Below are 72,089 nucleotides of genomic sequence, written 5' to 3'. Positions count from 1 at the left end.
CGTATATTAGGTTAAGTGTGTAATGAACTGAGGCATTAATGGGTCTGAAAATTATGTACCTCGTTTTTGACAAGTTTAAACTGAACTTATTCGCCTGCATCCAAGCGTATAATTTTACCAAATAAGCGTTCACGATAGTTTCTAATTCCGGCAGAGTGCGTGATGTGAAAAAAATATTTGTATCGTCAGCGTACATAACCAAATCTGGGGAATCAGGTATGTTACAGATGTCATTTATATACAATAAGAACAAAAGTGGACCTAATATAGACCCCTGCGGAACCCCTTGGGTAATGCGCAAACGGTCCGAAACAAAATTATTCCATTTAACGTATTGTATTCTGTTATTTAAGTAACTTTTCAGCAAGTTTAGAGCTATTCCGCGTATACCGTAACTGTTCAGCTTACTCAAAAGAATTTCATGCTGTACGCAGTCAAAAGCTTTCCGGAGGTCTAAGAACAGACCGAGAGTGTATGCTCTGGATTCAATGTTGTCAATGATTTTTTCTTTAACGGCGAGTAGTGCTTGCTCAGAAGATTTATTTTTCAAAAAACCATACTGAGAAGGGTTAATAATGTTATGTAGGCTAAAGAACTTTTCTAATCTACTATTAATAGCTCCTTCAAATACCTTCGATAACACTGATAACACGGAGATGGGACGATAGTTTGTGATTTCATTTCTATTTCCTCCTTTATATATAGGACAAACACGAGCAATCTTCAATTCATCTGGGAACGTACCACTTGTAAACATCAAATTTATAATATACGCTAGAACCTCGCATATTAATGCAGACACATACTTCAACGGTATCTTTGATGTCGTCATGGCCTGCTGAGACATTGTTTTTTATTTTCCCAATGTAGGTAGCTACTTCTTGTGGGATCACAGGCAGCAACGAAATAGAGTTAGGTAAAGTGATAATGAGGTTGCATACGGGAGCATTAGACAGAGCTTGATCTAATGCAGGCTTGCCAGCTTCAATGAAGAAATGGTTTATTGTGTTAGCTAATTGAGTTCCGTGAGCTTGGGAATTAGATGCAGCGATTTCCGAGTGGTCCCTGCACTTGTGTTTGTTTATTAGTTCGTTTATCTCACTCCAAACTTTCTTGCGATCATTATAAATTCTGGAGAACCGTTTTGTATAGTAAGCTGTTTTTGCAAACTTGAGGTCTTTATTTAGTTTATTCCTGAATTTTTTGAATTCTCTAAAAAGGACAGCATCGCGAGTATGTACAAAGTCATGATACATTTTATTTTTAATACGTATCCTGTTATACAACATCTTATCAACCCATGGCTTTCTAGATTTTCTGAAATTGTGTTTCACCTCAATTGCAGGAAATGCAGCATTATAACATTCCATGAACTTGGCAAGAAAAGCAGTATACGCCGCGTTAACGTCAGATATGCTGTATACGTTCTCCCAACATACATTCTGAATAAGAGTCATAAATTTGATGAGATTTTCATCGGAAATTACCCTAGTTACCCTCGTGGCATTTTTCGATACTGTCTTAATGCGTTTCACAGGAAGAAAACAAAAAATCGGGATGTGGTCACTGATTTCACAAGATAACAGGCCAGACTCCGTTTCTGGAGACACCATATTTGTGACGCAAACATCCAGCAGGGAAGCTGTAGCAACGCTAATTCTGGTAGGCTTGTTTATAGTATTTAAACAACCATAAGATGCAATAAGGCTATTAAATTCTCGCGTACTGCGATCATCGTGCATGAGGTTAATATTAATATCACCCATTATTACAAAAGGCAACCGGGAATTGGCGAGGTTCAGGAGTAAGTTTTCGAAAAATTTGAAAAAAGGTAGTTTGTTCCCTGCGGGAGGTCTGTATACAACAGCTACAATGACACTGGACAGTGATACGGCTAAACACTCAACATTGGAATTTGTTACAGAAATTTCGTCTAACACACACTGTGGATAACAACTTTTTACATACACGGCAAGACCACCACCCCTCATATTCGAACGAAGGAGGCCATGATACTGGTAATGTTTGAATGGAAGATGATCATCGTGCGTTGTAAGCCATGTTTCGGTAAACAAAAGCACATCAAACGGTCGGTTTATTGATCCAAGAAACATATCTAGACCGTCGCGTTTGTTCTTCATACTGCGGACATTAATATGCATAGCAGAGAACATTTCTGTGCGAGGAGTAAACTTACTGTTAAAGTAAGAAGCATCACAATGAATACAGTGGGGCGGGCAATCCATGATATCGACTGGCTAGTCACCAGCTGACAAAGATGTGGACGCCTAATGGGTCATTTTACTGAGGTCAGATCGCGCACAAATTTTTATTGTGTCAGAAGTTTCATCCCTGCGTGCAAAGATTTTGCCTCCGTTCGTCCAAACAAATTTCCAACCAACTTCTTTCTTACGGGCAATGGTTGCTCCCAGCAGTTGTTTGTTGCCGTAAGTCAAGTGTTCATTGACATAGATGCGCCCGCTATCATTGAGACCAAGGTCCCTGTTAGATAGCGTGTGCTTTCTAGCCTTAGAAAGAAATGCATGGCGCTTATCTCGGCGGACAAAGCGGACCAAAATGTTGGTTTCGCCTTTACTACTGATGGGAAGTTTGTGACACGTGTCTAAGTCGGCGATAGAAACTTCTTCATTGATGGCCTCGCCAAGTTTCTCAATTACTTCTCTGGGTTCAATATCTGACTTCACACCTTTGATTTCTAGGTTGTTTAGGCGGCTGTATTGTTCAAGTTCTTCCACTTTTTGGGCCAAGCGTTTGTTTTCAGATCGAAGATTTTCATTACAGCTTACAAGATCGCTAATCTCCTTTCTTAGCGCCTTGATCTCAGAGCTGATAACTTTCGTCTCGTCACAAGTGTCGCTACAGAACTTCAAGCTATCCTTGACGGAACGCAACTCGGCCCTCATCTCACGTTTGAAATCTTCTAAAGCCTTCATGATTTCTTTTTCTTTCGACATGGCAAAGGAACGGCAGAAAAGCAAATACGCAAATGATTCAAGTTTTCAAGTTTGGCAGCAGTGCGCTACAGTGCAACAAACTATGCACTAATAAAAATCTGTTCAAGTCGCTCACCTGCAAAGAGCAGAGGGAATTAGCGACGTGCTTTCCGTTTGCGCACCGCTGCCAAACTGTTGCAGATCCAGAAGTGTCGCAGTTTATATGCTCGTGGAAAACAGCTGTCGGGCGCCGATTGGACGCCGATTGCGGCCCAGGTACTGCAGGAAATCCGCTGTGTCCAGGCAGGAGTGGTTGCGCAGTGTAGTCCGACGGAGCTCAGGCACGTGATACTCATCACCGTGTTAGGTTTCTTGTATGTGGAAGCCTGGTCAGTTGCATTGGGAAACAGTCTCTCGAGGCAAGCACCTGCTCCTGCAGTCAGCGCAGCGACATTGACTCCGAATTTACATACACTGTGATTGGTGCTCCCAATTCTGTCCTTTCGTGCTGCTGCCATGTGAAAATTTTGCTTGTGGCATTCCTCGGCCATGATTTGGAGTCAACGGAGACTATCATACGTGATTACATGGTCCGAAGTGTATGAAGTTGATATCCACATGGGTGGAAAGGCCTGAAAAAGTGGCTGCAAAATGGTGATGCCCACAAAACCGACCATGCCCATATTTAGAGAATGTGGGGCACCAAGTGTGAGTTACACATTAGCGGCACGCGAAAGAACAAAAAGAAATGTGCAGGTTAGAAAGGAGGCAACGCTGAAATGCCCGGTACTGCGGCAGCAGATGCTTGCGTCTCCCGATTGCTTTGCAATGCAAATTGCTCATCTTCTGTGGCAAGTGTCAGTGCAAACAGGTAGGACACACTGTTCAATCTGCTTGCGCTGCTGGTTGTTGCTTGTTACCAGACCACTATGTGCGACCAAGGCAAGAACTATGCCTGCAGTCAGACGGTTGAATGTGCCCTAAGCGACCCGTGTGTGTGTATGCTCATTGTTGTCATGTGGATAATAGCCAATGTATAGTGTATAGTGCCAATGAGTTATTTTAGAGGTATGCTGAAGTTATTTTATTGCATAGCATTATTTTAGTACTGGACCACTTGATCATGGTTGCCGTGTTACATTTCTCGCATTGGGCAACAACCTCTCAGGGTAAGCATCTGCTCCTGCAGTCCGCACAGCGACATAGGCTCCCTGTTTACACGCACCATGATTGATGCTCCCCGTTCCGTCCTTTGCTGCTGCAGTCGTGTGCAAATTTTGCTTGTGGCCTTCCTCGGCCATGATTTGGCGTCGACGGGGGCTATCATACGTGATTACATGGTCCGAAGTGTATGAGTTTGATATCCACATGGGTGGATAAGGCCTGTAAAATGGCGATTCCCACAAAACAGACGATGTTCATATTGAGAGCAGGTGGTGCACCAAGTGTGGGCAAGCCATTAAAGGCCCCCGAAAGAACAAAAAGAAACGTGCAGGTTGGAAAGGAGGTGCTAAAATGCCAGGTAGCTCATGTCGCTGTGTTGGCTATGGTAGCAGATGCGTGCATCACCCAATTGATTTGCAATGCAACTTACAGCGACTGGCGATGCAAACAGGTGAGAGACTGTCCAATCTGCTTGCGCCGCTGGTTGTCATTCGTTCGCTGGATCAAATCCCGGCCACGGCGGTCGCATTTCGATGGGACGAAATGCGAAAAACACTCGTGTACTTAGATTTAGGTGCACGTTAAAGAACCCCAGGTGGTCGAAATTTCCGGAGTGCCCCACTACGGCGAGCCTCATAATCAGAAAGTGGTTCTGGCACGTAAAACCCCATAATTATTTATTATTGGTTGGCATTCGTTACTAGACTGCCATGTGCGACGAAGGCAAGCACTGTGCCTGAAGTCGGATAGCTGAGTGTTCTGTAAGCAACCTATAGTGCGTGAATGCTCATTGTTGTCATGTGGATCTTAGCCAATGTACGGTGTATTGTCTGAACCTTATGCGGTGATTGAATGCAGAGTCTCATTTGATCATGGTTGTCATGTTATGTTTCTTGGATGTGGCGACCTGGTCAGCTGCACTGGGCAACAGTCTCGCGAGGTAACCATCTTCTCCTGCAGTCTACACAGAGACAATCCAATTTACACACACCTTAATTGGTGCTCCCCGTTCGACATTTCATGCTGCAGCAGTGGGCAAATTATGCTTGTGGGCCTTCATCAGACGTGATGTGGCGTGAACGGAAACCAGCATACGTGATTACATGATCGGAAGTGTATGAAGTTGATAGCCACATGAGTGGAAAAGCCTCTGCAAAAGTGCACTCTAAAAATTTTAACACCATTAAGGGTGTAAATGACTTGTCCCATGGGTGACACCCTCTATGGGTGTATTGCTACACCCCAAGCAAAGGGGTGCAAATTAACACACCACAAAAGAAGGGGTGTTGATATGACGTCACCTTGCCTATGGGTGTAAAACAAACAACACCCTTTCTATATGGGGTGTAACACAGACACCACCCTTTCAATATGGGTGTAGCATGGACAACACCCTTCCAAAAGGGTGTTATCCCTGCAAGTATTTTAGCGTTCACTACAGCCATGTAGTTAATGGGCAGACTAGCTGTTGTGAATGCTGCCTAGCCTTAGCTATGGTACTACCTTGTTCAGTACGAGCCAGAATCTGTAAGGCGTCGTCATATTGCGCTTCTGGTCCGTCATGTGGTAGCATAACGTGCGACCCTTTCAGGCAAAAAATTTGTTTCATGATCGCAGAAATGCACACATCCTATGCTTTTCGTAAGCTTTCTCTGCAGTGATAGTACACTGCCGGCAGGATGCAGAGCGCAATAACGCGCGCTGCACTAAGGACACAGGATCTCCCGCACCTTGGTGCACCAGTACTTATCACTCCGTGGAAACAGCACACAGCCAAAAGCATGGTTGCATGCATTTCAGAAATAATTAAAAACCTCCACTTTTCTTGGTCAAAAATTTTCGCAACACCAGCTCGACCAGGAGGGAGAGACACCACAGCTCGTTGTCGTAGCTCATATTGAACGCAATAGAGCGCAAGCAATGCATGGATTGGCGACGGCAACAAGTGCAGTACAGAAGCATACGTTTGCCGGTGAAGCAGTCTTTTGCCGTTTTAAGCACACATTTTATACCTCTATTCATCAAAGTTGTCATTTATCTCCACGGGATGCTTCTACTAGTACTTTCACATATATGACTTAAAGGTAGCACTGAAAGCCAAAGAACAAAGTGCAACAAAGCGCTTCCACTTCGAATATTGTTTCAGCATTTACGAACAAAACAGCATGTGTAGCTGTGCATGCTGTTCAATATATAAGCATGCACTATTTCCTGAAATATATGTATGCTCCATTTACTGCCAGTGACCTGCTTATACCCAATAATTTAGTTTATTTTTCACCATGTGCTTGCATTGAATATCCCACAGGCATTGTAAGTTAAGCTACCAGAATAACAATCAGCTAGTCTAAGGTTACCTAATTGAACAAAATTATTGTAAAACTTGTGACGAAATGTCAGAAGTACTTATTATTTCATTAAAGAGAAATGGTTACATATTAATGTTTGCACATTTTAATAGTAAAAAGGAAGATAAGGAGTAAAACCATACCAATACAAAGACATAAGCACCGAATAATGGCACAGGCTTGCTCAGTTAAATTTTAAGCAGAACAGTTTTTTTAAATAACCTCACTACGAACTATCACATGTTTTCATTCGAAAAGCACTGCATCTTATTATAAAGTACAAAAATAACCGGTCACATAAGTAAGAACAAGTCTGAGTGTGTCTATGTTAACACAAGGATAGAAAGTTGGGCGAGTTGGTACAGTAACATGATCTTGGATTGTAGCGCGAAGTGACACGTACACAGACTAGAAGCAGACCAGGATGAGCGCTAACTCTCAACTAAATTTTTAGTGAAACGAAGAACATATATATATAGGTGACTGCAAAAAACCGCAGCGTAAGAACATGACAACGTATGAAGACATCAGTTAAACATATCAGGAAGTAAGGAAGTAAAAAAAGGAAACAACAAAAAGACTACTTCAGATTAACATACGTGTTCTGAAGATACTGAAATTCGCATCCTAACAGAGACAAAGATGCATGGCTAACGCAAGTCTCTCCCAATCCTTTAATGTCGAATGCCTCTCTATCTATTTGTTGTGAAAAACTTTTTTTCATATTGTGTGGACATGATTAGTAATGGCAAACTTAAGAGCTGAGTAAACTAGTCATGTCCACACAATATGAAACAGTTTTTCACAACAAATAGGCTCGAGAAGGCTAGTTATCCTGTGCATTTATTATCACTAACCTACGAAAAGCTTTTAAAATGGGTAAAAGGCCAGGCTAAGAAACAAGCAAAACAGAAAAAGAAGGTTTGCTGTGGTGCCCTATGTACATAGATTATCCCATGGTTTATGGAACGTGGCCAATACATATGATGTGGATAAAGTTTTCTCGGCCCCGCAAGCTGTCTATCATGTGCCTATGATAAATAGGAAACTTGAACAGGGTGGCAAAACAGAAAAGATAATTGCGGCGTTAGACATGTCCCTTTCTGTGCCTTGTAACACTGGTATAGTTTATCAGATTCCTCTCAAGTGCGGGAAGACTTACATTGTACAGAGCGGCAGGTGCATTAATATTAGACTAAAGGAACACATTCACTTTACAACCCTAATGCTTCACATCTATGTCACATTGTTTCAATTGCGGTTGTAAACCTTTGTTTGAAGACACAAAAATTCTTTCGAGACACAAATGTCAAACCACACGGGAAATAATCAAGGCATTCCACATTAAAAGATTAGGAGAGACTTGCGTTAGCCATGCATCTTTGTCTGTTAGAATGCGAATTTCAGCATCTTCACAACACGTGTGTTAATCTGAAGCAGTCTCTTTTTGTTGTTTCCTTTTTTGACTTCCCTACTTCCTGATATGTTTAACTGATGTCTTCATACCTTGTCATGTTCTTATGCTGCGGTTTTCTGCAATCACTTTATATATATATATATATATATATATATATATATATATATATATGTTCTTCGTTTCAAGAAATATTTAGCAGCTGAGAGTTAGCGCTCGTCCTGTCTGCTTGTAGTCTGTGTCCGTGTCACTTCGCGCAACAATCCAAGAGCATGTGTGAACAAAACATGGCTAGTAATAACTAGTGAGCACTGCACAAAAGTTGAACATGAGAACTAGTAATAGTAAAGACATATACTCGCATAGACAATATATAATAGTATAGACAATATTTTGCAGCTGAACTGCAAAATATTGCAAATATCACAAAGGCAGCATAAGAAATGGGCAGGACAGAGCGCTGACTGTTAGTTATAGTTGCAATATGCACACCAAATCTAGACATAAGAAGTCAAAACTAAACTGCCGGAAATGGTCATCTCTCCAAGAGACCACTGAGGAACAAAAGGTATACTTTTTATAATTCCATCTCATAAATTACTGATCTAATTAAACTTGACACATGACCCCTTGTGTGTAACAAATATCCCCTGTTTCATTACATATGCATGATTACCAGCCTTGGTGAAAGAATGACTTGCACTAATGTTTTGAACCCCAGTAAAAATGCTGCTTGTTCTCATTTTTCTGTTCCGACAGCACACTTGTGGGCAGTTGTGAACGTAGTTGCCTATAGGGCTCAAACACCATGTTTTGCCTACACAGCTACTGTCTACCGAACACCTGGTTCAAGATAGCTTGCATCTCGGAATGTGCAGCCACACTGGTGGCACAGCATTATTTTTTCAACTTGCAAGTTGATAAAGCCTCAGCGGCTGCAATCACCTGCGATTTCTCGTAAAGGTGCCATAAGGTCAGGTAGCAAACACAGATACCACGTAGCAAAACTTTCAGAGTGCATTGTGTGAGTCGAGGTGTGTAAGTTGTGCTTTAGTTTGGCAGCACTACCACATTCACAACTATTCATTGCAGCTCCTAAATTTCAACATCAACAAAATTAGAACAGTTCCTTCAGTATGGTGGCAGATGCTCAGCTGCAGGCTTTCTAGAACCATGCATTATCTTCAGACAGTGCCAATCCTGTAGGACATCTTTCAAGCACTCCAGACAAGTACACCGATTACGCTGTACACAGAGCATCTGGTGTCCATTTACCTATAGAGGCAAGGTAGCCCCTAGAACACGTTTTGTGACAGGCATGCTGGGCACTTTGTCCCCTGAAATGCAAGTGCCATTTGGTACTTCAGTGCCTGTAGTGTCCTTTACATCTAAATGAATATTGAATACATAGTAGTAACATGAAGACGACAAACAAAAGCCATCAGCCATCAACTGTGTGGCAAATCTGGGTGCAAGCTATTCTCTTATCAAGTATACCTGTAGGCATTGTGACCAATGTGCTCCCAAGATGTATGAGGCATTATCATTGCAGAGTTGTAAGGACATGACAATCCTAGGATGATTATGTTCTTGAGGCTTTTTTCCCCACTTTCCATCTTTTGAAACGTGTATACTGTAGTCATGAAAACAAAAATGCTACAACTGGCGTGTGATAAGTTTTGCGTCTTATTTCCTAGCAGCTCATTGAAACGAGCCACGACGACAAATTCAAATGCTGTTACCTCATCAGACGTACAAATTTCTTAAACACTAACAAAACCAGATAGGCATTAGAGTGAGCATCACTTAAATACATTACACTGGTTTAAAGTTATTGCACCACTTTATGACAGGTAAAAATGTTAGAAACATCAAAAATGTTAAGATTCTACGGCCAACTGTGAAAACTAAATAAAAAAATCATTTAGCTTTCTTAAACAGGTACAGGAGCTTTACAACTGGCCGTCTTGGTGATGGACACGCAGATAGATGAGCAGCCATTCCACTGAGACGAGAATGTTGAGGACTTCGCATGGAAGTCTGCGAGACACTGCAGAGTAGTTCTTGGTCCACATGAAGGAGGTTGTTTGCATACACGTCTGGGCCACCATACTGAATGCATGGTGTTACCGGAACCTTTTCCCCCTGCATTGTGGTAGAAAAGAGGTGAGGCATGCAGACAGGACACGAGAGTAGAGAAGTGAACACGAACGTGAAAAACATGAAAAATTTCATTAAATTGTTTTAATAGATAAAATTTTTATACTATGTGTCATTCATTATGAGGGTTCATAACCGCAACATACTTCATATATAAGCAGGTAGAATTATCAGCTTGGTCAGTTTGTACAAGCTCGTTTGAGGCAAGAAATCGAGTTTCACAAACACAACCTCAACATTCTTGATTGAAAAAGGAACACCTCAGATGACATGCAGTCCTCTGAGTGGGAATTGCACAGTTCAAGAAAAACAAATGAAAACTCACACACCAATCCCGAAAAAGGAATAAGCACCTGCTACTGCAAAAAGCTAATTAATTGATAGGTTTTAGTAGCACAAGGTCATCTTTGGCCAAAGAGCCCCAAGTCTATATTGCAAAAGATAAACTTAGCGCATCTTTACAAAGCAAATATATAAAGATGACTAATGCCTCTCTGCGCTACAGTTGCTTTGCTCTAGCGTGAAGTCATTTTAATGCATGCACACGTACATACACACGCTACACCCAAGTGTAACAGCTGTAGAATTAAAATTGGGCAGCAACGAAGTCGCAAGCTTTAACCCTTGATCCCAAGCTGTACTAGTGACTGCAGGTAGTACCAATATCGCCAATAACGAGTTGCACTCTTTCTGCCCGATGTTATGCTGCTCTTATTGTCAAAGATGAGTTACAGTCGGCATTGAGGGAAAGCTGCCCTCAAGAGCAGCTCTTATTTTTGTGTTATTTCTAACCAGAGACCAATAAAGTAATATATTTTTAGAATGAGAATGAGACCGACAAATTGAATACGTAACAAATTTGAAAAATTTGGTACATTTTTCCGGAATTAACTTGGGGGTTAACGGTTAAAGCGGCAATCCAGAAACTAGAACAAGTTTTGACATGTTTGCTACCAGTGAATGCTAGAAATATGTTGGCACTCTGTAGTTTTGTCCAACAATGCAAAATGGATTCTTAATAACTGAGGAAATAAATGGAAAAGTATCATGAAGTATATTTCGTGAATGTAATGCAGAATCACTCAACTTCTGTAACTATATAATCTCCACTTGATTAACCTGCACTTCCTGAACTAGTTCAGGAGGCGCTGCATTTGAATACTCATTCCACCAGTTCAATGTGGCAGCAACTGCACATTGTGATTTGTTTTACTTAGTGCAGGCTTTGTACAGGGCGAGTTCACAGCATTCCCTGCACTTGGACGAAAGGTAGTGCATGTTTAGGCAGCAGGTGTGGTGCCGCTTCTGCAAGAATGAGGTGCAGAAATCAGTTTCATACAATAATTAATAGAGGGAACTCTGACATTAGTGTCTACAGGATATCAAACAAGAACGGCTGTACCAGCATGGAAATTATTGGAAGTACATGGATTTGCCTAAACTTCGTCTGTTTGGCTTCAAACGGCTTTGTGACTTTGTAAACTAGTCATTTTCAACAATATACTGTGTAATAAATAAATAAACATTAAAATCGTCCGACGACAGGATTCAAACACAGGAACTCCAGAACAGAAGTCTGATATTGAAACCATTAAGCCACGGAGGCATGTAACGACAAGCGAGTGCAACGCCGTGATGAATTTATCGCGGGCATACCAGTGCGTTGAGACGCTTGGCGCCTATCGATTTGGCCACCTGGACAAGCTCAATCGTTGCAATTAATAGCAGTTGTGCGTGTTGGCGCCGTCTTCTGCACTTCGAAGAGTATAGACTGCGCTGAAATTTACGACAATAAGATTTATATAGCGTATAATATACGAAGCCACAAGAACGTCTGAATTCACAAGCACGAATATCAGACAAATCCATGTGCTTCCCATCATTCCCATGGTGGTACGACTGGAGCGCCAGAGTTCCCTCTAGTAATTACTGTAAGAAACTCTATGGCAGAAATAACCGAAGTGCCTGGCATTTTGTTCTGGAGTAATAAACAAAGTTTTGCTGTCCCATAATTCTTACTGGTCATTAATTCCAAGTTTTAGTGCAGTCACATGTCTAGTAGGCAATTGTGGTATTTTGCATAAACATTGCAAAGCCAACTGTGATGAATGTTCACTCTGGTAAATTGTTTATGATCGAGTAGCATAGACTACTGAAGCAATCTCTGGAAGGCAAGTGAAGTAATTTTCTTATTAGCAGCCTTTAAGCAGCATTCGAGCATATGACACATGCACCTCAGATATGCAGATATTCCCTTGACTCAGCAAGAAGCGATGCTTCATGTTCCACGAGGCTACTTCAATCAAAGCAGTATTGGTGCTCTCTAAAAACAATACCAATGCAGATGATCCAAATATTTTTCAGGGGCAGCAGTTATACCTGAAATCATGCTAGATTAGTTTTTTTTAAACACATGATCAGACCATGTTAGAAGTGCTTCTTAAAATCCTCCTATTTATTAGACTAGTCATATATCTGTACACAACGGCTACTACTAATTAGGTCCCATGCTATATCATCATCTTAACAAAAACTTCACTTAGTAATACACATGCTGTGATAAGATTTGAGACCACATTGAGATGCTGAACAAAGTGAACTCATTATATTTAAAATGAACCTCCTGTTCTTCCAAATGAGAAGAAAGGATACTGAGGGTCAAAATTTTTCTGAATCACAGCTGGAAGATGCCAGGGAAGGCACGTGGAAACTTACTTGTAATTTTCTGTTGAAATGTAGAATTGATAAAGGGAATTGAAAATGGTCAAAAAGTAACAACCAGCCATTTGTGGAGAACGAACCTACAACCTTTGCATTAGGCATGCGATGCACTAACCACTGTGCTACTAAGGCAGCATTCAACCGTCCACAATGGCCCCTCAGATTGTCGACGCTCGAACACGGCCGTAGTACCACAGTGGTTAGTATATCACATGCGTAATGTGAAGGTTATGGGTCCGTTCCTCACCCACAGGTGGATATCTTTTAATCCACTTTCATTTACCTAGAATTTATCACTTCTATACTTCATATAAAAAACTTAAAACATGTTCCTGTATGCTTTTCTTGGCCTCATTATCTGCTGGCTTCTTCCAGTTCTGTTACTTCCAACACTTATACATATTCTAATCTGGTAAGTAAACAGCTTTTGCATGATGCTGGAATGCAATATAAAACATTATTGCAGGGCCGTGTTATGTAGAATGCCTTACATTGCCCAGGCAAGGTGTATTAATGTCAATCTGAAAAAAAAAATTCCCACTCTAGGCAGAAATGCTGTGTACTGCTGTGTGCAACAGGGTTTAACGAAAACAACTTGTTCAGAAATAAAGCCACCAAACAACGAGGAAATATGAAAACTAGATGAAAATTTGTGCAGTTGCATGTTAAAAATTTAGCACAGCAACAGATGAAGACATAATGAAGGAAGCGCGAGAATGGTTTACTTTGGATACACGAGGCAATATACTTGAAAGATGCTTATGAGCTTACACGTGGAGAAATATTGTTTATGTAGCAGCTAAACTACGAACAGGCCTAGAACACACTGATACAAGGTGTCGAGCATGTAAATCTTATCATGCCCTTAAGTCAAAGAAACATAGCCGTTTCGCATGATTCGCTACACATGGCTGGCTCACACAACTTAGCCACTGCTATATATGCCTTGTAATTACCAGGTGGTCTGTCTGACATGTGCAAGCTTTAAATATGTACAAGTGCCACGTAGCTGGACAGCACCAAGGTAATGTCGTTTGCCATTGTTTTGAGGAAATGAAACCAATTCTTGCATTTTTCCTAATTAGGTAATTAGTTATTAACGATTATTTAACTGCTCAAATATTCAAAGCAAAAGTGTCAGTGCGAAAATTGTAGAGCATCCTGAAAAATTCCCAATCCAGCTTTCTACTGCTCAATAGGTGCGACAACTTTTTTTTTGCAAGCTTGAAAGAAGCCAGTGAATACATGCAAAGAGTGCTGTGCAACTAACCACTTGTGCACCTGAACACCATTTGGCTCCTCCTTTCATGCTTGAAAAAAATTTTGAAAAGAATATTTTAGAAATTGATTAATTATTATTGACTATGTTTTAGGCAAAATGCATGAAATAGTGTGACTGCCACCTCCATTTTCGGCGACATGAATTGACTCCGTTTTCATGTCCAAATCCAGCTATACATGGTGCGTGTTTTGAGCTGGTTCTGTAATTTAGGCTGGTTTTGACTAATTGAAGCTTCGCACCCTAATAACGGAGTCAGCCTAAAAAGAAATTGGTACATATATGGTCGCTGTCAGTACTCCATACTCCTTTAACTTAGTGCAAAGTGCTTGTGAGCCAAGAAGTTGGTAGTTCTAAGCAGTATTTCTCACTCTGACCTGGTGTTATAGCCCACTTACTATGATGCCATGCTGCTCAGTCATGCTGGTCCTAGCTTCAATGTAGGCCATGGCAGCTGCCCTCCAATGGGGGTGAAATGCAATAACGCTTATGCACTTAGATTCGGGTGTACATTAAAGAAGGCCAGGTTCCCAAAACTTCAGATTGTGACTTTGGAATGTAAGTTCCCATAATTTAATCTTAATGTAAATTCCCATAATTTAATCTTAAAATCTAAAGGTGCTTTATTAGGAGCAGGGGCATCATTTTGAGCTTTTACTGCACTGCCATGGCACCAAGAAGCTCCGAGTAAGTAAAAACAATTTCTTAGACAATGTACATATCTTGCGAACATTTACAAACACTTCTCTGCATGCACTTCTGTTGCTGTTATATTTAGATCCGTATGCCAAGGCGGGTTATGATGTTAGAACATGTTTCAAACTTGTTTTTTTTTACCGCTTCAAAGTTATTGGTTATTTTGCATCTCATTGTGTGTCGAACGCACATTTCAGTGCATCAATTACTTCAGAAAGTGCACTCCTCTTTATTTATTTGTGCATGCAAAAAGGGTTCAGAAGAACTGCTTTCTGAAGATCTGTATAACAAGCAAAAAACAATTCTATGAAGGCTGCACAAAGAGAAAGGATGGGTTTGTAAATATGTTATTTAGTTCTTAAAAAAAAGAGGCAGCTGTCAGTATTCTGTTCCAAAGTAAAAATTGCCCCTACCTGGCTCTGTTTCATTTTCCGATGTTGATGGTCCATTCGGGGGCACTCAGCTGATAAGCTGCACTTTGGCCATGTCGGGTGTGCTGTCACCAGGCCCAAGGTTGATCGACATCCTCACCAAAAGTCGAGTCCAAACACTATAAAAGAAACACCTCATCATTTTGCTATCAGTTTTGTCATCTTGCGTGTTTCACACACGGCCGTAAGTGAAATATTTCGTCACTTGGATACTGAAAAAAATTCAAGCATTTTCTGGCAGCCAAGCTGAATACACATAAATAGAGAACATTAAAGAGCAAATGCAGTTGTCACATTAGATTGATCAAGTACAGCAGAAATGGAAATAAATCAGTGATACTGTATCTGTTGGCTTTGAATGCAAGAAACGTAAAAACAGGAACTTGCAGCCACGCCACTTTGAATTTCCCGCGTTTGCTACACCTCACAACAAGTTTGGCATCGTCCGGTACTCGGGGATAGTAATCGCTTAAAATCAAGATGAACGAGCGTCGGCATAAATTAACAGGATACTTAACCGGGCAATATTGGCGCATAAAACAACTCACGTAGCGAAGATACTGTCAATTACCCGATGACGCATCTGCGGGCGGTGCGGTTAGGGCGGACAATTCAAAAAGGAATGAGAGTTTCACTTGTTTCACGCCTACTAAGCTAAGACAGAATTTTAGTTTCTTACTAAAATATACTGGATATTTGCGCTCCGAATAAAACGCTGGAAATTTTGTTACGTCACATTGCATACGTATGAAAGTGAGGAAATTGTTTTTATTGTATTCTGCCCAGACGGCATGCAGCAGCTACCACTCTCATGCAACAAAAGCATGAAAGTGGTACTCGCGGCACGGAAAACAAACATATACAGCGCCAACGTTACGCCCCTTAGAGTTGGAACTAAGCACGATCAAGGCAGTTAGTTTTCTAGCTTTCATAACGCCATGAACACGACCAAACCGCGCGAAACAACTGTCTGCTCTCGAAAATTATTACCGTTTCCATTAATATACCTATCGCTGCCACAAGCAAAAGTCAATGGGCTAGCTGTCCACAAGCCGCAGATTAGACTGACAGCAACATATTACGGTAACGTAAAACAATTTCCACGCTGACTTAGCAGCCGCGGCATGCTCTAAGTGCCACAGTTCTCGTTTGCCGCTCGATATTCACACCATGATGACGGGCACTGCATCTTTCACATGAAATATTGCACGCTTTGCTCCGGAGCTCAATAGGAGGGCGAAACGCATTTGCACGTACCTGAAATCCGCATGCCGGACACCCGTCGACGCTTCCGAGAACGGGGCACACAGCCATACACCCGTACGGCGGCTTGACTTGGACGTGAGGCACTTCTATGAAATATTTCACATGCGACATGTTTCACACCGATTGCGCGAACACGAGAAAATGCCGCAGGTCTCAATGCGACGCCGTGCACCCGTGCATCTACCGATGAGCTGCGTGCGCGGACTTGCAGAAAAACAAAACTACGACAAAACGGCCGGCGCGAAAGGATGGCGGCTCTCGTTGCGGAGACGAAGGGGACAATGAAGCGCGAATGAATGTTGCCAACTGTTGGTTCCGCGTTATGCCGGCGGTGGTGGCTTTAGTGGCGTGTGTTGCGGCTGTCTAATTTTTTATTTCTTTTCCCCAAACAGTATAGCTAAGATCAGTTCTTTGTGTGAATTTTTAACTGTGTCGTTTCGCATTATCTTTTTGTCTTTTTATGCTATTAAGCGGCCAATTGTGGTCTCCCAGGTTCTGCGCGCCAGCTTCGCGCGCAAATCTCGGAGGACATAAGACTACGCGTGAGGAAATGCTGTTCTCGTCGTTGTTAACGTTTCATCATCGTTTCTTCAACTGAGATAGAAGGGTAGTGTCCCTTCTCCCGGGTTTGGGAGGGGGCGATCAAGACGGCATCGCTCAGCGGGGGGCGGGGGAGTAGGTGGGTGTTGGTTGTTACCGCGAAATTTGCGAACCCTGCGATTTTTTTATAACGCAAGCATTTCTATACTTACCCAACAAGAAAAACCATCTGTCCGTCAGTCCGTACCGCACGATATCTTTCAAAATAGAACCCGCAGCAGCGAGTCAATTCACCTTCGTGCTAGCTCTCTCTTTAACGCGACCGAAGCGGCGAGAACACTGCGCTCACGAAACTTTCAGCTCATGCCGCACTATGCGCTTTCCGCAGATCACTTTCAAGATAGGTGTACGCGCGTCTGTTTTCAAAGCGAAGTAAACGGTGAGAACACAGCGCGTGAAGTTTTCAGCAGTGGGCACACTCTGTCCGCAATGCAGTTCGCTTTCAAGATACGGTTCGCGCGGCCGTGCCACAAGCAGCCGCCGCCGGAGAACGGTTGATAATGGTTCGACGCGGATGAGAAGTGCTAAAGAGCGATAACGGCTCAAAACGAACGTAACGTCACCAGCGCACCTGGCCCCGCCACCTGCAGTACTTTGCTTGCGCCATTCACTTGGCGCTGCCGACCACAGCAGCTCGTGTCGCCGCAGCGCTGTCGCTTATACTCGTCGGATCAAGTCTCATAACAATGATAACGACAGGGACTGCGTGTAGATGAGGAAGAGTCACAATACTTACGCTTACTCAGACAAATCCCAGAGGAGTTCCTGTGTGATTTTTTTTACCGAAAATGTACAGTCGGCGGTGACCCAGAGTTGACAATGCATGTAAGAGGGGTGCGAAGCTTTTCTTTTTATGAGTCTTGCCCAGCTCCCAAAGATCTGCTCAAGTTAAGACTTGCTGATTGCTGTATGTGTTTTTTTTATTGTCGCGTGGCCTCGAACCGCCATTAACCCTACTGTGTAATGACATTAAAGCAGTATTCACGTCCAAAAGGAAATGCAGCCGGTAATTGGGCTGCCTAAGTTTTGCGGCCTGGCGGCAGCTCCCCTCCCGTCCGCCGTTTCCGTTGACAAGTTAGGGGGAAGGGTCTAGAGCAATCTTACACCCCCCTCCCCACAGTGGCGTAGCCAGAAAATTTTTTCGTGTGAGGGGGGGTGGGGTCCCAATTGACCGTGGAGGGGGAAGGAGCGGGGCCATTGCCATAGTAGCAAAAAATTTACTGTTAGTGAGCGTTACAAGTGCCCGGCGTGCCCCGCTTGGCTACGCCGCTACTAGCCCCCCGCCCCCCCCCCCCCGCAATCGACGCAAATCGAGCTATCAGAACGTGCATGACACGCATACATGTCATAACATGAATGACATGCCGCGAAGCTGGCATGGATGTCGTCACATCGTCATCATCAGCTTATTTTGACGTCCATCGCAGGACAAAAGCTTCTCCAGCGATCTCCAATACCCCTGTCTTGTGCTAACTGGTTCCATGTGTCTTCAAGTTTCCCAATTCCATCACGTCCACATTATTCTCTGCCGTCCTCGACTATGCTTCCCTTCCCTTAGCACCCATTCTGTAACTCAAATAGACCAGCAGTTCTCTCCCTTACGCATTGCAATGTCTGCCCAGCACGACTTCTTCCTCTCAATGTCAACCAGAATATCAGCTATCCCCGTTCGCTCTCTAATCCACATCGCTGTCCTCCAGTCTATTATCGTCATGCCTAATAATTTTCATTCCATCGCTCGTTGCGCGGTCCTCAACGTCTTCCCAAGCTTCTTTGGTAACTTCCAAGTTTCGGCCCCATACGTTAGTCAAGGTAGAAAGCAATGATTAGCACTAAGCTCCCTGGTCATGATTTAGTAATGCCAGCCGTAAGCTCTCCAGCTAATTTTTTATTTTTGTTAATTTCTTGATCAGAGGCCCCTGCGAGTAATTAACCTCAATAAACGTATTTCTGCGCAGGTTCTAGAGGCTGACTGCCGACCATGACATTCGTTCTCTCGCCAGGCTGCGGAACATAACTTTTCTCTTCTGCATACTAACTCTCAATCAGACTCTTACACTTTCTTCGCCAAGGTCCTCACACGTTTGTTGCAAATAGTCTGCAGCTTTGCTAAGTATGCCAATGTCATCTACAAACAGTAAGTTGGTGAGCTATTTACCGTTAGCCCTCACTCCTAACAATTCCCAGTCTGACTGGTTGCACACCTTTAAGTATTCAGTGATAGCATTGTAAATATTTTGCCATTGATCATATGAAGCCTTTTGCAGACATCTGGCTATGCAAAGTCTGCGTGTTAGTGGCATCCGTTCGATATCAACATTCGTGCGAAACTTCATTTTTGACCGCTGTTCGGAGCCAGTGCGCTGCTGCCTAGATGCCCCGATCTAATCATTCCAGCTACCTGATTCAAGCGCAGGTAGCGCGCGTTTCATGTAAAGCCAATATGAACGCCTTAACTGGCAATGTTCATTTATCATATACTGTAAGCTTGTTCACTTACTCCCTTATAATTAGGGTGTAAATTAGAAAGACTGGGGTGTTCCAAGGGTGTTTTCTTGTTGAACACCGTTTCCCATTAAAAAAGGTGTTTCAAGGGTGTTTACAAGGGTGAAAAGATGAATACACCCGCATTACACCCATAAGGGTGTGAAAATTTTTAGAGTGTGGCTGCAAAATGGTGATGCCCATATTGAGAATGTGAGGCACCAAGTGCGAGTTACACATTAGCGGCACGCGAAAGAACAAAAAGAAACATGCAGGTCGGAAAGGAGATAGCGCTAAAATGCCGGGCAGTCCATGTCGCTTTGCTGGCTGCGGCAGCACATTCCTGCGTCACCTGGTTGCTTCGCAATGCAAGTTAGGGCGACTGTCGATGCACACAGGTGGGGCACTGTCCAATTTGCTTGCGCTGCTGATTGTCGCTCGTTACCAGACCGCAATGTGCGACGACTTAAGTGAGCTTCTCGGCGTATCTGGAGATGCAAATTTTATTTCTGCTCTTGTACGAGAAGGTGGACTGCTTTTCTTCTGCCAATAAAGTCGCACGTCCTGTTCACTCACTTGTGGGTTGTTTTTATGGGCGTCAGTAGAGGCTCTTTGGTCTCCTGGCAGTTAGAATGCACCAGCTAAGCGGCAGCCTAGGCAATGAGGCATGCCGCATAGGCAGCAGGGTGAGCACGGCGCGTACTAGCTCACGAGACCGGCAAAAGCGGTCATATTGGATTTTGCCCTAAAAAAAAATAAACAACTTGCGCTTCCTGGTTGAGCATCGCCATCTGGCGTCCGCCCCACTAAGTTCCATGCGCTGCCGCTGCTTATTTTCGTACCATTGCCGAAGGTACAGTTTCCCTTCTCTAAGTTGGTTCTTTATCCTATGGGGATGTCTCACGGCGGAAAACAGACGCGGGCCGCCGGATTTTCTGCGATTTTTTCTAAACACACGGGGCCCTTAACGCTTATCGCGTTAAAAGTACTTAATCTTTTCACTTCCCGTCTACACAGGACAGTTGCGCAGAACTACCGCTGCATGTGGCCTCCACGATGTGACCGTCGTGCTGCGTAGGGTATAGATGCCGTGGCCGTTACTGCGTGACGCGGCGAGCCCTATGGCCGGCGAGACGCTCTGAAAGAGGCGCGCTCTGATCGGTCCTTGTTAGGGACGTAGCACGAGCGCCCATCTCTCACCGAGTGAACGCGGCGCACGCCTGAACCGGAAGTAGCATCGTACAAAAAGAAAGAAAAAAGAAAGCAAACGAAAATGCCCAACTTTTGTGCGGAGTCTCTCCCCCTTGAAATGCCTCCTGCGTAGCCTCGCGTGCTCTACTAGAGACAAAAGGAGAGCGAAAGCCGCGCATCGGCGCGATAACTGCTTCTAAAATATGCACTTATACTTGAAGGATTCAAAAATTTTGCGGCAGAAGATTGACTAGGCGACGTTCGTTATTAGTGCGGCCATTCTATGATTAGACAAAGAAAGTATTTCAGGGCCCCTTTAATGATTCGATTAGAGTTGAACGCCCGACTCTGCAATCCCTGTGATACGTGCATAATATGAGAAGCACGGCGCCAGAATAAACATCTGTTGACGATAGAGCCTCGTGCGTTTGTCTTTCTCTGTGTCATGTTTCTATTTGTGGGCTCCACGAAACTGCGACGTTAACGTAGGTTCAAGTACATGGACAATAATTACCAACGTTAAAGCACCTTTTCAAATAATTGTAATGTAGGCACTGCAAAATCTTAATCCCAGCCGGACCTGCCCTCACCATCTTGCTATCAGGAAAAGAAAGCGTGCACTGTAAACACCAAGGAGAAAGGGAAATATAGCGACGAATAAAAAAAGCAGCGAGACATGATGAAACAGCTGTGCTTACTTCTGAAAAGCAACGAATTCATACTAAACAAAAACACCTCTTACTACCCCGCACTGGGGAGCGGCGAATTTGAAAGAAAGGGAGTATAAGAAGAGGCAAGAAGAGCACAAGTTCCCTGCCCACAATCACAGCACATGATAACAGTCAGCAATAGTCAGTACTATAGTACTGTATGTCGCTTGTGCAGCTTTGTGCTTTCGTAGCCCTTTGCTGCATTGCCTTATGACATCGGCATTCTAAAATTTTATTTAGTCTTCAACGAGAGAGAGCGCAGTCGCGAGAGACCGTCACTGCACAATGTATCGAGGAAACTCACGCAAAGCGTGTTTAAAGGCCTACTCGCGACCACACTCATCACAATTAGATGTAAGAGATATCGGGTATTAGAGTGTCAGATATTCCAGTACGGAAGGCCGAATATATTGTAGAGGCTGCTTGATGTCATAGCCGACAAAGCAAGGAAATGAAAATGGCAGATACAGAACAGCACTGGCTGCGACAAACGGGCGTGCCGTGCCGCGAAGCACAGTCGCACGGCAGTACGCAACAAGCAGCGACGGGGCAAGAGCACGCAGCGAAGAAGCGAGTGCTTACGCACCTCTCCCAGTACGGCATTGCCGGAGGCGTTTACTACTGGGGGCCTATCGTTAAGTTATTTTACCACCTTCCGGGTTGTAAAAGGCGAAGCGTGGCCGAGGCTAACCGATCACCGTGCCTAATAAAAACTGAAACCGAGCGCTACTCCACTGTCAAGGCGGGACTCAACCCGTGGGGCGTCGTCCCGGCCTCCTACGACCCCATAGCTCGTAGCTGGCCTGGATGCAGAACACTTTCAATGCCGAGCGCGTTTCTTGTGGACTAGAAGATACATAAAGCAACAGATATAATATAAAGATTAGACGTCTGGAAAAAAAAAACAGAACAAATACTGAAATACGGTTCAAATTGATGGCGCACTCGCAATCTTTTCCTTTCCTCTACTTCGCGCCACTAGTTCTTTTACATCACGTTCGTTACACTTTCATCCTGTAAACTTTGAGGCATTTCGTTTGCGCTGTGAACCCTCACCTGCCGAACCAAGCGGCGTCCATTGTCGTTTGACACTCGAAAGCTCAGGCTCGGTCCCATAGCCACGTTTTTGTTTTCTCTCATCTGTGTGTTCTTGCTTGCTCATACTTTGTCCAACCGTAAATGTCCAACTCTCGTGCCATGTGCCGTCTACACTGATTACAGTGCTTGCATTGCCTGTCATAACTTAAAGTACATCATACAGTACGATGAGCAAAACGAGAACGAGGTGAAAGCAAGAGCCGTCGTTTCGACAAGTGGACTTGTCTTCTTCAAAGCTGATACAATACTGAAAAAAAAACAAAAAAAACAGAAATTTCGGAGAAAAAATTCACAGGGTCTCCCATGTTATCCCCTAAGACGACGTGAAGGCGAAAACCCAAGTACCGATGCACTAAACACGCACACATGAAGAACACATCCCCCTTAATTCGATTAGTCGCTTAGTCATTCCTCCTAATTCACTTGCTCATTCTTTTAATTCCCTTACTCACACTCTTAATTTGCTTAGTCATCTCGCTTAATTCGATTAGTCTCCTTCGCTTAGTGATACCTCTGAGTTCGCTTACTTATGCTCTTAATTCCCTTATTCACACTCCTATTTAGTCATCCTTAGTCTTAGGCTTAGTCATCCCGCTTAATTCGATTAGTCTACGTCACTTAGTGATCCCTCTTAATTCACTTACTCACCCTCTTAACTGGCTTAGTCATCCCGCTTAAGTCGCTTAGTATACTTCGCTTAGTCATTCCTCTTAATACGAAAGGTCAAAGGTTCGACTCCCACCCAAGGTCATGGGTTCGAGTGCCTTAGGTAACTCTATCTTAATTAAATGTGCCTTAATTTACTTCGTTCTCATTAACACCAAAGGTCGTGGCTTAGACTCCCACCGAAGGTCGTGGGTTCGACTGCATGAATTAAGTCTATAATAATAATATGTCCCTTAATTAATTACGCCTTAGATTAACACCGAAGATGGTGGGTTTGACTCCCACCAAAGACCCAAGTGTTCGACTCCCACCAAAGATCGTGGGTTCGAGTGCCTTAACTCTATCTTATTTGTGTCTGAATTACCATCGCCTTCACTAACATCAAAGGTCGTGAGTTTGACGAACACCGAAAGTCTTCGGTACGAGTCCCTAATCAACACTGTGTTAGTTAACTTCACCTTCATTAACACCAAAGGTGATGGGTTGGACTCCCAGAAATGGTCGTGGTTCGATTTCCGCCGTAGGTCGAGGGCTCGTAGTCTTTTCGTGCCTTTCGTGTCGTCGACGCATTTTCCCTCAAGCTCGACTGACTGAGAAGACATATAGGGCCTTCTATTTAATATTAATGTTTTGCATCCATCCATCCATTCTATTTAATACTACCAATTAAACATTTTGTCGCCTTGCATATATCCTCCTGAGAGTCCTTGTACCTTATATAATACACCGCCTTCTATCTCTCTCAAAATCGCGAAATGCGAAAACTGACATTGCATGCACCACTAACATGAAACCCCGAAGCTTCCAGTTTCGTAACGAGGCTTGGCTATTCCTTCTTTTCAAACCATTCCATACTCAGTGGAGGCGCGAACAGTGGGCGCAGCTCAATGAGGAAAATGTGAAGCGCAGCCTCAAAAACAGGGGATAGAATGTGTCGCGGCGTAGTGCCGTGAAGTCACAGCTGAACGGCGGCCGCATGTGTTGACAGCTGTTGCGTACTACAGGATAGCGAACTGCACCGTTGCCGAGTTGTTGCGGCGCCTGTTTATCGGAGCTCGACCGACGTTACTATTTGGTAGCGTGGCGTTGTCGGCGGGCTGCAGGCATCCGGTAGACGATGGCGACCAGGCAAGGACGAGACGATTCCTAGTGCGAAACTTGCACGGTTTGTTCAAAGGTTGGTGAAAGATGATAAGAAGAGAGTGAAGTGATCAAAATTACATTTCGGAGCCCCTTAAATAGGCTCTCTACAATCGTGGGAGGGATCTTGCTCCCGTCGACGTCATGTGACCGGCACAGAGTCTGATTTGTGGATGAGCGTCCCGCCTCCGTATTTACTAAGCCGCAGGTCCATAGATGTTTTTCCTTTCTTGTAGGCGACGTTGGTTCGCGGAAAGGGCGTTCCGCCACCGTAGATACCAAGCCTGCAGCAAGGAATGAGCGTCCCGCCTCCGGATATACCAAGCCGCAGGTTTGGGAATGTAGACGGTTTTTCCTTTGCAACAGAACTAACTGCTTGTTGGCCTTGTTGGTGCTTGCTAAAAGACATGTTTTTTTGCCGCAATTGAACACACACAAAAGGAAGACACAAAGTCAACACGGGCGGCACTTCCAACTGATTTAATTTGGGCTGTGACCCATGAGTATATATATACAGATACACGCATTCACGTGGCTTTTCACAGATCTACGTTACCCATCGGTCAAACAATCTAGTTTCCGATTTATAGAGCACGATAGATGTATCGCTAATGCAATTTCTACCTTTGTTTTTATATATTTATAGCAAGCTTCCATTAGCTCACGTACTGTTTGAAATCTACTTCTGCCATGAATCCTAATCTCAGAAAAATGTGGTTTGCACGTCCAGGCCTTGCAGTGCGCAGGCAAATGTGCCACGCCATCTTTCATTAGATTTAGTTCGTGTTCCCTGGCTTCTTCATTTATGCACCGTCCAGTCTCTCCTATATAGGACTTGCCGCACTCAAGGGGAATTTCATACACCACGCCCGTAGCGCGTCTCCCGTAGGACGGGCTGTTTCTTGCCACAGCCTTGCGAACCGGTCTCCTCGCGTGTGCTTCTCGAACAGAGTCGACCCAGTTTGACGGGGGCAGAAAAGACAATGGGTACACCATACCGGCCTGCCACCTTCTTGAGGTTATGGGAGACTTTATGAACATGAGGCATCACAGCAGGTCTTGCGGTTCTAGCTCTTTATTCCTCCCGAGGCCTGAATCGTGTGTCAATTGTCAAGCGTGGAATTGCGATGCTCTGCCTGGAGTTTGCCCTCGGAAAATCGTGTACACACACGATGCAGGCTTCGTTCAATAATCAGAGTAAGTGACTTAAAGTAGCATGGTTCCCTGACTCGTTGGTGACCTCAGTCACCGAAAGCCTTTTACGGAAGGTTAAAGGTACCAGCGCCACAAGGGAGGAAGATAGAGCCAGAACCGTAAGACCTACAGTGATTCCTTATGTTCATAAGGTCTCCCATAACCTGAAGAAGGTGGCAGGCCGATATGGTCTACCCATTGCCTTTTCTGCCTCCGTCAAACTGGGTCGACTCTGTTCGAGAACCACACGCGAGGAGACCTGTTCACAAGGCTGTGGCAAGAAACATAGCACGTCAACGGGAGATGCGCTACGGGCGTGGTGTATGAAATTCCCCTTGAGTGCGGCAAGTCCAATATAGGACAGACTGGACGCTGCATGAATGAACGAGCCAGGGAACACGAACTAAATCTAATGAAAGATGGCGTGGCACATTTGCCTGGTGCACTGCAAGGCCTGCATGTGCAAACCACGTTTTTCTAAGATTCGGATTCTTGGCAGAAGTAGATTTCAAACAGCACGTGAGCTAATGACAGCTTACTATATATAAAGAAAGGCAGAAATTGCATTAGCGATACATCTATCGAGCTCTATAAATCGGAAACTAGATTGTTTGAGCACTGGGTAACGTAGATCCGTGAACAGCCAGCGCATGCGTGTATGTGTATATATATTCATGGGTCACAGCCCAAATTAAATCAGTTGGATGTGCCGCCCGTGTTGTCGTTATGTGTCTTCCTTTTGTGTGTGCTCAATTGCGGCAAAAAACATGTCTTTTAGCTTTTTCCTTTCTTATAGGCGACGTTGGTTCGCGGAAAGGGCGTCTAGTTGCGGAAGGGCGACTGATCCATTCTCCCAGTTGACGTATTCGCGAGCGTGCCTCTGCAGGTGGCAGTCCGCGGTCCTGGGAATAGTAGACAGCTGAACCCTTCTCTTCTGCGCGTTGCTGGTTCGCGGAAGTTCTCCTGCAGAGCCCGACAGTTCGAGGAAAGGGACCCTCTAAAGTCGTGCACACACAGAAGGGGCCTGTAAACACTTCGGGGCTTTCGCCAGACCGGCATACACTCGAGACAACCATGGCGAATTAGGAAGTCGCACTTCGTTTCGATGAGGCTTGGTGGGCGAGAGTCCTTTTTCTGCGGGGTTCTAGACTCCAACCGTAATACGGCGCGATGATCGCTTTGAACGAACGCTACTGGGTCGTACGTAAAGCTGGAATGTGCGTTATGTGTCTTTGGGGGGAGGGGCTTGCATATGACCTCGAGGATGCAGTACAGGCATGTACACCCGTGAGCAAAATTACATGGACCAGACAGTTGCCGAAAAAACAGGATTTCTTCATAATTAACACGCATAAACGGAAACGGACAAGTGCACTAGAAAATTCGTAATGCCAAGTTTGGACTGCAACCTTTACTTTCAAGTTGCATTCACAGACACAGGGAAAAATTAGTTTTATCACGCAATCCCTGGTCCGTATACTTATACTCACGGGTGTACATCCGGCATTGTGATGCAAACAATGCGAAAAGCGGCCATTCGGTTCTGTAGTGTTCCCCTTCCCCCCTCCCACCCTACCCCCTTTGCTTTTGCTTTTCTTTTTGTACACTTGTGCGGAACATAGTTGGCAGCTTGGATAAACTTTCCTCGTGACCGCCATCGCCGCAATTTTAGCAATGGCTTTTTTCCAACCAAGCTGTATACCACTACCGCCCAAGAATATTTTCTTGTCATTGTGGTAACAAAAACTTCCCCATACGTGGGCCGATCCCGGAGATAGTACAATGCTGGGCCGACTCGCGCCGGAGGTGAAGCAGGCGTTAAACACACCCCATACGTGGACCGATCCCGAAGACAGTGCAATGCTGGGCCGACTCGCACCGGAGGTGAAGCAGGCGTTAAACATACCCCATACGTGGCCCGATCGCGAAGACAGTGCAATGGCGGGCCGACCCACGGCGGAGGTGCAGTTCGCCATTAAGGGGCCCACATTACACAGCTTCGCTGGTCATCTTTCTTTACAGAGTGTAAGGGCACTGAGCCAAGGCACCCTTACACGAATGAGCGAAGTCGTTTTTATCTATAATCTGCAAATTAACGAATGAATTGGGTAGACAAGGCGAAATCTTTATGTGCCTATTAAATACATAATTAAGCAGTGAGAAGCCATGTCTCTGCGTGGCAAGTGCGTAGTTTCCGCGCCTCATTATTTTTCAGAAGCACACAGTTTCAGTTCAGCGAGTTTCGGTTTCGCCTCCGGCGTCTGGCAACCACGAGCGGCCCCGGTATACCGCCGGAGGGCACGGGTAAACATTGGATACATTGGATCGTGTTAGGCGGAGACCCCGAGAGAAGACAAGATGCCGAAGGCGAAACCGAAATTCGCTGAACAGTAACTATGTGCTCTGGAAGGATTGGGGGCTCAATCCCATCAATCGTAATCAGTTGTCAAGATTGGAGTCGGGCATGAATTAGATGGTAGCTGGCCCATGCCGTCGTCCCACTTACCCACGCTGAGGACGTTGATGAAGGGAAGGACTGCTTCTCATCCAGAGCGAGGAATATGGGTTTATTTACTGTATCTACATAAGGACGCTGCAGTTCATCAGTCTAGCATGACTGCGAGAGAAAGTCCACTCGAGCAGCCGCACAACAGCGGTTTATAAACACTCAGTCCTCCCTCGATCCCAAGGTGAGGGAAACATTCGACCAGTCATCTTAAATGAGTCGCCTCTCTGCACGAGGGATTACACACACACACTTCCGCACAGGTTCACGGTCCCCAACCGAGGTCAGGCGGTCTTCGCCGAACTCGGGGCTTACGTCAGGAAAGGTGCCTTTTATTCCCCGAGCTGACCCCCGCAGCGCAGCCGGTTGCCCATTGGCTTGCGTCTCGAACGGCGCGTGGGAAGGGGCCTTGAACTACGTTCCCTCGGGGACTCCCTCGTTCACAGCAGACCAGGTTGGCGGTGGCGCGTTCAGGCACAAAGCCTGCTTCGTCGCACTCATCTTGGCTCCAGCGACGGAGAGTCGAGGACGCGCGTATTGTTCTCCACACGCAGTCGACTTATTTACGCCGTGGCTAGAGGTTTGCGGTGGCGTTCCAGGAAAAGTTTACGCCCGCTGTCGCAACTGGCCGGCAAAACTTGTACGTCAGCGCGCCGTTCTTAACAGCGCCTCAATGGCCCGGGAAATCTCGACTGTCCAGAGCTGAACACCGCTGGGCAGGAAGAGAACGGCTGGATGTCAGGGGGTGATCCCTTGGCTCGCAGCGACCACTTGTGTACTGATGTCACTGCCCCAAAACATTCAACAAGGACAGGCAACTGCAAAATGAACCCCACAACACGGCTCTGCGCCGAGATGACGTACCTTGGATCTCACTTTAGACCCGCTAGGCTTCAAAGAAAACATAAGTGCAGAAACAAAAAATGCATTTCGCTATGCGATTTTTTGAAGCAATTTCGTGCTGACAAATTCAGCAATCATGGAGAGGAACCTGTTAAATGAGAGGGGACCTTCTTGGCTTAACAAAATTAACAATATTAACCCTAAAATTTAGGCGGTACGCTTAAACGCAGAATTAGACTGCTCAAACCATCCGCCTTGCTATACAAATTTCCCTTTATCTAACGGAAATGTTGTACTCTTGGAGAGTGAGACTCCATCGGAGCAAGCGGCCCTTTTTGTGTGACACTTGATTGAACCACGTCAGAGGACAGTGGTCGGTCTCGAAGATGAACTTCGCTCCGTACAAGTAACACGACAACTTCTGGGCGGCCCAAACAAAACAAGCGCTTTCCTTCTCTGAAGCGCTGTAGGCTTCCTGTCTTACATTTAGTTTACGGCTGGCATAGAGGATAGGTTGCTCCTGGTTATCGTCGCCGAGCTGACTAAGTAGAGTGCCCATACCTATGTCGCTTGCGTCGCATTGAACTATGAATTTCTTTGTGTAGTCTGGCGCGCGAAGCACAGGACGAGAAACCAATAGCGTTTTCAAATTTTGGAAAGCGTCCTCTTTGTCCTTATCCCAGTGTACGCTACTCGGTGCTCCCTTTCGGAGAGCGTCTGTTAATGGGCTTGCCATTGGCGAGTAATTCGGAATGTACTATTGATAGTACCCCACAAGTCCCAAAAATGAACGAAGGTCTGTTTTCGTGCGCGGCTGAGAAAATTCTCCAATCGTAGCTATTTTAAGCTCGGCCGGCCGTCTCGTGCCCTGGCCGACAACATAGCCCAGATAAGTAACCTGTGAACAACCATATCTACACTTTTCCGCTTTCATTGTTAAGCCTGCTTCCCTCAACCGGGAGAACACCTGTTTGAGGTGCGATACGTGTTGTTCCCAGCTGTCCGAAAAAATTGCTACACCGTCAAGATATGGCAAGGCGAACACCTGCAAGTCTTTTAGGACAATATCCATTAACTTAGACAAGCTAAACGGCAGGTTCTTCAGCCCGAAGCTGACTGCGAGAGTGCGAAAAGTGCCTACAGGTGAGATGAATGCGGCATAGCGGCTGGAACTTTCTGAAAGGGGAGCTTGCCAGTACCCCCGCACAAGATCTATAGTTGAAATGTGTTTAGCAGCGCTAACTCTTTCAATTCGTTCCTCAATGTTGGGTATCGGATACAGCTGATCCCTAGTGATGGCATTTAACTTCCTGTAGTCAACACACGGACGAAGGTCCTTGTTAGGGGTTTCTACCAGTATTAGCGGTGACGTGTAGTCACTCTCAGCGGGCCCAATAAATCCCATCTCTAGCATGCGCTGTATCTCTGCCTCGATAATTTCTCTCTGTCTTGGAGACACCCTGTAAGGCTTTGATCTTACGGGTTCGGTTGATGTCAGCTCTATTTAATGCGTTGTTAGTTCGGTTCTACCTGACCAATCGCTGAATCTGTCGAGATATTCCCCTAACACCCCTTTTAGCTCCTTTAGCTGCTCGGGTCTCGGAGCGTGCGAGCTTACCGAATGTTTTACTACTTCTTCTACGCCGATTTCAGAGTTGGAGGTCGCCTTATACTCCTTACACTCGGTACTAGTGTCATCCTGCTCTTTGATGGCATAGTTAACGAATCCGCTCCGTTCTACATACGGCTTCATCAAATTGCAGTGATATATCCTCACCTCCTTCCTGCGACCGGGCATTTTCAGAGCATAGTTAGTATGTGAAAGTTTGTGCAACACTTTAGCGGGCCCGTCCCAGTGAACTTCAAGCTTGTTCTTTCTTGAAGGTTTGAGGATCATTACCTGGTCTCCGGCGTTAAACGTACGAAGCCTCGCATTCTTGTCGTAATAGAATTTGGTGTTCTTTTGCGTCACTCCCATGTTCTTTTCGACTAGCTCTTGGCTTGCGCGTAGCCGTTCCAGCAGATTTAGCACGTATTCAACCACTGTTGGACTCTCCCCTCTTTCCTCTCACATCTCTCTTAACATTCTCAGTGGAGAACGGAGTGTCCTCCCATACACTAGTTCTGCTCGCGAGAACCCTGTAGCCTCATATGGAACCGTTCGCAAAGCAAGCAAAGCTGCCGGCGGACAGTTCTCCCAGTCCTCCTTGTGCTCGTAACAGAGCGCACGCAAAACTAGCTTAAGCTCTGAATGCCACCTCTCTACACTGTTTGACTGAGGGTGATGGACGGAACTGTGTATTAAATTTACCCCGCACTTTTTCGAGAATGTGGAAGTCAGTGCGCTGGTGAATACTGACCCTTGATCTGCCTGAATTTCGGCTGGAAACCCAGCTCGTGCAAATACTGTCAAAAGCGCGTCTAGTACTTCGGTGGAGCTGAGCTCTTTCAGAGGGATTGCTTCCGCAAACTTTGCAGCCGGACACAGCATGGTAAACAAGTACCTGTAGCCCAATTTTGTTTTTGGTAGAGGCCCTACCGTGTCTATCACAATTCTTCTGAAAGGTTCTGTTATTAAGGGCACTACCTTTAGTGGAGCTTTCCATGTCTCTCCTGGTTTACCCGAGCGCTGGCAGGCGTCCCATGATCGTACAAAGTTTTCTACGTCTTTGAAACAGCCAGGCGAGTAGTATTCCATAAGCAATCTTTCCTTTAATTTGTTTATGCCTAGGTGGCCGGACCATCCATTTCCACGACAGTGACTCAAAAGGTGCTCCCTGTACTTAGTAGGTACGACTAATCGATCTAGAATCCTACCCTTTCGATCTCTGTAGTGCCGATACAACAATCCTCCTCTCTCACGTATCGTCACGTTGCACCTAGCAATGCCTTCTTTAGCTGTGTTATGTAATTTAGCTAAGCTGTCATCATTCTTTTGCTCGGATGCCAGTGACTCTCTGTCCACACGTAAGAGCTGATCAAAGTTCTTTGAGGCTGGTGATAATAATGACCCTGTCTCGCTTGCGAGTGCATCAGCGGGCTCTTCCTGCAGGGGTGAACTTTAACACCCTGGCACGTTCTCATTGAGCTGGTCAGCTGGCAGGCTTTCCTCAACTGTTTTTTCATCACGCGAGCCTAGCTCGGACTCGGTTATTGATTCAATCTCTTTTGCTGCTTTCGCTGGAGCAGCTTGTGCATTTTCAGCCGAAAGCGACGCGATTTTACGAGCTTGGCCTCGCGTCAATGCCTGTACTACGCCCTCTCCCAGTTTAAGCCCTACGCCACGCAGTAAGTGATTCGAACGATTCCAAAAAATGTAAGAATACTGCAGTGACAAAAATTTGGAAACTGCAGCCTCGGTCACTAGCTCCCCGAATGGTGCACTGATTTTGACTTTGGCCATGGGCAGACACACGCTGTGTTGTTCTACAACCTGTTTGATCCATGCTACTTCTCCAATAATGTCATCTATCATCACGTAAGACGGATGGACAATGTCCATCGTGGCGGCACTGTCTTTTACCAACCTGCATGGTTTGCCATTAACTTGCAGGTCGTGAAGATATGGGCTTAAAATTTCCATATTCTCGTCTTTTTCATCTACGTAGGAAAAAACTACGCTAGGCTTTCCGCCGTTCACAGCGATATCTCCCAGTTTGTGGCACTTATAGCAGCGGATCGGTCTTAAAGATTCGAATTTTCTTTTCTGCTCTTTTTGTACGATTTCCCTTTAAGGTTTCTCCTCGCTCTTTTCTGCGGGCTTTTGTTCCACGAAATGGTTTCCGCGGTCGATTTCGACCGTCCCAATTTCCGTCCTCGGCGTTCAACATTGCGCTCTATGCGTTGCGTACTCTTCGGCTAATTCAGCCGCCCTTTCCACAGTGTTTACATTCCCTCTGTCTTGCACCCACAGCTTCACAGATGGTGGGATGCTTTTGTAAATCTGCTCTAGACGCATGCATTCAATGATCCTGTCTCTGCTGTCGTACGCTTCTGCGCTTTTCAACCACTCGACTAGATTTGTAATTAAGCCGTATGCAAGCTCCGGATACCCCTCGCTATCTTTCTTGCCTGTGCTTGTAAACCTTTGCCGAAAAGCTTCGGCTGAAAGGGGGTATTTCTTCAGAAGACTGACCTTGAACTTCGCATAATCATATGCATCTTCCGCAATGAGTCTGGCGATTACCTCTGCATCCTCACACGGCAACATAGACAGCAACCGCTGTGGCCATGTACTCGGACCGAAGTTCATCTTCTCGCAAGTCCTTTCAATATTGCTTAGGAACAAGCCTATGACGGTGCCGACCTCAAATGGCTTTTATAGCCTGTCCATGCGGTATGATTCTGCCTCACTTAATCATTCCAGAGCCCCTTCACTTCCTGGAGACAACTCCGAACGTTTGCTTTCAAGTTCAAGTTGCGTTTTTCTTAACTCGCGATCTTTATCGCGTCCCTGTTTCTCTCTGTCCCGTTCTTTTCTGTCCCGTTCTTCTCTCTTCCGTTCTTCTCTCTCTCTGTCCCGTTTCTCTCTTTCTTTAGAAGTTCCAATCCCATTTCAATTTCTTCCTCACTGGCCTTTTCGGAAATTAGCTCCAATAATTCCGCTTTTAGCATTTCCTTGCGTACGTCTAGGCAAGGTACTTGCCGTGCGTTCGAAGGCAACGAAGCTCCTAAGAAGGCGATGAATAAATAAAAACCCGGCAAGCCAGAGCGATGGTCAAAGTCGGGTCCGTATAAATCCAAGAAAAGGTCAGATTTGGTGAAATTCTACGAGGAGAGCGAGGGAAAGCAGGAGTCACCCGAACAGAAGGCAGAAAGCCAAAGAAAAACGCTTTCAACGCAAAGAAACCAGTGGTTTGCTACAACTGCCAGCAAACGGGGTATATGTATCTCCGTGGGAAGCAGGAATCCCAAACTAGTGTTGATGTCACTAACTAGTAACGAGGAAAATCTGAAATTGCTAGAACCGTGCATTGAAGACCTCGTGGTAAACGGCAGACCCTGTCGGGTGCTTCGCGGCTCGGCAGCCACAATGGACGTCGTGCACCCGTCGTACGTAGACGAAGGCCAGTTCAGGGGAGAATGTGCTTGGAGATGGCAAGCCGTAGATGCCTCCAGTGTTTGTCTTCCTGTGGCAATGACTCGTATCGAAGGCCTTTTTGGAGTACTGGACACGGAAGCCGCCTTCTCGGCACATCTCCCGCCACCGTATCCATATTGGTTTCCTAACAAATCTGAGGATTTGTTAGGAAACGACGCAGGGGAAGCGACGCAGGGGAATCGGGTTCAGTAAAGGAACAGTAGAAGTCCTACCTCATTCCAAGGCAAGGGAGCTCGCGGTCAAGGCAGTACACGAATGTGCAGTGGTGGAGGAAACAGGTTTGATGGAGGATACGTCAACCAGCATCGAGCAGGACAGCCCTATAGGGGATATTGCGGAAAGTACACTAGCTAATGAAGAGGTCAGAAAAGCACCAGAGCTTGAAATGTCTCGAGAGGGGGAATGCAGAAAAAAGTTATTGAATGGAAGCCCTGCCACATTGGTTGCTGAACACGAAAACGATGATTACACCCTGCGTAACCTAAGGCCACACGCGAAAGAAGGTGCAGCCAAACTGAACGTAAAATTCCTCAAGAGGGCAGGCATCTTCTATAGAAAGTACGCCAGTCGAAAGGGAGTGCAATTCGACCAACTCGTGGTGCCGCATCCCTATTGTGAGCAGCTCCTGCACCTGGTTCACGAAGGCTTTTGGACAGGGCATCTGGGCATTCGGAAGACAAAGGACCGTTTACTGCAGGAATTTTACTGGCCTGGCTGATTTCGAGAAGTGGAAGCATTCGTAAGAAGCTGCGACACATGTCAACGCATAGGCAAGCCCACAGATAAGGCTAAAGCGCCAATTAAACTTGTTGCCATTATCACGGAGCCGTTTCCCAGGCTCATAATAGACACACTGCAACCACTTCCTGCTACGCAGTCTGGCTATCAGCATATTCTCACTGTACTATGACCCGCAACCAAATTCCCAGAGGCTGGTGTGGCTTTACGGCAGCGCATGCTGCAATGCCATAAAGCCACACTATAAAGCAAAATTTAGGTTACCGTGAAGCCACACCTAAAGGCAAAATTAGTGTATAACCAGCATTCTTCACGCTGAAGATCCCTTCCTCCCTCAAAGAATTAAGCTCGGTGGAGATCGTCAACGCGCTTTTGCCTATCTTCGCGCGAGTAAGGCTTCCCGCAGAAATCCAGTCAGATCGAGGATCCGTCTTTACGAACACACCGACCTCGACGTTTCTGGAAAGATGCGGTATTGAAATCATTCATAGGTCAATGTACCACCTGCAGTCAAACGTGGTAGAGAAAGTCCTCTCAGTCATGAAACGGCCTTTGCGAGCCCTTTGTTATGAGCACAAAGCCGATTGGGAGGTGTGCTTGACTGCAGCAATGTTCGCGCTTCGAACTGCACCGCATGAGTCAACAGGGTTTTCACCTTCAAACTTGTTTACGGTCGCTTCATTTGGTCCCCTCTTCGCATTGTTTGAGAAGCCTGCGAAGGCCGGGCGGACGACCCTTTAGTTGTTGCATACATGTTAGAGCTGTTAGACCGAATGCACACATATTAAGAATTGGCAGGGCAGGAAATGCGCAGGGCCCAAAGCAATACTAAGCGATACTATGACAGGATGGCTTGAACGTGACGCTTTGAAGTTGGGGAAAAGGTAATGATACTTAAACCCTTATTGAAAAACAAACTACAGGTTCAATGGGAAGGATCGGTTGACATAATTTAGAAGTTATCTGAAACAAACTGCGTAATCACGGTACCAGGAAAACGAAGGACACCACAAGTGCACCACAGCAATCTACTTCAACCTTACCGGCAGAGGGAGGCCATTGTGAACTTGTCATTTAACTAACCTGAGGAGATGCATGTCGACTTTCCGGAATTAGCATCAATAACGGGGGCAAAAGATATTCACTAGACCATTGACAAGCTAGTAGAGCAGGCAGAGTTGAATACCAATCAAAGGGCCGAACTGAGGGAACTCGTGTTTGAATTTAAAGATATATTTTCAAACACACTTGGCAGGACCACTGCGACCATTCACAATATCGAGTTAACCTCATCGCACCCAGTTCGTTCGAAAGCTTTTCGCGTTTCACCTCGTCAACGTTAAGTCATGGCCACTGAAATAAGGTGTTAGAGCAAGGTGTAATCGAACCAGGATACAGTGATGATACCTCGCCCCTTATCTTGGTTAAGCTCCCAGGAAAGGAGCCGCGACCGTGTATTGACTACCGCAGGCTCAACTTAATCACGAAGGACCAGACCTACCCAATACCGCATACCGAGGAAAGGCTTGAGAGAGTTAGCAGTGCTAGTTTCATCTCCATGCTCGATTTAGTCCAAGGGTACTTGGCAGGTTCCGTTGACCGAGTGGACAAGCAGGCTTGCGGCGTTTATTTCCCAGATGGGAACCTTTCAACCGAAAGTCCTGAGCTTTGGATTGAAGAATGCTCCCTATTGTTTCTCCATCCTTGCGGACCAGGTGCTACGGGAAATGTAGAACTTCGCATTTCCGTATCGCGATGACATAGAAATCTTTTCTTCATCATGGGCGGACCATTAGCAACACTTGCGAACCGTGTTGTGTCGTCTGCGAGAGGCCAACTTAACTGTCAAGGCTCCCAAATGTCAATTAGGGCGCGCGGAGGTAGCTTATCTAGGTCACGTAATAGGGCAAGCCCATCGTCAGCCTTCCGAGGTTAGACTTCCTGCAATAGACAACGTCCTGGAACCACGCACCAACCAGTACATCAGGTTATTCCTTAGTTTGGCAGGTTATTACCAAAGATATATCCCGCGTTATTCCGAGATTCCAAGTTTGCTCTCATAAAAACAGAACCGCAAACAATAAAGTGGGATGACGCAAAAGAAAAGGCTTTTAGTATGTTGAAGAAAGCACTAACGAGCCAGCCAGTGTTGAACGCGCCCAACTACTCTAAGCCATTCATTCTTCAGTGTGATGCCAGCGACAGGGGTATGAGGGTGGTGGTTTGTCAAAAGAGAGATGACGAAAATGAACATCCTGTACTGTACGCCAGTAGAAAGCTTTCAGTTCGTGAGAAAGCATACAGTGCATGAGGAAAGGAATGCGCCTGTGTGGTGTGGGCGGTGCAGAAGCTAGCTTGCTATATCGCTGGTTCAAGGTTCACCATAGAGGTTGACCCCTGTCCTCTCATATAGCTGCAGCCCATGTCTACGTAAAACGCCCGTCTTTTCAACTGGATCTTGGCTATTCAACAGTACACCTTCGATATTTGCTACATGACGGGTAAACTTGACGGCAATGCTGACGGTCTCAGTCGTTGACCCTAGAGTAGCGAAATCCTCATGCTTACTCGGGTTTCCGTGGTATTTTTACGTTTGTATTTTTTTATACGTTTTCTTATTATCGCGAAGTTTTAGTTGATTGTTAGTTCATTTTAGAAACCACGGCTTAACGCTTTCAAGAAATGGCTGTTTTAGTGTTCAGGTGTTGGAAGGACGCGCGACAGGGATGGGAAAGCAGTAGCGGGTTTTGTGGTTTTTTTTTTTTGTAAACCCTGGGGTATCTTGGGGGAGGGTGGCCTTGTGCTTGCTGCTTTGTTCTTGCGGGTCCGGCACTGTTCTGGAGTGATTGCTTGCCCAAACAGGAGACGAAAATTTGCGAGACTGTTTGCAAGTCCAGTTTCACTGGACTGTACCAGGGAGAAAAGGGATAAGAGCGCCACGAGGACTGATGAACGACTCTCAGAAATCTACCAGCTACGAACCAACGCCTGAGGGAGATTCTGCAGCAGAAACGCCGATCCATTGCCCAGTGGATGCTGGTCCGTACGCGTCGGGATCTTCGTCCCCCGCAGGAGATGCTGTTACGGTTGGCGTGTAACACCCCGGGCAAAAAGGATGCTCAACCAACATGCCTCATCGAATGGAAGGTGGCTTCATAATTTGCTATGGTTGTGTCGAGTGGATGCCGGTCTGGCGGACGGCCCGCAGTGTTCACAGGCCCCATTTGTGTGTGTGCATGAAAACCCTTTCCGCGAATTGTCAAACTCTAGGACAGAGCGCTTTCCGCGAACCAGACAGTACCCCTGGGTTGCCGCCAGCCTCGACACGGTCGTGCAAACATCACCTTAGAGAATGGATCAGCAGCCCATCCCCGACCAGACCCGTGGGTTGCCACCAGCGGAGGCAAGCTCGGGAAAACGTAGCCCAGCAAAGTGGGAGCAGCAGAAAAGCAACAAGTGGGACCCAGTGCATGTCACGTGACGTTGACGTGAGCAAGATCCCGCCTACGATTTTAGTGGGCCTATTTAAGGGGCCCTACAATGTTCTTTTTCAATTCATCCATTCTCTTCATCTTATCCTTCACCAACCATTGAATAAACAGTGCAAGTTTCGCACTAGAAATCGTCTCATCCTTGTATGGTCGCCATGGTCTACCGGACGCCTGCAGCCCGACGACAACACCATGCTACCCAATAGTAACGCCGGTCGAGCTTCGAGAAACAGGTGTCGCAACAGTCTGTAGTATCCTGTAAATAAATAAAAATAATAAACTACCGGACACCGGAATAAACCGGACAGGCAGCCGTTGGAATATGAAACCGGCAACGTTTAACGCTAGAACGTTATCTAGTGAGGCGAATCTAGCAGTGCTATTGGAAGAATTAGAGGGCAGTAAATGGGATATAATAGGGTTCAGTGAAGTTAGGAGGCCAAAAGAAGCATATACAGTGCTAAAAAGCGGGCACGTCCTTTGCTACCGGGGCTTAGCGGAGAGACGAGAACTAGGAGTCGGATTCCTGATTAATAAGAACATAGCTGGTAACATACAGGAATTCTATAGCATTAACGAGAGAGTGGCAGGTCTTGTGAAACTTAATAAGAGGTACAAAATGAAGGTTGTACAGGTCTACGCCCCTACATCCAGTCATGATGACCAGGAAGTCGAAAGCTTCTATGAAGACGTGGAATCGGCGTTGGGTAAAGTCAAAACAAAATACAGTGTACTGATGGGCGACTTCAATGCCAAGGTAGGCAAGAAGCAGGCTGGAGACAAGGCAGTGGGGGAATATGGCATAGACACTAGGAATAGCAGGGGAGAGTTATTAGTAGAGTTCGCGGAACAGAATTATATGCGGATAATGAATACCTTCTTCCGCAAGCGAGATAAACGAAAGTGGACGTGGAGGAGCCCAAACGGCGAGACTAAAAATGAAATAGACTTCATACTCTGCGCTAACCTTGGCATCATACAAGATGTGGACGTGCTCAGCACGGTGCGCTGCAGTGAGCATAGGATGGTAAGAACTCGAATTAGCCTAGACCTGAGGAGGGAACTGAATCAACTGGTACATAAGAAGTCGATCAATGAGTTAGCAGTAAGAGGGAAAATAGAGGAATTCCAGATCAAGCTACAGAACAGGTATTCGGCTTTAACTCAGCAAGAGGACCTTAGTGTTGAAGCAATGAACGGCAATCTTGTGGGCATCATTAGGGGTGTGCAATAGAAGTCGGTGGTAACTCAGTTAGACAGGATACCAGTAAGCTATCGCAGGAGACGAAAGATCTGATCAAGAAACGCCAATGTATGAAAGCCTCTAACCCTACAGCTAGAATAGAACTGGCAGAACTTTCGAAGTTAATCAACAAGCGTAAGACAGCTAACATAAGGAAGTATAATATGGATAGAATTCAACATGCTCTCAGGAACGGAGGAAGCCTAAAAGCAGTGAAGAAGAAACTAGGAATTGGCAAGAATCAGATGTATGCGTTAAGAGACAAAGCGGGCAATATCATTACTAATATGGATGAGATAGTTGAAGTGGCTGAGGAGTTCTATAGAGATTTATACAGTACCAGTGGCACCCCCGACGACAATGGGAGAGAGAATAGTTTAGAGGAATTCGAAATCCCACAGGTAACACCGGAAGAAGTGAAGAAAGCCTTGGGAGCTATGCAAAGGGGGAAGGCAGCTGGGGAGGATCAGGTAACAGCTGATTTGTTGAAGGATGGTGGGCAGATTGTTCTAGAGAAACTGGCCACCCTGTATCCGCAATGCCTCATGACTTCGAGCGCACTTGGAAAAACGCTAACATAATCCTAATCCATAAGAAAGGGGACGCCAAAGATTTTAAAAATTATAGACCGATCAGTTTACTGTCCGTTGCCTACCAAGTATTTACTAAGGTAATTGCAAATAGAATCAGGAACACCTTAGACTTCCGTCAACCAAAGGACCAGGCAGGATTCCGTAAAGGCTACTCAATAATAGACCATATTCACTCTATCAATCAGGTGATAGAAAAATGTGCGGAATATAACCAACCTTTATATATAGCTTTCATTGATTACGAGAAAGCGTTTGATTCAGTCGAAACCTTAGCAGTCATGGAGGCATTGCGTAATCAGGGTGTAGACGAGCCGTATGTAAAAATACTGAAAGATATCTATAGCGGCTCCACAGCCACCGTAGTCCTCCATAAAGAAAGCAACAAAATCCCAATAAAGAAAGGCGTCAGGCAGGGAGATACGATCTCTCCGATGCTATTCACAGCGTGTTTACAGGAGGTATTCAGAGACCTGGATTGGGAAGAATTGGGGATAAGAGTTAATGGAGAATACCTTAGTAACTTGCGATTCGCTGATTTTATTGCCTTGCTTAGTAACTCACGGGACCAACTGCAATGCATGCTCACTGACCTGGAGAGGCAAAGCCGAAGGGTGCGTCTAAATATTAATCTGCAGAAAACTAAAGTAATGTTTAACAGTCTCGGAAGGGAACAGCAGTTTACAATAGGTAGTGACGCACTGGAAGTGGTAAGGGAATACATCTACTTGGGACAGGTAGTGGCTGCGGATCCGGATCATGAGACTGAAATAATCAGAAGAATAAAAATGGGCTGGGGTGCGTTTGGCAGGCATTCTCAGATCATGAACAGCAGGTTGCCATTATCCCTCAAGAGAAAAGTTTATAACAGCTGTGTCTTACCAGTACTCACGTACGGGCAGAAACCTGGAGGCTTACGAAAAGGGTTCTACTTAAATTGAGGACGACGCAACGAGCCATGGAAAGAAGAATGATTGGTATAACGTTAAGGGACAAGAAGAGAAGATTGGGTGAGGGAACAAACGCGAGTTAATGATATCTTAGTTGAAATCAAGAAAAAGAAATGGGCATGGGCGGACACGTAATGAGGAGGGAAGATAACCGATGGTCATTAAGAGTTACGGAATGGATTCCAAGGGAAGGAAAGCGTAGCAGAGGGCGGCAGAAAGTTAGTTGGGCGGATGAGATTAAGAAGTTTGCAGGGACAACATGGCCACAATTAGTACATGACCTGGGTAGAAGTATGGGAGAGGCCTTTGCCCTGCAGTGGGCATAACCAGGCTGATGATGACGATGATGATGATGGTGTTTTTAAGTTTTGGTCTGTAATTACCCCCCCTCCTGTAATTAATGTGCACATCCAGACGGTACCATCAATAAATTATATATATATATATATATATATATATATATATATATATATATATATATATATATGTATATATATACATACACAGGGTGTTTCAGCGAGAACTTCCAATTTTTTTAATGGTGCCCTGTGGCACACAGCTCAATTCTAGTTGATGGTTGATAGTCTACTAGCAGTGGCGGACAATACTTGCACACCGAATTGAAATGCGAAATCGTCTAACAAGAATTCACTAATTATTTCACTAATTCATTAATTAATATTGCAGCAGTGGACTTCGCAAGGCGGATCCATATGGAACGAGTTCTCAGGACGACACCAGTTTTGAGATATAAGTTCTTGAATGTTGCGGAGAAGTGCATCGGCGTTCCCGTTAGTTGTGTGCTTCAGTGCATGAAACGACGTTTTGTTAACAAATTAACTGGAATGCCAATGCATTTCTCCGGAAAGTTCGGGAATTTATATCTGGTAACTGGTGTCTGTATCGTGTTTTATAAAGACATGCGCATCATGCTCAACTCGGCATTACTGCGCATGCCCACGAACCATGGAATCAACGAACATGCCCTCGAAAGCTATCTTGAACGTGTTCCCCCTCCTATGCACAACGCATAAATAGTTGAGCAAATAAAGCAATGGGGTTCTGTGTTGACTGACACTTGGCTCGATCGTATTCTTTGCGCCAACTGCACGAAACATGGTGTCAGAAGTGCGTGGCCACCCGTGATGAAATTCTTAAAGCCTCCTGAACTGTTACGCCTGAGTGGCGACATTGCCAAACAATGGAAGCTTTTTAAGCAAAAATTCGAGCTTTTCCTAGCAGCCTCGGTGCCAAGAGACAAGCCTCGGGATGAGAGCACGAAGACTTCCCTACTGCTCAGTTTGGTAGGCGAAGATGTGTTGAAAATCTACATCAACTTCACTTTCATTGAAGACTCCAAAAGAATGGACAATGCAACTGTTATCAAGAAATTCGATGAGTACTGCGAAGCGCAGGTGAATGAAATACATGAGCAGTACCTATTTCAACGACGAGTCCAAACAGAAGGTGAGCCCTTTGAACCATTCGCAAGGGACCTGAGGCACCTGGCGAAATCATGCAACTTCGGTGTAATGGAAAATTCAATGATCCGTGACCAAATTGTATTTGGAACGAGCGACGACAAAGTGCGCCAGAAGCTGCTAAGGGATAAGGAATTGACACTGGCGAAAGCTGAGCAGGTGTGCAAATCCGCCGAGTTGTCAGATGTAGAAAATCAAATTTGGGCACGCGAACAGCGCCAAGTTGGCCGTATCCAAGCAAGGCCAAAGGAAACTGTTGCATCCGCAATATTTAAATGCAGTAGGTGTAGTCGGAAGCACGGCTCGAGGAATTGTCCGGCGTTTGGACGCACCTGTAGACGATGCGGAGGAAAGAACCATTTTGCTGTGCAATGCAAGAGCAACAGGCAAGTGGCAGAAGTCAATGCTGACGAAGACTTCACGATTCTCGACGTATCGGTAGATGCTGTCGAAAGCCATCGTGACTGGGTAGCAGAAGCACTAGTCGGCAGCAAGCACATCAACTTGAAGGTGGACACCGGGGCACAAGCCAGCCTTCTGCCGTATGGTATGTACCGCGCACTACAGCCCGCGGCACAAGTAAGAGAAAGTAATTCAGTGCTACGCTCCTATGGGGGAGGAATCATCAAGCACTTCGGGGTAGCCAGACTGAAGGTCACAGTCGGCGAGACGGTGACTGAAGTCGACTTCTTCCTTGTAAAGAAGGGGCGCGCGATTATCGGTCTCGAAGCAAGCGAGCCCCTGGGGCTCTTCGGCAGGTCGGTTTATGCAATGACGACAAAGGGAACTACAGAGTTCATGTAGGAATACAACGACGTCTTCACCGGCACCGGGTGCCTTCAGCGGTTGCACAAAGTGGTGTTGCGACAAGACGCCGTACCGACGGTCCAGATGGCTAGACGAGTACCCCTCGCGCTACTGAAACCACTGCGGGCTGAACTCGACCGGATGCTCAAGGCAGGCATCATTGCCAAAGTTGAAGAGCCCACAGACTGGTTAAGTCCGCTAGTTATCGTCAAGAGGAAGGAAGGTCAGCTACGTATATGCATGGACTCTAGGAATATTAATGTAGGTCTCAAGCGGGAGCACTTACAGATGCCTTGTCGCGATGACATAGAAGCCGAGCTTGTGGGACCGCGATATTTTTCACGACTAGACGCCAAATCTGGATTTAATCAAATACCGTTGCATGAAGAAACATCCAGGATCTGCACGTTTTCGACCCCGTTTGGGCGTTATCGTTTCCTCAGGCTTCCTTTCGGCATAGCGTCAGCATCCGAAGTATTTAAAAGGTACATGAACGAGATCTTTGACGGGATTCCTGGTGTATGTGTGTACGTCGACGACATCCTAGTATGGGGCTCTTCAAGAAAAGAGCACGACGAAAGGCTACGAACAGTCCTTCAGTCCGCGAGTAAGGCGGGATAAAATTCAATGCTTCAAAATGTGAAATTAGCGAGCCAGAAATTTCTTTTCTTGGCGATGTCATTTACGAAAACTGCATACGGCCAAGCCCTGATTCCGCCGCATCAGTTCTACATCTACCGCCACCGAGTGACAAGAAAGGAGTTCATAGACTGCTAGGTGTCGTCAACTATTTCGCTAAGTTTGTACCGGCACTCGCAGAAAAAAACTAGGTTACTCCGAGACCTGATAAGAAAAGACAGTGTTTTCGATTGGGCGGATAACCATGCCACAGAATGGAAGCATATCTGTGCAACTTTAAGCAGCCAGCCAGTCCTGGCTATCTTCGACCCGATGTGTGACACTAAAATAGCTTCGGATGCGTTGCAAAATGGCATCGGCTCAGCATTGCTACAGCGTTACGGGGACGCTTGGAAACCTGTTGCGTATGCTTCGCGAGTACTCACCGACACCCAAAAACGGTATTCGCAGATTGAGAAGGAGGCGTTGGCTCTGGTATACGGGTGCGAGAAATTTCGCCATTTTGTGTATGGACGCACGGTTATCCTCGAAACAGACCACCGCCCCCTGATCAATATTTCGCAAAAGGCAATTGCTGAAATGCCACCGAGACTGCAGCGCTTCTTCCAACGTTTAGTAAAATACAATTTCACTCTGCACTTTGTTCCAGGAAAGCAGTTCGTGTTGCCAGACCTGCTGTCACATGCCTCTGTAGGAAAACCGCAAAAGGATGAAGCAGAAGAAGACATCGAGATTCACGCCGTAGGTGTTGTATCGTCACTTGTAAGCGATGCCACGTTAGAGCGCCTATCAAAGGAAACGCGAAATGACAGCTACTTGCATAGTGTCGTCACGTGCCTTCAGAAGAACCAACCTGTGCAGGGGCGGCTTAAGCATTTCGAAAGTGAACTGTCAACAGTAAGCGCGGTGCTACTAAAAGGGTGCAAGGTCGTGGTGCCAACCAGCATGCGCCAAGAAATATTGAGAAGAAACCATGAAGGCCACATGGGACTAAATATGTGCAAAGAACGTGCGCGTCGTTGGGTTTTCTGGCCCGGTATGAACACTGATGTCGAAAATGTGATTAAAAAATGCTCAGTATGCCAGAAGCACGCTTACAAGCAACACAGCGAACCCCTTCTTATCCGCCCAGTGCCTGCGCATGCCTGGTGTAGGATTGGTGTTGACATCTTCCAGTACGCAGGCAAATCGTATCTTTGTGCGTATGATGCGTTGTCTTATTTTCCCGAAGTTGAGCAGTTGCAGGACACGTCAGCAGCCGGTGTGATTGATAAACTAAGCGCAATATTTGCTAGACACGGCATACAAAAAGAAGTGTGCACTGACAACGGACCGCAATTCTCCAGCCGCGAGTTTCTGCTCTTCTCAAAAAGATACGATTTCCAGCATGTCACTTCAAGCCCGCGGTTTCCTGGCTCAAATGGCTTGGCCGAGAAAGGGGTTCAGGTGGTTAAAAGAATCCTTGATGATGATGATGATATGTGGTGTTTAATGGCGCAAGGGCCAGGTGTGGCCAAAGAGCGCCATGACAAGTGGTGATGTTGACGATGTATTATGGAGATGTGACTTCGCTGTAAAGTGGCCTAAAAATAGTTGCTGTAAAGTGCATAAAATCTACGTGATATAAAATTATGGCGATGACTAATGACGAATACTATGAAAAATAAAATCCATCGTAAAAGAATGACACAGAATAGAAAATATATGAGATAATAAAAAATACCTGGAGCACTGTTGCCTCACCAGAGCCCTTGAAACACAAGAGCCTAGAGGCACGTGCTATACGAGAGAACTATCGCAGTGCCATCCTCTGAAGAGAGGAGACGCTACGAACATGTGGGGCTAACAACATGCAATACAACATCTTTCAGGTAACTTAAGACTGCATTGGTGTCAAAGAGTGGTTCTGGACCAAGTAACATAACAGGATGAAGGGGGATGTGCTGCCGGTATGCTAAGAGAAAATGTTTCCTTCTTTCAGATTCGGCTTCCCGACACTCCAGTAGAACGTGGAGGACGGTCAGCCTCTCCCCGCATCTACCACAGGTTGGAGGCTCGTTTCCCGTGAGTAAAAAGTTATGTGTTCCAAAAGTGTGTCCTATTCTTAGACGGCAGAAGAGGACATCTGTCCGGCGGGATTTTGTTACAGGAGGCCAGAAACCTAATTGCGGCTTTATTACATGCAGTTTATTATTTATTTCTTCGTCCCACATGCGTTGCCAGTGGTTTCGTAGTTTCCTTCTTAACAGAGGCTTCAGGTCTGTGACAGGGACTGAAGCAGTAGGATTAACTGCATTCAATGAAATTGATGTGGCCATCTGGTCCACTAGAACGTTACCCTGGATGCCCCTATGGCCAGGCAGCCAGCAAATAATTACATGCTGGTTAGATACATATGCCTTACATAACACGGAATAGAGTTCAATTATAACAGGATTTTTGTGCTTACAGAACGATATCAAAGATTTCACGACACTTAGGGAGTCTGTATATATAACTGATCTTTTGAGTTTTGATTTCCTTATATGTTTCACGGTCGATAATATTGCGTAGGCTTCAGCCGTAAAGATACTAGTTTCCGGATGCACTACGCCGGATTCCGAGAAGGATGGACCGACGGCTGCATAGGACACCCCGTCGTGCGACTTCGATGCGTCTGTGTAGAACTCCGTGCAGGAGTGTTTGTGTTGGAGTTCCCGGAAATGCATTTGGATTTCAATGTCTGAAGCGTGCTTTGTAACTTGAACGAAAGATGTGTCGCATTGTATCAGCTGCCACTCCCAAGGAGGTAGCAGCTTGGCTGGATGCATTAGGCGAAGCTCGAGGAGTGGAACTTGCATTTCTTCACTAAGCTCCCTCACACGCAGCGAGAAAGGCTGTCTTACGGAGGGACGATTGCGAAAGAGTGTAGCGTATGTCATCTCGTTAACGGTATTATAACACGGATGTTGAGGATTAGAGTGGACTTTCAAAAAATATGTTTGGCTAATGTATGTTCTCTGGATATGAAGTGACCACTCATTCGATTCTGCATATAAACTTTGTATGGGACTCGTTCTGAAAGCGCCCGTGGCTAAGCGGATTCCTAGATGGTGGACCGGATCTAGCATCTTTAGCGCGCTCGGGGCGGCAGAATGGTAGATCACGGCACCATAATCTAATCGTGACCGAATCAGGCTCTTATAGAGATTCATTAGGCACGTCCTGTCACTACCCCACGTAGTTTGCGATAGAAGTTTCAAGAGGTTCATTGTTTTCAGACATTTTTCTTTAAGATGTTTTATGTGTGGGATGAAAGTGAGTCTATTGTCAAGTATAACACCTAGAAATTTGTGTTCTTTGTTTACAGGTATCTGTTGTCCACACAGTTCTAAGCAAGGATCCGGAACCAGGCCTCTCTTTCTTGTATACAGAACACAAGAACTCTTGTGAGGATTGATTTGAAATCCATTTTTCTCTGCCCACTGTGACACCTTGTTCAAACCATGCTGTACCTGTCTCTCGCAGACTGTGAGGTTGCAGGATTTAAAACCTATTTGTATATCGTCTACGTAGACGGAATAGAAAATAGCTGGTGGTAAAGATGCACGAAGCGTGTTCATCTTTACGACAAAGAGCATGCAGCTGAGTACGCCACCCTGGGGTACCCCAGTTTCCTGTTTAAATGTACGCGACAGTGCAGGACCTATTTTCACTCGAAATGTACGGTTCTCTAGGTAGCTCTCTATAGTATTTAGCATATTGCCGCTGATACCTAGCGCGGAAAGATCGCGCAGGATTCCGTACCGCCAGGTTGTGTCGTACGCTTTTTCCATATCCAGAAATACAGATAAGAAGGATTGCTTGTGCACGAAGGCATCGCGAATGCTCGCTTCGATGCGCACAAGATGGTCGGTTGTAGATCGCCCTTCCCGAAAACCACATTGAAATGGGTCAAGCATTTTACTGGACTCTAGGAGATGCACGAGACGGCGATTGATCATTTTTTCAAATACCTTACAAAGGCAACTTGTCAGGGCTATCGGGCGGTAACTTGCCACTGAGGAAGGATCTTTGCCTTGTTTTAAAACCGGGATCACAATGGCTTCTTTCCATGTAGTCGGGAAGTATCCCGCAGTCCAAATCGTGTTGAAAAGTGTGACTAGTGTAACTTGGGTGTCTTTATGTAAGTTTTTGATCATTTCATACATGATTCTGTCAGATCCCGGTGCAGAGCTCTTGCATGCGCTCAAGGCAGCTCTCAACTCGGCAATGCTAAAAGGACAGTTGTATGGTTCATTCTGTTGACATTTTCTCATGAGTGGCTTACATTCTTCTATTTGTTTATATTTGAGAAAGGATTGCGAGTAATGGTTGGCACTTGACACGCTCTCAAAGTGCTCCCCAAGTGAGTCCGCCTGATCTTGTAGGGTATCGCCTTCTGTGTTTACCAAAGGGAGTGCATGTGCTTGTCGCCCTCTTATCCTATTGACCCTGTTCCAGGCTTTCGCCTCATCTCTGAACGAGTTAATACTCGATAGAAACTTCTGCCAACTTTCTCGTCTGGCCTGTCGGCGGGTTCGCCTGCCTTCGGATTTTACTTTTTTAAAGTTGACTAGATTCTCTGCAGTGGGAGAAGCGCGTAGCAACCCCCACGCCCTGTTCTGTTTTTTACGAGCGATCCTACAATCGTCGTTCCACCATGGGACACGTCGTTTGCAGGCCAAGCCTTTTACTTCTGATATGCATTTAAATGCGACATCTATTATGAATGCTGTAAAAAACTCGACTGCAGCGTCAATTTCTAACGAAGACAGGTCAGCCCATGAGATACTAGTTAGAGATCGAAATTTCTCCCAATCAGCTGTCTCAATCTTCCACCTAGGAGCGTATGGTGGATATTCGTTTTCTTTATATGATCTTAGCAGTATAGGGAAGTGGTCGCTACCGTAAGGGTTGTCGGTAACTTCCCATTCAAGTTCAGGCAGTACAGACTGGGAGACTATGCTAAGATCTATTGATGAAAAGGATCGGTTTGCAAGAGAGTAATATGTGGGTTCTTTCTTATTGAGAAGGCACGCTCCAGAGGAAAAAAGGAACTGTTCAACAAGGCGACCTCGCGCATCTATACGAGAGTCGCCCCACAGGGAGCTGTGCGCATTGAAATCGCCAAGAAGAGCATAAGGTTCTGGCAATTGATCGATCAAGGAGTGAAATTCATGTTTGTTCAGTTGGTAATGCGGGGGTATGTAAAGGGAGCAGATGGTGATGAGTTTGTTTAGTAGGACGACTCGAACCGCCACTGCTTCAAGGGGCGTTTGTATCTGTAAAGCTTGACATGCAATACTTCTGTGAGCAAGAATCGCAACACCACCCGATGATGCGACGGCATCATCGCGATCTTTGCGAAATGTAACATACGTACGGAGAAAGTTTGTGTGTTTAGATTTTAAGTGTGTTTCCTGTATACACAGCACTTTTGGATTGTGTTTGTGGATGAGTTCTTGCAAATCATCAAGGTTTTTAAGGAGACCTCTGATGTTCCATTGAATGATTTGTGTATCCATGTTTAAGGTAAATTGGTGCTGTGTTTACGGAAACGGAGTGGATGCCTTATATTACAGAGCCCTTTCGAGGCCCTGTAATAGGTGTTTTGTCCTTTTTGAAGCGTTCGAGCGATTCTCGACGCTCCTTAGGCGTTTGGTGCGCCTTGGGGACAGGTGTAGTGTCCATTGCCTCGTGTGAGACGCCGGACAAGCGCTCTTGCGAGCGAGAGGTTTTCAGAGGGAGTCCCGCCTTGGAGGGCAAGACCCCTGCGCCCACCAGCCCGGAGGTCGATGGGGCTCCCTGAGGGATTTGGCTGCGCTGGCCGTTGCCAGCGCTGGAGGGGGCCTCGGAGGTTGGGGCAGCCTCGGCTGCGCCCACCTTCGGGGTCGATGGCTCCGTCTGCTCTGTTGGCGGAGCAGCGCTAGCTGCAACCACCGTGGGGGCAGATGGCGTGACTGGCGACTTACTGACTGTGGGTCGGACAGCCGCCGGAGGCCGTTGTGACGCTGCCCCCTGACGCGCCACATCGGCAAAGGTTTTCCTGGGCAGGTACGATACCCGCCTACGTGCCTCCTTGAAACTTATATTTTCCTTTACTTTTATTGTTACAATTTCCTTTTCCTTTTTCCACGATGGGCACGACCGCGAGTACGCGGCGTGCTCCCCATCACAGTTTACACAGTGGAGAGTGTTTGCACAAGCATCAGTGGCGTGTTCAAGGGCACTGCATTTGGCGCATGTTTGGCGGCCTCGGCAGCTCTGCGAGCTGTGGCCAAAACGCTGGCATTTGAAGCATCTTAGGGGATTTGGCACATATGGCCTGACACGGAGCTTGATGTACCCGGCCTCTACAGACTCGGGCAGAATACTTGAACCGAATGTGAGTATCAGGTGCTTTGTTTGAATTTCTTTTCCATCCCTTCTTATCTTAATTCTTCTCACATTGACGACATTCTGATCACTGAAGCCCTCCAGGAGCTCAGCCTCTGTTAGTTGGAGCAAATCGTCATCCGAGACAACGCCGCGGGTGGTGTTGAGAGTGCGGTGTGGAGTTACTGTTAGTGGAACATCTCCAAATGATACTATACTGGGCAACTTTTCGTACTGTTTCTGATCATGGAGCTCTAACAAGAGATCACCACTTGCCAGCCTTGATACCTTGTAGCCTGGGCCAAGGATATCAGTTAAGGACCTGGAAACTAGAAAAGGGGAAATGTTTCGTACTTGTTTGTCGGATTGTTCTGAGTGGATGACATGGTAACGTGGGAAGTTTGGTCTTTGACGTCCAAGGAACTGGAAAACTTCATCGGTGCGCCCTCTTTTGTGAGGGCGATCAGGAAGCGGAGGGAAAGAGGTTGCCATAAAGGGATTTAATTTTCGGCAATAACGCCAGCCACCCACCGTGGAGTCCTACAAGGGGACGCTACAGGGACTGTAAGAACAGGTCCTGCAAACGCCAGCTGTAGGTTATCACTATAACCAAATATGAGATAACCTAGGTTGGTTATTCACACAAGGTTAACCCTTGCTGCCTGGAAAATTGGAAGTAAACGGAAGCTAGGAGGAGACAGGAAAGATGAAAAAGTAAGAGAAAGACGAAGATTAGAGGAAGAGAGAGACAGGAAGAGGCAACTACCGATTTCCCCCAGGTGGGTGAGTCCGGGGGTGCCGTCTACGTGAAGCCGAGGCCAAAGGGGTGTGTTGCCGCCGCCGAGGGGCCGTAAAGGTCCAAACACCCGGCATTGGCTCAACCCCCAGGATCCCCTTTTCCCCGGATACGGCTAAGCCGCGCACGGCTACACGCGGGAGGGTCCAACCCTCGTGTGCTCGGGTCCGTGGTGTCGCAACACATCAAACACCTGCTGACGCAGACGCCCCTGCGGGGAAAATAATCCTTAAAGAAACAACCGAAGGAAGAGAGGACTTCTGGCTTGGATTGTTCAGTTACAGGTCATGTCCTCTGGAAGACGGCAGATCGCCAGGTGAACTGCTATTTGGTCAACGGCTTCGAACGCCATTGCCGGATTTTGCCGAAGTACCAAGCACGTCTGTGCGGAAGCATCGACCGACGGAACAGCCGAGACGCTCCCTGGCTCCTTTGCGGAAAGGACAAGTCGTGCGAGTGCGCGCAGACCGATGGGATACCAAAGCCAGAGTGATGCGAGCGGAGCAACCAAGGTCCTACCGAGTAGAGACAGAAGACGGCAAAATGCTGCGTCGAACCGGCAGCACCTTCTTGCGACAGCCGAACCATTCAGCATGGAGTCATCCACCAGAGATTGCACGGACGACGAAAGCGGCAACGACGGCATTGTAAAACAACATACGTCGTCAAACATAGGTGCGCCGGCGATATCAAATATGACAAACCCGCTTTTGAGGAGATCAAGGAGATCAACACGGCAAAGACCGCCACAGCGCCTCCAATAGGGCAGCAATTTCAAGCAATGTTCGTAATCCCTCGCCATGCCATTCGATAATATGTTTACTTTCGTGTTTGTACAGAAAAGAGGATGTATCGTGTTTTATAAAGACATGCGCATCATGTTCAACTCGGCATTACTGCGCATGCCCACTAACGATGGAATCGACGAACATGCCCTCGAAAGCTACATTAAACGCGTTGCCTCTCCTAGCCACAACGCATAAATAGTTGAGCAAATAAAGCAACGGGATACTGTCTTGACTGACACTTGGCTCAATCGCATTCATTGCGCGAACTGCACGAAACAGTGTCATATTGAAAATTCGTTCCAAGTGAATTCACCCTGCGAAATTCACCGTTAGAATTTGTGAATTGCAATATTGGCTCTTTTTAATTAGCTAAACGCTTAAATATGAATTTTTATAAATTAGTCGATTTCGCACCTCAATTCTTTGTGCAAGTATTGTCCGCTGCTTCGAGTAGACCAGCTCATCAACAAGAATTGTCATGTATGCCACGGGCAACATTTATATATTTTGGAAAGTGTTTGCTGAAACACCCTCTTTAAATATAACGCACGGAACGTCTGGCAGTGATACCGGCTTGACACTATGGCGCCTGTAAAAGCGTTCACGCGCAGGAAAAGCAGTATTGTGTTTATACCTGTTTTGCTGTGTCCTGGTTCTCGGGAACGGATAGAAGCTGCATGCAGCAGTCGGTTGAAAAGTTTTTATTGGGAGCTTGTTACATGGTAACAAACTTTGAATGCGCATAAAAAAGTTCTCCGATTAGATCAGCATTAGCTTTCGCTTTTTTTGCGCGTTTGGTGGGTTAATAACGGGTCATGGCTCCACCGGCTTGAATCACGGCCTCCATTCCATCTGGAAGAGACGCGTAGAAGCCTGGACGAAGGCTTTGTCACCTTGAAAAGGTTTCAACTTTTCTTCTATAGCTTCCCACAATATAGCTTTCCCGCAGAGACCATACGAAGAACAAGATAAGAAGTAGTTCGGAGTAGGATTCCTAATCCATAAGAACGTAGCAGGCAACACTGACAAATTCTACAGCATTAATGAAAGGGTAGCAGTAGTCATAATAAAGCTGAATAAGAGGTATAGAATAAAGGTAGTACAAACCTACGCTCCAACCTCCAGGCAAGATGATGAGGAAATAGAGCACTTTTATGAAGATGTTGAATTAGCGATGCGAGAAGTGCAAGCACAGTGTACTGTCGTCATGGACGACTTCAGTGCAAAAGGGGGGGAAAAGCAGGCTGCCGAACAAGCGATTGGCAACTACGCCGTGGAATCTAGGAATACTGGAGGAGAGATGTTGGTAGACTTCGCAGAAGGTACAAATAATGAGCACCTTCTTGAGGAAGCGTTAGAACAAAAAATGGACCTGGAAAAGCCCTAATGGTGAAACAAAAAATGAAATTGATTTCACACTTTGTGCCGATCCCAGCATAGTGCAGGATGTAGAATTGTTAGGTAGGGTAAAGTGCAGTGATCATAGGTTAGTGAGGGCTAGGATTTGAAGGGACGAAGGGTAAGATTAGTCAAGAAGAAGCAGGTCAACCTAGAGGCAGTAAGGGTAAAAGCAGACTGATTCAGGTTGGCACTTGCAAACAAATTTGCAGCCTTAGAACAGCGAGATGAACATAACATAGAGGCAATGAATGAAACCGTAATTAGGCTGGCTACAGAAGCAGTAATTGAAGTGGGAAGTAAGGCAACCAACCAGTAGGCAAGCTTTCCCAAGCAACAAAGGACCTAATAAAGAAACGACAAAAAATGAGAGTGTCCAACTCAAGAGATCAGATAGAACTCGGAACTCGGATCAGATAGATTCGCGGAACTGCCAAAACTAATCAACAGGGAGAAAATAAGAGATATTTAAGTTATAACGTGAGGAAGACTGATGAAGCAGTAAAAATGGACGCAGCCTAAAATCAGTGAGAAGGAAACTTGGCATCGTACCAACGAAGATGCACGCACTGAAAGATAAGCAGGGTAATATCATCAGCAATCTCGAAGGCATAGTAAAAGCAGCGGAAGAATTCTATACTGACCTGTACAGTACCCAGAGGAGCCACGATACCTCCATTCGAAGCAGTAATGAAGAGGCTGTAGAGACTCCTCCTATACCTAGAGATGAGATCAGAAGGGCCTTGCAAGGCATGAAACGGGGGAAAGCGGCAGGAGAAGATGAACTACCAGTCTAATTATAGATGGAAGAGACAATGTTTGAGAAACTAGAGGCCCTTTATACCAACTCTCTGTCGACTTCAAGGGTCCCAGAGAAACGGAAGAATGCCACCATTCTACTAATCCCGAAAAAGGGAGACGTTAAAGAATTGAAAAATAATTGGCTCATTAGCTTACTTCCAGTATTATATAAAATATTCACCAAGATTATCTCCAATAATGGCAGCACTGGGCATTACTCAACCAAGGGAAGAGGCAGGTTTCAGGAAGGGACACTCTACAATGGATCAGTTCCATATCATCAATCAGGTAATCGATAAATCCTCCGAGTACAATCGGCCTCTCTATACGGCTTTCATAGATTACGAAATGGCATTTGATTCAGTAAAGATACCAGCAGTCATAGAGACATTACGTAATCAAGGAGTAAAGGACGCTTACGTAAATATTTTGGAAAATACCTTCAGAGATTCCACAGTCACCTTAATTCTCCACAAGAAAAGTAGTAATATACCTTTAAAGAAACGGGTTAGACTAGGAGACACAATATCTCCAATGTTATCCACTCCGTGCTTGGAAGTATTCAAGCTATTAAACTGAGAAGGCTTAGGAGTAAGGATCAAAGGCGAATATCTCAGCAACCTTCGATTTGCAGATGACATTGTCGTGTTCAGCAACACTGGGGAGGAGTTACAACAAATGATTGAGGTACTTAAAGGGACCCTGAAACGATTTTGACGATTTTCTACAAACGTACTGAGTCGTTAGAGTAGGTCATTCTTATCATTAATTGACACATCTAAGTGCTCTGCGTAAAGCGTGTAATTTATTATAAGGTTTTAAAAATGTACATCGCTGCCGATGTCAGCACACTGCTCGGCGGAAATTTAAGCCGCCCCCACCCATATGACCGAAATCACCCATATGACGTCAGTGGGGCGAGCTATCCGATTGGCTGACTAGGGCGCGTGAACGATAATTTTTGCAACTTTATCGTAAACAAATGATGTTCGTAATAGTTGGAATGTAAGTTAATTTGTTTTTATAAAACGAAAGTAACATAGAGAGAATGCACAAGAAAAATTTTTCAGTACACTTAAGCACTTCCGGCACACAGCAAGTGTCGTCTGCTTGTGTTACAACGTGCTCCGTCTTTGACGAGAGCTCCGCCGTCAGTATCGGTTTGTCTTTTCGCGAGCGCTTTGATTCGACTTTGTTGCGTTGTGGACTGCAGACGTAGCGACTGGCAATATGTCAAGCTGCGACATCGTGTCCCTCTGCAAGCCAGTACACGAGCTGACTGGCTGCAGCGCATCGGACTGCCACTATCCGATCGGCGCCAGGATTTGTGCGATTGCGGCCGTCACTTTACACCGGAAGATTACTAACGCAATAGCGTTTTGAGAGTCCGGTATTAGGGTAAACGCGAGCGCAAGGGGACAGGGCCTGGCCGTGTCCCCTTGCGTGTCGTTTGAGGTGATGAACAGAAGCGCAAATGTGAATGGTGTGCACGGTGCAGCCACCTGGTGGCAGAGAGCTCAACCACACACAGTAGCAGTAACAAAATATATTCTTTGCTGCTGGTGTAAATTTTTCGCAGGAGTGTAATCGTTAACACGTTGTTTTTGTAAATGTTAAAAATATTTTACACTTGGTTAGAGCAATATTAGCTCTTTCTTTGGCTGGTTAAGCTCTGCGCCAACGGCTGGCTGGACCGTGGAGGCAGGCACCCGTACCAGGCAGCTCACGTACGTCTACGCTAAAGTTCCTTCACCAGCTTGAGTTTATGCCTCCACCGTTTCGTCGAAATATTCAGGTAATGTGTGATTACCGGAATACCAGACACGTTCGGCGCTACGACAGAATGCTTGCAACGCACGCTGCTTCCATAGCTTTCGCTTGGGCTTGACGGCCAAGCGGCTAACGGAGAGGTTTCTCGTGGTCTAGGGCGGGCTCCAAAACAACCGGAAGTGGACGATGTGACGTCGCATCGTGACGCAGAGCCAGTGAAGGCGGAGCTTAGCCCCGATCGCTCGGCGAACGAGTTGAGGAGGAAAAGCATGGCTAGGGAGCAGGGTAATTTGTAATCGCTTGTAGCTCCATTCATACGTAACGCTTCACTTAAATTGTGGTGCGAATGTTCTACTTAAGCTGTACCCTACGCGTTTACAAAATTTGTCCGAACCGTTTCAAAGGCCCTTTAATAGAGAGATTATAAGAGTGGGCTGAAGATTAGTATGCAGAAGACCAAGATCATGATGAATAGCCGGGCAAAGAACAAGAGTTCAGGATCGCCAGTAAGCCTCTAGAGTCTGTGAAGGGGTACGTTTACCTAGGTCATTTACTTACAGGGGACCCTGACCATGAGAAGGAAATTTACAAAAGAATAAAAGTGGGTTAGAGCGCGTACGGTAGACATCTTCAGATTCTCCACGGAAGCTTACCGTTATTATTGAAAGGGAAGCTGTACAATCAATGCATTATACCGATGCTAAAATATGGGGCAGAAAATTGGAGACTTACAAAGAAGCTCGGAAACAAGATAAGGACCGCGCAAAGAGCGATGGAACGAAGTATGATAGGCGTAACGTTAAAAGACAGGAAGAGAGCTGTGTGGATCAGAGAGCAAAAAGGGATAGCCAATATTCTAATTGACACTAAGAGAAAGAAATGGAGCTGGGCAGGTAATGCGTAGGTTATATAACCGGTGGACAATTAGGCTTACAGAATGGGGGCCAAGAGAAGGGAAGCGCAGTCGAGGACGGCAGAAGATTAGGTGGGGTGATGAAATTACGAAATTCGCGGGTGCTAGTTAGAATCGGTTGGCACAGGACAGGGGTAATTGGACATCGCAAGGAGAGGCCTTCGGCCAGCAGTGGACATAAAGTAGGCTGATAATCATAATGATGAGGATGAGGGCCCATCATGTGCGGCACACCAATTTCTTCTCCCGCTTTGGTCATACCCTCCTCCTCCGCTTTCCTCCTCGCTCTCTCTTCGCTATCGCCGTCTTTCATCCCCCGCTGCGCTCCACGTTTGCTCCTTTATCCTTCGCTGTACTCGTTCGCTCTGTTACGAGGGGCGCGGACGCCGAGGCCGACGCTCGCCGCTTGAACGGGATCGTAAGAGTTTCGCTCTAAAAAGTAATGAAGAAAACTTTGCGCCGTCTAGGAACACGAACAGTTCCAAAGTTTTGCACTGCTGTCAGGAAAAGCAAAGGAGACATTTTAAGAACACTGCCATAAACATGCACACTTCCGTACATAAGCGATTGAATGTACAAGAAAGAGCCAGAGAACATGCACTCAGGTTCACAGTTTTGCTGACGAGGGAAGAACCGCAACTAAACTACTACTACTACGACAGCTTACACACCTACGTAACATATCGAACCTATAAAATTTACCGCGGATGCTACCTACGTGATTTGAAATAGATGATCAGAAACACACATACAGATGTGCTTATTTACAAATAAAACGTAAGTTGTTCGTAGTTCTTTAATTGCAAAGAAAATGAGATAACAAGAACATCTGAGCCCGCGTTCAGAGGAAATCTTTCACTACGTCGAACTGTTCGTAAAAGCAGAAACTAGCCATTCGGAAAGTTGGACATATTATTAGCGAAAGCAAATAACAAAAAACACTCGGGAAAAAAATTGTTTTTGTCTGTGACTCGGCTCATCTTTGTGAGTACGACACTGTACGATCCTCTCTCGATGTGGTTTTCGTATTTTCTTGGATAAACAGAGGATAGGGCCCCAGCTACACGGCCTCATCAAATTTGGCCTCGGGCAAGCAATCTTGAGGGGAAACAGGTGCCGGAGTCGCGAAACCAAACCACGGCGGTAAAGTTAACCGGGCTCATTAGCGGACCCGGGGGAGCGTCGCTTCCGCTCCCCCCGCTCGGGAATCAGAAAACGGAGCCCGCGTACGCCGCCCAGTCGTTGGCTCATCGCGGCGCAGAACGGAGGGCGCAGGTCCGACCCGCGCCAACACGCTGGCCTGTTCGTCAACATCGTTGTTCTTCACCGTCCAGCACGCAGTGGCGCGCTGAGTGTCAGACATAGCTCATTGTCCAGCTGAACGCGGTATTCCAAAACAAAAGTGCTTAATTAATCAGGTGTACTCCGATTAGCAAACATAAAAGCAAGTTAGTAGTTGACATCTCCTAATTATTCCTAGTGTATTCAATAATCTACTGCAACATGATTTTTCGGATGAAAACAAAAACCAAAGGCAAAACATCGATACGATTACCTTCTAGAATAGCCAGATGTACTTGTAGAACACTGCCTATTTTCGGTGGTATGGCGCAGTTCAAGATATCATCAGTGGGGATGGTTATTGCTCTTACCTTACAACAAGTTATGGAAGAGACCACTACAGAATTATAGCGAAGCACTGAGAAACCTCGATGCTACCATGTCATTTTCTTTATGTTTGTTTTTGCGTTTGTATCGGAATGCACTTTCACTGCTCCTTTAAAACGGGAAGTGCGTACGCACTTTATTTCGTTTGTGCTCCTCTCTGTTTCTTACTGGTCGCTCCATTACACCCTTGGTACTGCCATACAGGGGGCCGAACAGTACTACCTCTCGATAACCTCCCTAACACTTTCTATACGCTCTTTCTCTCTCTCTCTAAATCAGACAGATGCACGGTAACGAACCCGAGGTTCTCGATGTTCGCCCTGACAACACATTACGGCGTCTTTCAAAGTCTGTGAAGTGCTCTCGGACACTAAGTCTAACAAATATATTCATACAGAGAAGGCACGGAGTTTCCAGTTCAGTTTTCATTGTCTTCACTAATATTTCGTGCAAGCATGATTATTGGTTACGATCTAGGGAACCCATCGCCGAGCATTCAACATCAAAACAATGCCTAACGCTCAGAAACTAGACATCTCAATCATGTTTATTACTTGCTTACGCGGAAAGAAAGGGTAAGCAAGCAATGCTTCGATAACCTAAATTTACGTATTCCATTGCGAAATTTCTGCAGTCTGATCTTATTGTTCTCAAACTTACCATCGTCATTAGACCTTTTCATCGGGCGAGGAGGAAGGACGCGCGGCGAGCCTTTCCTCCTCCTCTCTGCCTTGTGCGTTCCGGCGCGGTGCTGCTTGAAAGTATTGCTGTCGCGTGCTGCGGAACAATTTGGAGATGTTTCAGCTAGTACTTTGCGAAATTTACGCAATGTGCGCTCATACATTGTCGCTGGGAAACCAGTGCGTAGCCGTTCGGTGCATCGGCCACTGCAATATGCGGAAATATCTCTTGGGGGCGCAAACATTTGACGCGCATTATCACCCACGGTGTGTGTATGTGTTGTTAACTATGTTGGGTGTATCCGCTTTAATTCAACGAAGTAAACCGGTGTCTGCGTATTGCCAGGAAATGGAAAATCTGCTCAGTGTCTGATCGCTTGGCGTAGGAACTAAAACATAAGAGCGCATGCTGGTGCGCGGCCAACCTAAGGCAACCTCGAAACATTCAAGCGCCAGGCGCTGTTAAATATTTGCGATACACCGGCATCGTTCTCACGCATTTCAGGTCTACTAGACTTGAAATAACTATGATATGTCTAGGCTAGCCTCCTGTATGAGGCCGATAGTGCTGCTCAATACAGCGATCACTGCGGTTGGTGAATCAGCAGTATACATGTATAAGCTATGTGCTTTGGCATTGCCTTGTTTACCTGTAAAGCCGTAATATCCGAGAAGGATCGCATAAAAATAATGCGACGGCTATTTGTGAGGACGAAATTTCCGTAATACGGGTGAGTGCGTTGTAGAGATCACAGCGATCACTGCGGTTGGTGAATCAGCAGTATACATGTATAAGCTATGTGCTTTGGCATTGCCTTGTTTACCTGTAAAGCCGTAATATCCGAGAAGGATCGCATAAAAATAATGCGACGGCTATTTGTGAGGACGAAATTTCCGTAATACGGGTGAGTGCGTTGTAGAGAACAGGAGGAACAACAACAACAAAAAATTCGGCTGCGATCCTCTTTCAAGCAAAAAATAAAGGAGAAAACGGGTCAACACCGCAATAAGACGTTGCATCGTCATGCTACACAACGTTTATAGATCTATAAACGTTGATGTCGCATGCTTGGACCATGCGCTATGTAGAACAAAGACATCTGTAATCCAGCATCTACCGCTGCTTCGGACGCTCGCGCAGTGGTAAAGGGCCGCTTTGCTGGACAAGTGTAATTCACAGTGCAAGGTATACTTTTACTACTAATGAAAACTATTTTATTCATGGGTCGAAATCACGTCCACCGAACCAAGTAGCCACGTAATGTAATCTACAGCTAACAGTTTGAACGCTTGTCAAAATATAACAGCACAACTTCTACTGTAGCAGTACGATACCCACGTTGCTACGATCGTCATGTATGTTTCATTGCTGCTAAACCACCGCTTAGAACTAAAGGAGAATGCTGCTATAAGGTCCCATTAGTGAATGGAATTTTCAGAAATACACAGTTGATGTCTGAGGCTGATTGTAGGCTCAAACACGCAGGCACACACAGCGCTGCCTGCTCCATCCGTCTCAACGCCAGCATAAAATCTGGCCATGCCGGCTTAAACCACTTCATAGACGGAGCGCTCGCCCAGGCCGGCATGCCGACTGCCCATAGATGGCGCCACTGCATATGCAGTATGGTGGAGCCCATGAAAAAAAAACAACTATCTATTCTCTACATCAAATGTTTATCCCTAAGCATCGGTTACTTTTATCCGGCCTCTGGTCTCGCCGCACCCACCTGGAACATTATTTTTAATAGTGCAGCATGATTAAAAAAAAAAGTGAAAAAAAAGGGAGCGGCAAAAGGACGAGCTTTCTCCTAAACTGCAAACTCAGCTCGAAATATTCCTGGGATAGTACGTTGCGTATGCAAAGCACATTGACCTCATTAGCGCAAAAGACATGAGAGGAGCATAAAACATTGTTCTAAATGCACTTTTACTTTGCACGGTGTTCCCTTTTTGTACTCTTCGCTCCCATAATCTCGTGCTAATTAGCTGCCCAGTGCAAGGCGCACGAGCAGTCATTACGGCAACTGCAGATCCTCCCAGCGACGCCACGGCAGAGCAATTGCAATTATTCTCGTTTAATCGCGCGTGAATTCGCCATTAGAAAGACCACGATTCTCGCACTCGAGGTAACACTTAAGTGAATGCCGTTGAGCGAACTGCCTTTGAGGGATGTATTCGGGCATTCGCAGTATAGCACCATTCACTGCTTTCACTGCCTCGAAAAAAGCTCGAGTGGGGACCAATTTGGTAGGGCCAAATTGGAAACGCTGCTGTCCACGCGCAAAAATAAAGTCAGACTAAGCTTCGATCTGCCGATCTTCAAATCGAAGCGCGCATCTTGTCAGGTTTTGTGGTCAAGCCCAACGCGAGGTTAACGAGAACAATGTCTTGTGTTCGGCGCTGCGGTGCTTGATGACTAGAACGTATACATAAACGGAGTGCAAAAGAAGGTCGCGTAGGCATACATACAATTAAGGAACCAAAATGCACTGCAAATGGCACTCACACAGAAGACTCTATCTTAGGAAAGAAAGGGCTATTAGCGCCTGACTACTAGATGTGTCAATATATATATATATATATATATATATATATATATATAACGAAGCCACAAACCTACTGCGGCGGGCACAGAAATGTTGATTTGACGTGCGGCCGCTTTCTTGGTGTCTCCTACACGCTACGGTGCTTTAATGCGGCATTGCATCTACACGCCCGCCATTAGTTGGCCTCTGGACAAATTTCCACTGTGTTCATTTTTATAAATAGTAGAAACGCACCATCCATATGCTCAAATTAAGTTTATCGTGTTTGTCCGAAACCACTCTCGTTTCTAGTAGAAGCATTTCCTCGCCTTCTATGTCGCATTTCCTCTCTCGCACTCTCACCACATGTATGCGAGATGCGAGCAAAAAGTGGCAAAACGGTTATTCCCTCCTTAAGTGAGTGCGTTGGTTGCGCTTTTTCTGCCTCCTCTCCCTACCTTCTCTAGACAATTCTATCTACGGTTAAACCTGCAATCGCGCAACCTGGGCGTCAGCAATGATTTTGCGGGTAGTCACGGATTATTACGCCTGTCAAGAGTGTACTGTGGCGATGGCCAGAGAGTTCCACAGGGCATTGCCGCGACTCATTGGAAAGGTCCAAACGAGTATCTGACGTCGCCTTTCCTCTGTGCCACTTTCCTGCCATGATTATACACCCTCTGAACCATCTACCTATGCTGCGTCGTGCAAGGCGGCGGCAGTAGCAGCGGTGGCGGCGGCCGAATTTGCCATCCCACAACTTGGAATTCCTCACTGATTTTAATTACACCATAAATCGAGATCTACATACGGCTACGGAACTTGCGGGAATATGGGAGGCTGTCCGTTTTATGAGAACGGATACACCTCATAAATGGACGGTATTCTGCGATGCCAAATCAGCGTTACAGGCGCTGAAATGCTTTTTAAAGAAAGGACCATACTACCTGCTCGTGCTGGAAATCGCCGAACTTCATCACAGTGCCGAGTTAAGTGCCCATGTGATCACTTATCAATCAGCCTAGTCATTGTGGTGTGATTGGCAGTGAACTCGCTGACCGTGAGGCAAGATCGGCCTTCTCTTCCTCCGAAGTACGGATTGCCTACTCGCGACCTGACACCAACTCCATGATCAAGGCACTCATGCAGGACCTAACAAAGACATACAGAACCCACGATTACAATATTCACAGACGCTTGCATATGATCGACCAAGACGGAAAATTCTGTTTGCCCCCGAAGGTTACGGGGAGCAAAGCGTCATTGCTACACAGGATTCGGCAGGGCGTTGCCTTCACCCGTCGCTACGCGCACCTCTTCGGCCAATCGAACAGCCCTGATTATGAATCCTGCGAGATGCCTAAAACACTGCCACACATACTATGCTATTGCCCAGCATATATGCTGGAGCGAAGGACGTTAGAAAGTTTCCTAGCCAGCGTTGGCAGGCAACCACTGCCGCAGGAAGCTATCCTTGACCCACGGCCTGACACTGCAACTTCAATGCGTGCAAATAGTGTTGTTGAAGTTTCTGCAGGACACCAAGCTCGACGAGCGGCTCTAGCAAGGCAACTGTCTCATATACATAAGCACTCACCTCTTCTCTTATGATCATCACCCATCCCAGTACTTTCACTCCTCTTCCTTCTTCCCCAGTGCACAGTAGCAGGCTAGAGCGCACTAGCTCTGGTCGACCTCTCTTTTTTTCCTGTCAATAAATTCTGTTCTAATAACAAAAATACCTCCCACCTCAATCGCTGCTTTTGAAATCAACGTAGTTATGGTTTCATTCTTATCTCTATGTTATCTTTGTCTTCCAGTTTTAATGCTGAATATTTGCGAGCACCAGCCTGAAGTGATCTGTTTTTACTCCGACTGCATCCAGTTGGCCTCTTTCTTCTTGACTAATCTTGCTCTTTCTCTCTCTAAGTTGAGAGTAATCTTAGACCTCACTTGCCTATAATCACCGCCTTTACCCTACCTAATAGTTCTACACACTGCACTACGCCGGGGTTGCCACAGAATATGAAATCTATGTCATTGCTTGTTTCCCAGTTAAGGCGTTTCCAGGTCCATTTCCTGTTATTCGGCTTCCTGAAGGAGGCATTTAATATATCCTGTCGATCTCTTTCACACAATTTCTACCAACACCTTTCCTCTAATAGTTCTAGAGTCGATGTCACTGCTGCCAATTGCATGTTTGCCAACTTGCCTTCTTCCACTTTCGCATTGAAGTCTCCGTGACCACAGTAACTGAATTGACACCTTTCTTATTGCTAATTGAGCATCGTCATAGGACAATTCTATTTCCTCATCATGATCATTGGGCGTTGGAACGTAGGCTTGCACTAACTTTAATGTGTATCTCCTAGTTAGTTTTATCACAACTGCTACCCTTTCATTAATGCTCTATAGTTTATCAACGTTTCCCGCTATGTGCTTATGAATTCTAATTGCTATTCCGTATTCTCTCCGGAACACCTCTGTCGCAGGCGATGTGGGTGTCAGCAGAGTATAAGGTTAACAAGCTAACCTGCCCTGACTAAGGCCAATAATATCCTCAGCAATGCCTAATAATTTCTCAAAGAACCCTGCTAAGCTATCTTCATGCAAGAAGGTTCGCGCGTTAAACTTTCCCGCGTTCAGTTTTCAGTAGCGGTCTCTCAGGATCCAGGGATTCTCAGCACCTTCTGCTGCGTCGCAAGTCTGACAATCGCCTTGGTCAGGTGCTCCGCGACCACTGGGTCCTGAGCACCAGGGAACTATGAGAACTTGTTATTGCGTGTACAACTGTATGAAAGTTAAAAACATCAGCAGGCCGCTAAACTTGGAAGACAGCCGACATTTGCGTTCGCTTTGAAACTGTTTATCGTCTGTACTTCCTTTCCTTCGTTTGAATATGCATTGTACTTAACTAAACTTCATTGGAAGATGTAATATGGATGGATGAAAACCCTTTATAAAGATATTACTTTGAGAACGCGTTATTTTTGTAGCTATATTTACGTTCTAGACAAAAGCTCTTACAAAGTCAGCCTACAGAAGCCTCGCAGACACATACTGACAGGTGTACTTGACTTTATCGGGCGACACGTTTCACCGCCTAACAAATGTTATCGCACAGCACGTACCGGAAGTTTCTGGAATGTTATTGATGGCTCCACCCGCTGTCTGTAACTGAACCTTGTGTAATCAGATTGCATGTGTGCGCGACGCGAAAAGTGTAGAACTTTGTGGAAGACACGCGGGTCCCAGCGATTACTCTGGAGCATTCGACGACTGAAGTATAAAAGCTGACGCGCTTGACCCGCTCATCAGATTTTCGACGATCGCCGACAGTGTTTGCCGCTATCGTTGTGCTACAAGTGTAGCCTGTTGTTGTGGACACAAGGGGCGCTATTCTGGACATTCCGCCATTTTCTTCGGTGCGTGACGTAGGCGCGACGCAAACAAAATGGCGCTGGTGGCCCAGTTTTGCTTATGTAACGTGACGCCAACTTGACGTTTCGCCTAAGAAACTGAAAAGATGGCACTGAATGTAGTGTTACCAGTAAAGCAAAACAGTTTTCCTCCGCAGTAAAAATAAAGCAGCTATCTCAAAGCATATGATTATTCCGTCGGAAACGCTTCTCGCTTCCGTCGTCTGCTGCGTACAAGCCGTCGTCTGCTTCAATAGCTGGGATGCGTGTCCCCGGAAAATGGAATGAGTCATCGCATGGTTGGCGCCAACGCGCTTGTTTTCTTGCTTGAGACAACATACGCGACCTACCAGTGGTGATTCGCGCACGTTCTAGGCCACGTCATCGCTATCTCGTGAAACGCAAGTGACTCAGCCCGACTCGGCTGGCTGAGAAACGGCCGAGTATCACCGATAGCGTTGCGCGCGCCAGAGATATCCACTAGCGCGACGCAAGCGCCGGCGCTGCCATCTCTTGTTCATTTCGCTAGTTACTCGCACCGAGCGAGGAAACTTCAAGGCGCGCGCCGCCTTGCGTACATTTCTTTTTATAAATTAGAAAGAGGCCGTTGTCATAACTTTTGAATGTGCAAAAAGGCATTAATCTTGATTACAATACAAATGCAGCAGTGAAAAGTGGACAACATTGCCGAAAGTTTGCTATGTTCAACCAATATTATTTCGTATAAACGCGTTCTTTTAAAAAATGATGGCCCCAAACACAAATGTCAACACCACCCGAGAGCGATGCAAATACTATGAGCACGCGTTATGAACAAAAGATTTTCGTGGTGCCAAACGACGGAGAAAATGTGGCGATACGCATTCCTCTAGGCTGCCATTGCATATGGCTGCTCATTAGCATAATTCGCGCGGCTCGTCGCAGCAAAAATTATGGCGGAAAATCTCAGGAATGGCGGCCCAGCGCAACGTCACGCATCGTCAAAATGACGTTTACGAAACAGCCCTTCCTGTGACGCTCCTCACGAGATATTCCTTCAGCCAATCAGCAAGCTGGCATGGCGCACATCTTGGATCGCCACCACATATTCGCGCAATTGCAGATGCATTGCACTGGCTTCTGCGCACTACCGGTCACATTCTTTTTGAAGCGCTAACATCGCAATATAGCTGCCAAGGACCAAAAAAATGTATTAGTCCATAAAATTTGCAGCTCCACGTCACGTTTCGTCATCTTGATGAAAACGCAAAATTGCATTTTGCAATACTTCCGCTTCCCGGCACAAGTTTCAAAACACGTGACCTCTCGACAGCCAATCAGAGAGTAAACATGGCGGATAATGGCGGCCGTGCAGCCGCCATGCGTGTCCAGAATAGCGCCCAAGTTTGCCCAATAAAAGGTAGCTTTGTCTTTCACAGTATTGCTACTGTGCTCTTCAACGTCACCACCACGTGACATCTGGTGGAGGTGCTTTTCCTTCATGTACCGGACGCCCCCGACAAGCCGTGATCCAAGCACGGACCGCAAAGAGAACACCAACGTAGTCCGGGACCATCGACCAAGCCGCCGTCTTCAACAGCTGCCCCCGGAGCACGGACTTCTACCTGAGAAGACCAAGAAGATTGTAGCCAAGGCAACCCCAATGGCAGCCCCAGCGTCCCCCATCGTGCTGCAGCAGCCCAGGGAGCCGCCGACGTTCCGCGGTTCAACATTCGAGGACCCGGAAACCTGGCTTGAGACGTATGAGAGGGTCGCTGCATTTAACAGCTGGAACAGCAACGATAAACTGCGACATGTCTTCTTCGCATTAGAAGACGCTGGCAGGACGTGGTTCGAGTACCGAGAAGCCACCTTAGTGACCTGGGACCTTTTCTGAAGTGGCTTCGTGCAGACATTCACAAGCATCGTACGCCGAGAACGAGCCCAAGCACTACTAGAAACACGAGTGCAGCTGCCTAATGAGACCACTGCGATTTTACAGAAGAAATGAGCCGCCTATTCCGCTACGCCGACCCGGAAATATCCGAGGAAAAGAAAGTCCGCCTACTGATACGTGGTGTAAAGGAGGAACTTTTCACCGGAATGGTACGGAGCCCAGCGAAGACCGTCGACGAGTTTCTTCGCGAGGCCACCAGCATCGAGAAGACACTGGAACTGCGGAACCGGCAATTCAACCGCCGCACTGACTCGACAAAATACGCCGGAATTCAGTCACTGGCCACCGACGACCTATCCTATCGATCTATCGTACTATCCGAGCGGTCGTGCGAGAGCAGCAATAAAAGCTGCTCCCTTCATCAAAGCCTCAAGTGGCTTCAATTGCCGGCGCCGTCCGTGAGAAGCTCCAACAACACGGAGTAGCCCCTGAATCACCGCAGCCTCAGCCGCAAGCGATGACATACGCCGCTGTAGCCCGCTGTCACGTACCCCCTCCGCGGCCACGGCAGGGCCCAGTGACGATACACATCCGTCGTCCGCCACCACCCCAACACGGCTCCAACACGGCGCAATCATAGACCTGAAGTCGAAATCGATAACGCTGTCGGAAGATCAAGCGATACCGCCGGAGACCTCTCGTAGTCACCACGCCTTGAGTGTGCTCGAAGATCAAGCGAGCATCCCGCAGCGCTCCAGCATTATTATTTCCGTCGGCACCGAAACACCCGCTGACGTAGAAGGCGTCATCGAGGGCGACCAACATCTACTGCTCGACCGTGAAATTTGCGTCGCAAGAGGGATCGCTCGGCTCCAAGGAGGAAAAGTGGAAGTTATGCTAACCAACTTCAGCCAAGAGTTCAAGCACATCAAGAAGGGCCCGACAATCGCGTACATCGAGGAAATTGTGCAAAGCAGCAATGCCTTTGTCTTCTCGGACACTGCCGCATCTACCCCGATGAGCATAGTCCCCGAGCCAGACTTCGACGTAAATCCAAGTCTTCCTATCAGTAAGCAGCAACAGATCAGAAGTCTTCTCCGACGGTACAAAGACTCTTTTCGACGTCATCGAGGATTCGAGAAACACCAGTTGCAAAGCATCGCATAATAACTGAAGAGTGCGCTCGACCACTCCGCCGGAGCACTTACCAAGTTTCGACGCGAGAACGTGAAGCTATTAGGCTACAGGTAGACGAAATGCTGCGCGACGATATCATCCAGCCGTTGAAAAGCCCGTGGGCAATTCCTGTAGTCCTGGTGAAGGAAAAGGACGGAACCCTACCCGTCTGGGTCGATTATCGTCGACTGAACAAGATCACGAAGAAGGACGTGTACCCCATTCCACGGATAGACGACGCATTGGATCGGCTCGGCAACGCTAAATAGTTCTCGTCGATGGACCTCAAGTCTGGCTACTGGCAAATAGAAGTCGACGAGAAAGATCGCGAAAAGACCGCCTTCCTCACGCCAGACGGCCTCTACGAGTTCAAGGTCATGCCATTCGGACTGTACTCGCTGCCTGCAACGTTTCAGCGCGTCATGGATACGGTGTTAGCAGGATTGAAGTGGCAGACGTGTCTTGTTTATTTGGATGACATCATTGTCTTCACCGGAAATTTCGACGATCACCTTAGGCGGCTGGCGACAGATTAAAGGCCATCAAGTCATCAGGGCTCACTCTGAAGATGGAAAAGTGCCGCTTCGCTTGCGATGCGCTTCTATTCCTAGGCCACGTCATCAGGAAATCTGGAGTACACCCAGACCCGCAGAAGACAGCTGCCATCGCAAAGCTCCCGCAGCCAATCGACAAGAAGGCAGTGCGCAGATTCCTTGGCATGTGTGCCTACTATAAGCGCTTTGTCAAGGACTTCTCACGCTTCGCGGAGCCGCTAACACTTCTAACCAAATGTGATGTCGAGTTCAAGTGGGAAACGCCGCAGGCCGACGCATTTCAAGAACTCAAACGACGCATGCAGTCGCCGCCGGTACTTGCACACTTCGACGAGGACGCCGATACCAAAATCTACGGGATCAATCGTCACTTACAACGCATACATAGACCAGGGACAAAAAGGACGACGAAGACAAGCGCTTACTTTCAACTGATTTTTATTTTCAGAAACAAACGTATATATTGACACGTGTACTTATCTTTATCGGGCAACCACGTTTTCGCCGCCTAACAAATGTAATCGCACAGCGTGGGACGCGTCTGCATGTATCCGAAGTTTCTGGAAAGTTATCGATGCTTCTATCCGCTGTCTGTTGTCGCCGAACCTTATTTTATCTGATTTCATCACCTGACGCGAATGGTGTAGAACTTTGTGGAAGGCACGCGGGTCCGAACGATTAGTCTGGAACATTCGACGACTGCTCTTTAAAAGCCGACGCGCTTGACCCGCTGATCAGATTTCCGACGATCGCCGACCGTGTTCGCCGCTGTCGTTGTGCTATAAGTGTAGCCTGTTTTTGTGGGCACAGGTTCGCCCAATAAAAGCTAGTTTTGTATTCCACCGTATTGCTGCTTTCTTCACCGTCACTACCACGTGACATCTGGTGGAGGTGCTTGTGCGTTCATGTACCGAACGCCCCCGCAAAGCCGCAATACAAGCCGAAAGCCCGAGGACAGAACCAACATCGCTCAAGACCAGCGTGCTAGCCGCAGACTGCAAGGACTGCCCCCAGAGCACGGACTTCTACCTGAGACGACAAAGAAGATCGTGGTCAAGACAACCCCAATGGCTGCCCCAGCGTCCCCCGTTATCCTACAAAAACCTCGGGACCTACCAACCTTCCATGGAGCAGCGACTGAAGACCCGGAATCATGGCTGGAGACCTACGAACGAATCGCGACATTCAACAACTGGGACTCCGACGACAAGCTGCGGCATGTCTACTTCGCCTTAGAAGACGCCGCCAGAACATGGTTTGAGAACAGGGAGTCGACCTTGATAACGTGGGACCTGTTCCGTAGCGGCTTCCTGCGCACCTTTACAAGCGTCGTGCGCAAGGAAAGAGCCGAAACTATGCTGGACGCCCGAGTGCAGCTACCAAACGAGAACGTTGCCGTCTTTAAGGAAGAAATGAGCCGTTTGTTCCGCCACGCCGACCCGGATATGGCCGAGGAGAAGAAAGTCCGCCTACTGATGCGTGGTGTAAAGGAGGAACTTTTCGCCGGAATGGTAAGAAGCCCACCGAAGACCGTCGAAGAGTTTCTTCGCGAGGCCACCAGCATCGAGAAGACACTCGAGATGCGAAACCGGCAATTCGACCGCCGCCCGAACTCGATAAGCTACGCGGGATTTCAGTCCCTGGCCACCGACGACCTGCGCGAGACTATCCGAGCGGTCGTGCGGGAGGAGCTACAGAAGCTGTTCCCGTCATCACAGCCTCAAGTGACTTCGATTGCCGACGCCGTGCATGAGGAGCTCCAACAACAACTCGGAGTAGCCCCTGAATCGCCGCAGCCTCAGCCGCAAGCGATGACATACGCCGCTGTAGCCCGCCGTCACGTTCCCCCTCCGCGCCCACGGCCGGGCCCAGTGACGACACAGTTCCGTCGTCCACCACCACCCCCGCCGCCAGCACGCCAACCCGTCAACCCACGCGGCATTCCAAGGAAGACGATGTTTGGCGCGCCCACGACCACCGCCCGCTCTGCTACCACTGCAGAGAAGCCGGCCATGTGTACCGCCGATGCCCATACCGGGAGATGGCACTGCGAGGTTTCGCCGTTAACGCGCCGCGGCCAGATTGGCGAACGACCTCGCGATATCGCCGACTACTTCGCCGCCACTCAATGGAGCCCTCGACGACCTTCCCGTTCGCCGTCACCAGGCCGCTATCTGTCGCCGCAGCGCCTACCATACACTGGCCCAGTCCGAGGCCGGTCCGTCAGCCCATATCCGGAAAACTAAAAGCAGCAACCGATGGAGGTGCGGTTGCTGTTCGTCGAACTGACGAAGATCCTCCGCCGCCGACGAAGACGACGAAGAGACCATCTAGACGACATAATAACGACACGCCACCGTCCCGACGAAATCAGGAAGCCAAGACGACACCGACGAAAGACGACTTGACGACGCGACGTTCCAACTTCAGTTCAACAGGACGCAGCCGTGATCCGACGCCAAGACCTAACTGTAACGCAAGACAAAGAACCACCGACCTCGACGTACTTCTCGACGGTCACGAGTCACCGCCTTAGTAGACACAGGAGCCGATTACTCCGTCATGAGCGGACCCATCGCCGCCCAGTTGAGGAAAGTTAAGACTGCATGGGAAGGCCCTCAAATTCGGACCGCTGGAGGACATCTCATCACGCCGACTGGAATCTGCACCGCAAGAATTACCGTTCATGACCGGACTTACCCTGCCACCTTCGTTATCCTCCAACAGTGTTCACGAGACGTCATTCTCGGCGTGGACTTCCTGAATCAACATGGCGCAGTCATCGACCTGAAGTCGAAATCGATAACGCTGTCGCAAGATCAAGCTATACCGCCGGAGAGCTGTCGTAGTCACCACGCCTTGAGTGTACCCTAAGATCAAGTGAGCATCCCGCCTCACTCCAGCATTGTTATTTCGGTCGGCACCAAAACACCCGCTGACGTAGAAGGCGTCATCGAAGGCGACCAACGTCTACTGCTAGACCGTGAAATTTGCGTCGCAAGAGGGATCGCTCGACTGCATGGAGGGAAAGCCGAAGTGTTGCTGACAATCTTCAGCCGGGAGTTCAAGCACATCAACAAGGGCACGACGATCGCGTACATCGAGGAAATTCTGGAAACCAGTAACGCGTTTGTCCTCTCGGATTCCGCCGCATCTACCCCGACGACCATGGTTCCCGAACCAGACTACGACATTAATCCTAGTCTCCCCATGATTATGCAACAGCAGCTCAGAAGTCTGCTCCGACGATACAAAGGCTGCTTTTCGACGTCATCGAGGATTCGACAAACACCAGTCGCCAAGCATCGCATCATCACCGAGGAGTGCGCTCGACCACTCCGCCAGAGCCCTTACCGAGTTTCGCCGCGAGAACGTAAAGCTATCAGAGAACAAGCCGACGAAATGCTGCGTGACGACATCA

Source organism: Dermacentor andersoni, chromosome 2 (assembly GCF_023375885.2).
Source record: "Dermacentor andersoni chromosome 2, qqDerAnde1_hic_scaffold, whole genome shotgun sequence".
In the NCBI taxonomy this organism is placed as follows: Eukaryota; Metazoa; Arthropoda; class Arachnida; order Ixodida; family Ixodidae; genus Dermacentor; species Dermacentor andersoni.
This window is presented reverse-complemented; position numbering follows the sequence as displayed.